Source organism: Eschrichtius robustus, chromosome X (assembly GCF_028021215.1).
Source record: "Eschrichtius robustus isolate mEscRob2 chromosome X, mEscRob2.pri, whole genome shotgun sequence".
NCBI lineage: Eukaryota > Metazoa > Chordata > Mammalia > Artiodactyla > Eschrichtiidae > Eschrichtius > Eschrichtius robustus.
The window spans coordinates 82605356-82676186 of NC_090845.1; the positions used below are offsets into that span (position 1 = coordinate 82605356).

Sequence of the window (70831 nt, forward strand, 5' to 3'; positions counted from 1 at the left end):
CGGGCTCGGGGCCTGGGTCGGGTCCCCACGGGACTGCGGGGCCGGCCGGGCCGACGCCGGCCCGCTCCCCGCCCTCTGGGCCGAAACCCGTTCCCCACACCCACACAGACGCCTCATCGGGGGAGCTCATGTCGCGACCCTGGCGGCGCCGGAACCGGGGCGACGGTCGATGGCCCGAGTCGCGGTCGCGGTCGCGGTCACCGCGGGTGAGGCGGGCGGCGCTCAGAGGGCAGCGGCAGCCCCCTCACGCGCCGCACGAGCTCGCCTCAGACGAGACGACGCGCGGCTTCCAGCGCGCCTCCCACACCCGCGCCGCGGCCTCCTCATTGGTCCGGGCCCCGCCAACCAGCGGGCGCCTTGTTCGCCTGCCGCCTCGAGGCCTAACCAATGGGGTCGAGGGCCTCTGGTTTGCCCCCAAGCCTGTGGGCGGTCCGGGCAGTGGGCTGGCGAAGGGGATGGTGGGAGTGCCTCCCTCTGTCAAGCCTCTCGGCCCGCCTCCTCCTGTCCCGCCTCCCCTTTCCAGTTAGAGTCACAGCTCCGAGCCTCCGTCTCCCATCTACACAGGGGGTCGGGGAGTGAGGGCGCTGGGCTCCACGGGTGGTGAGGATGAAACGTCAAGATGGAGGCGCTGGACGCCTAGCACGCGCCGAAAGCATTTGCCAGCCTCCCTTCCACCGCAAGCCTTACGACCCAACAGGAGAATGGGCACAGGAGTCCCGCAGTCAGTGATCAGGGGTCGGCCAGAGAGCAAAGGGATCGTATTTTCGTTCTGTAAGGTCTCTGTCTCAACTGCTCCATCAAATGTGGCTCAGCAAACGTTACTGGCAGGCGGGTTTGGCGGACAGACGACTGGGGTTGGCCTCGCTCCCTCAGCCCTTCCCCCGCTCTGCGGCAAATTCAAAGAAGAGGAAATCGCAGTGGCCAGTTACACCCCAAGAGATGCTCCCCACCGCTGATCCTGGAGATGTGAGCTAAAACCACGAATCGGGTTTCACACACTAGGTTGACAACCTTCAAAGAGCTTAACCATTCCGAGGGTGGGAGAGGTTAGGAGCAAACCCCTGTGGCGGTGGTGCAAGAGATCCATTTGGGAGGTAATCTGGCAGAACCCATTGAAAGCAACTTAGTGCCAGCACGGACTCTGTGCCTGGCACTCTTCTAAGCGCTGGGCATAAATAGTAATGCATCCGCGTGACACGCCTAGAACTATAGCACCAACTATTACTGGCCTCTTACCGGTGAGGAAACAGGCACTGAGAGGTTCAGCCACTGGCCCAAGGTCATTCGGCTCGTGGGGATCAGCGGGCAGGATTGAAACCAATCAATCTGACTCCAGAGTCCTTGCTTTGAGCCCAAGATCTTAAAACTGGAAGGAAAAATAAAAGCTATTTCCTCTATGTTCCAGCAAGTCCGCTGCCTGGTACTTCTTCCGGAGACACGCTGGTACCTGTAGTGTGCAAGAACACAGGCACAAGGGTGTTGGTGATGGGAAAAACTGGGAACACTCCAAATTCCCATCAGTAAGGAAATGGATGAATGCAACGTGGCTTAGCATCCAGTAGCATAAAGCGTGGCAGTCCAAAGGAATGCATCAGGCCATTCTCACAGCTTTCGAAAGCATCCGCCTGACTTCAAACTGTAAGTTGCAGAACGATGGCTTTGGATTCACATTTGTAAATTAAAGCACTTGCGTGCGTGGGCACACACACACACACCAGTCAACCCTATGTAATATATGAGAATTCATTCAAGTATATGTACAAGTATGTTTTAAAGTTTTGAAGGACGCACAACCAAGGCCTACCAGTTGTGATGGCGGTGGGTGTGGATAGCCAGGTGTCTCTCAATTTTTCTTGGAACTGTCAGTTCTCAGCTTCCCTGAGCTGAGCAGTACTGATGTCTGGGGAGTGGTCCCTCTCTTGGTTTCTATATGGCCCATGGATGTTAGAATTTCCCTTGTCTGCCACCCAACTCCTACTCTGACACCCCTCCATTCCTCCCATACCTTCCTTCTGCTCTTTCCCTTTCATTCTCCTCTGCCTTCAGTCACCTCTCTCTCCTGCATCCTGCTCTGGCTGACCTCCTGGAGAGTCCTGGGATGTCTGAACCCCTCTTGTCTGTGGAACTCAAAGGCCCAGTTTTCTGGGTCTGCACCTGAGAAGCTGGCCATGCTGGAGAAGTTACAGAGCAGGGGAGATTGGGTGCACTGTAAATCTGCAATCCTCCTCCTCGAGCCTGCCCCCGATGGTGCCTGCCTGTTTGTGGATACCGCCCTCTTCCACTTCTCCCGGTGACTTTTTAAGTCATGGTGTGCTATTTCAAATATGTTAAAATGAATAAGGAAGGATATAGCAAAATCCCCTGCATCCACCAGCATCCTATGAAACATTACCAGTGGATCCAGTGGAAGCCTCCGTCTTCCCTCTCACCATTTCCACTCCCTTCCTCCCTCCCCCATAGAGAGACTCCCAGAACTTCTTCTCACCTTCTCCACTCTCTTCGTCCCTGTGGCTCTCCTACCTGCTCTTCCCCTGCATCCCATACGTCTCCAATGATGTCACTAATCTCTGCTCTACCCCCCTACACTCACCAGGATCCAATACTGGTTTTGACTTACTCTCTTGGCCTGGGGTGGGAGCCAGTGTCAGAGGTTCCTCTTGGCCTTCCCAAGGTGATAGCTCTTACTCCACAGACCAATGACCCAACGTGCAGGTCATTGCTCCAACTGCCAAGTGTATCACTTAGAATTATCAGCTTGGGGACTGGAGAAATGACCCCTATGTTGGTCCAGGGACCCAGTCAGCTCACCGTGAACTGATATCTATCCCCAACTCCTTTTACTGCCAGAACCTCATAAGCCCCACTCTAACAGGGCCCCATCATGACACTTTGGGCTTCCGGGATCAATGTCAGCTCAGAACCTGTGGCCAGTAGTCCTAGACATGTCTGTGTCCAGCGCCAGTGTGCAGTCACCCAAGCATCTAAGAAAACTGCTATAAACATTTGCATACAGATTTTTTGCGAATGTAAGTTTTCATTTCTCTTGGGTAAATATCTAGGAGTTAACTTGCTGGATTGAATCGTTAGTGTATTTTTAACTGTTTCCAGAGCGTCTGTACCATTTTTTGCATTCTCACCAACAATGCAGGGGAGTTCTAGCTGTTCCTCAGTCTCTCTAGCACTTGGTATTGTCTGTATTTTGTTTTTATTTCAGCCATGCTTATAGCTATGTTGTGGTATTTCATTGTGGCTTTAGTTATTTCCCTAATGACTAATGAGGTCAAACATCTTCTCAATAGCTTACTGGCCATCCAGTAAGCACAACGTCAGTTCGATTTCTTTTTTGCTCATTATTTATTGGGTTGTTTGATTTCTTATTACTGAATATCGAATGTTCTTTATCTCTTTCGGATACAAGTTCTTTACCATGCGTGCTTTGCAAATATTGTTTCCCAGTCTGTGGCTTATGCTTTCAAAAACAAAGAAACAGACAACACAATTTAAAAATGGGCAAAGGAATTGATTAGATATTTCTCCAAAGAAGACACATAAATGGCCTACAGGTATATGAAAAATGCTCAACATCACTAGTCATCAGAGAAATGCAATTCAAAACCACAATGAGTTATCACCTCAAAACTGTTAAGATGGCCAGTATTAAAAAAAAAAAAACAAAAAACAAAAACTTAAAATAGCAAGTGTTGGCAAGGAAGTGAAGAAAATGAATCCCTTGTGCATTGCTGGGGGGAGTGTAAAATGGTGCACCCACCATGGAAAACAGTATGGAAGTTCCTAAAAAAATAAAAATAGAACTCCCATATGATCCAGCATTCCCACTTCCGTATATTTACATTTACATTACAAACTAATTGAAATCAGGGTCTTGCATAGATTATTGCACTCCCATGTTCATTGCACCATTATTCACAATAGCCAAGAGATGAAAACAACCTAAATATCTATCAACAGGTGAATGGATAAAAGGTAGTATATATAATGTATACATATAACAGAATATTATTCAGCCTTTAAAAAGAAGGAAATCTTGCTATATGCTGTAGTATGGATGAACTTTGAGGATATTATACTAAGTGAAGTAAGCCACTCACAAAGGACAAATACTGCATGTTTCCACTTATATGCGGTATCTAAAGTAGTCAAACTCTTAGAAGCAGGAAGTAGAATCCTGGTTGCCCAGGGCTTGGGGGAGGGGGAAATGGGGAGTTGTTGTTCAATGAGTATAGATTTGCAGTCATGCAAGATGAAGAATTCTGGAGATCTGATTACTACAATGTTCATATAGTTGACAACATTGTACACTAAAAAATTTGTTGATAAGGTCGGTTTCATATTATGTGTTTTTGCAATAAAAATAAATTAAAAAACAAAATGCCTTATTCAGTGGCTTTTCATATATTCCCAGTTGTGCATCTATCACAATCAATTTTAGGATATTTTTGTTAGCCCAAGAAGATGCCCTGTATCCCTTAGCCATCACCCCCTACCCCCCAACCCACCCCAGCCCTATAGGCAAGTAATAAACTACTTTCTGTCTCTATGATTTGCCTAGTTAGGAAATTTTGTATAAATGGAATCACGCAATATATAGTACGTTTTGTCTGGCTTCTTTCACTTAGTATAATGTTTTTGAGGTTCGCTCATGTTGTAGCATGTATCAGTACTTCAGTTATTTTTATTGCCAAATAATATTCCATGGTATGGCTATACCACATTTTATTTATACATTCTTCAGTTTATGTTTATGGGCATTTGGGTTATGTTTAGTTTGGGAATATTATGGATAATATTCCCAAACTAAATGCTGTTACGAATATTCATATACATCTTGAGTTCATGAGTTTTTTTGTGAACATATGTTTTCAGTTCTCTTAGGTAGATCCCTAGGAATGGACATTCTGGATCATATGGTAACTCTATGTTTAACTTTTTAAGAAAATACCAGAATATTTTCCAAAGAGATTCAACTATTTTACATTATCACCAGAAGTGTATGAGGATTCAAATTTCTCCAAATCCAAATATTTGTTATTATCTGTATTTTGGATTATAGCCATCCTATTGTTTTTGCAACATGGTATCTCATTATGGTTTTGATTTATATTTCCCTACTGACCAGTGGTTCTGAACATCCTTTCATATGCTTATTAACCACTTCTGTACCTTCTTTGGTGAAATGTCTATACAAATCTTTTACCCAATTTTTTAATGGGGTCATTTTCTTATTTATTTATTATTCTTATTCTTTATTCTGGATACAAGTTCTTTGTTAGATCTGTGACTTTCAAATATTTTCTCCCAGTCTGTACCTTGTCTTTTCATTTTCTGAATAGTGCCTTCTGAAGCATAAATGTTTTAAATTTTGATGAAGTCCAATTTATCAAGTTTTTCTTTTATGGATCATGCTTTTGGTGTTATATCTAAGAAATCATTGCCTAACTCATGTTTACAAAGATTTTTCTCCTAGGGTTTCTTTTAACAGATTTATAGTTGTAGGTTTTACTTTTAAGTCTCTGATCCGTTTTGCATTAAGTTTTGTGTGTGCTGTGAAGTAAGGTTCTAAGTTCGTATTTTTGCATGATATCCAGTTGTACCAGCACCACGTGTTGAAAAGACTATCCTTTCCCCATTGAATTGAAAATCATTGACCATAAATATAAGGAGAGTTCGTTATTTCTGAACTCTCAATTCTGTTCCATTGATCTATCTCTATGCCAGTACTACACTAACTTGATTATCTGTATTTTTATAGGAAGTAGTTTACTATTATAGTAAACTATTACTATAATACTACTAATACTATAGTAGTATAGTATACTATAGTAGTATTATAGTAATAGTTTATAGTTTTGAAATCAGAAAGTGGACGTCTTCCAGGTTTGTTCTTTTTCAAAGTAGTTTTGGATATTCTGTTTTGTTTTGTTTTGTTTTGTTTTTCATTTCCATATGAATTTTTGGATCAGCCTGTGAATTTTTACAAAGAAAGCCTGCTGAAATTTCGATAGAGATTGAATTGAACCTATATATCAATTTGGGGAGAATTACCATATAAATAGTGAGTCTTACAACCATGAACATGCAATGCCTTTCCATTTATTTAGATCATCTTGAATTTCTCTCAACAAACATCAATTTGTGTTTCTCAGTGCATAAGTATTACATTTGGTTTGTTAAATATATGCCTAAGCATTTTATTCTTTTTGATGCTATTGTAACTAGAATTAAGTGTTCCTTAATTTCATTTTTGGATTATTTGCTACATGTATATAGCAATAAAATTTGTTTTATGTATTAATCTTGTATTCTGTGATCTGTTGAACTTCCTTATTAGTTCTACCATTAGAACCATTCTTGTGGATTCCTTAGGATTTTCTGCATATGAAATCATGTCATCTGAGAATAAAAAAATTTCCTTTTTTATTTCCTATCTGGATGACTTTTAGGTCTTCTTCTTCCCTGTTTGAACTGGCTCAAACTTCCAGTGCAATAATGAATAAAAGTAGTGAGCATGTCTTTGTTGCTGACTTTAGGGGAAAAGTATGCAGTCTTTCACTACTAAATATGATGTTAGCTGTAGGTTTTTCATAGATATTCTTTATCATGCTGAAGAAATTTCTTTCTATTCCTAGTTTTTTATTGTTTTTATCATGAAAGGTGGTCGAATTTTGTCACATGCTGTTTCTGTGTCAGTTAATATGATAATGTTTCAGTGCTTTCTTCTTTTAAAATAGTGTATTACATAAACTGATTTTTAGATGTTAAACCAACCTTGTATTTCTAGAATAAATCCCACTTGGTTATGGTATATAATCCTTTTTATATGTTTCTGAATTCAGTTTGTTAATATTTTCTTGAGGGTTATTTCATCTATATTCATGAGAAAGATTGGTATGCAATTTTCTTTATTTTGGATGTCTTTGTGTGTTTTGGGCATCAGGGTAATTGTGCTGGTCTCAGCCAATCGATAGTGATACTGTCAGCTAGAAATACCTGGAGGCACTCACCTGGACTCCAAGGCGAGCCCCCACAGATATTTCCCCTTTCAGAACCAATGTTGTGGTTGAACTAGCCCTTGTGGTTCTTATTATAATTGCAAGATGCACCTCAGCAATAACCTTTAGGAAACTTTGAAAGGAGGAAGTTTATTACTCACAAGTCCTGGAGGGTACATGGCATGCCTTGGACCACACAGAAAGGTTGTGGGTGGAGAAAGAGAGCTGGGACCTGGGGTTATGTTTTTATCGGGGTCAAGAGTGAGGGGCCTAGGGTTTCTCAGATTCACTCTTTATTGATGAATTTAAAACAGAATGGGAATTAAAGTACAAGAAGGGAAAAACAGGCAGCCAAAGGGTCAGTTATCTAAGTCAATCAGAGATCTCTAAAACAAAGGAAACTTCAGGGGTGTGGTGGCCTGGCTCTTTACCTAGTCGTGTAGCTGGCAATTTGTTCTTTTTGATATAGCTGTCTTTGAAGTGGTGCCTCAGCAATCAGAAGCTTAATGTCAGGCACTTGCATTACAATTAAAAAAAAAAAAACTGTCAGAGGCTCACACTACAGTAATATTGGCCTACTAGAGCTATTTTGAAAGTGTTCATTCCTCTTCTGTTTTCTGGAAGAATTTCTGGAGTGTTGCTATTATTTCCATCTGAAATGTTTGATAGCATTCAGCAGTGATGCCATCTGGACAGGAGCATCATTGTGGGAAGATTTTTAATTATTAATTTAATTGACTGTCTATTATTGAGTCTGTTTTGAAGTTTGTGTCTCTCTACAAATTTTTTCATTGCATATATGTGTCTAATTTGTTGGTATAAATTTTTTCATACTATTTTCTTATAATTTTTAAAATTCAATAGGCTCAATGGTGATGTCTCCTTTTTCAGTCCTGATTTTAGTGATTCCTTAGGAATCTCTTTTTTTTTTCTTGGTCAGTCTGCCTAAGGTTTGTGATGTGTTATCTTTTGGTTTCATTGTGTTGTCCAAAAAAATTAATCAATAGTCAATCTAAGAAAAATGGACATTTTTCTTTGAGCCAACCTGAGGACTATAACATAGGAGACAATCTTCAGAAAACTCTGAGGACTGTTCCACCCATTGGAGGTAAAACCGTTATATAAGTTTTTGAGACAAAGTAGCATATTAATAGTTTACATAGTCCAACAAGGCGAGTAGTGGGTATTAATGACCCATTACAGGATTGAGAAAGGAAAGTTACTCTTAAGGAGTTACCTTGCTGGTTCCAGGAGGAAATTTCTTTTCTTCCTTTCTTTCTTTTTTTTTTTTTTTTTCTTTTTTTTTTTTGGCGTGTGGGCATTCCTGTATCTTTTAAGGGGATCTAGTTAATGTATAATGTGATGCACAAATCACACTAAAGGGGAGGGGGTAGTGGCTCAAATGGGCAGAGAGAATTTTATGTTTAAAATTTTTCTTGTCCTGCCTGAAAATAATTTTATTTCATTAATTCCACTTTTGATCATTAATCTTTCAATAGAAAGCATTAGGTGATCAAGTATTTGGTCCCTAAATGTTAGGGTTGTTCTTTACCTGCCTTGGGTCCATCATGTCCCTCGATGCTGGGTCCTAATAGCCCGGTTCTTTCTTTCCTTTTAGGGGGTGGTACTAGTAAGATGTCTGGCAAGGAATAAGGGTCAATTCCAAGTTGTCCAATAGGACTTGCACCAATTTTACCTTGCATGTGCATTGTGCATGTCCATTATTTTATAGAGAACTATAGATGTGATCAATAGTTCCCAGTTGTTTAGATATCATTATCTTAGTAGGAGCAGGTGATACACAGTGCAAAAAACAAGAAACTAAAACTTTATAAGTTACACAAACTGTAATCAAAGTTGGCAATAGGAGGAACAATATCATTAGTAAAGATTTAAGCCAATATCCTCTTGAACCAAACCATTTTCCTAGCATTTCCCTTAAACTGGGAAGAGGATCATTCAGAGTGGAAATCTGATTTTTCAGACGCACCATAAGGGGGGGTTGCATTACAAGACTCATCAGGTATAAAAACACAACATTCACTATGTATTATAGCGTAAGCTCCCCCTTGAGAGGTGTTAGAATATTGAGGGCCATGCAATTCTGTAGGACTGCTTTTCTCATCATGGAAATTTCTGAACTGAGCAAACACATGGCTTGGTTACTATCATTTAAGGATTGCTGGGTGAATTTTGTTAAAGCCTCTATATGAGTAATGATATCTTCTATTCCAAGTGAAGGAATAAATATTGCAGCCAAATAATCATACCATTGGAAAACCGATTGAACCCAACATGCCAACATGGAAAGCAGAATGACAGCAGCTGTTTTCAAGGCTACCTGTAGGTGACATTGAGCCTAAAGGAAACCAATTGTACACCATCCTAACCAATCTGGGGAGATCCAAGGCCATAAATTTGTTCCATAAACCTATTGGGTCCTGTTAGGAGCTATCCCACCATTTTAACATCTAGTGAAAACCGTCTTTCAGACCTTGAAACATACACCCAAAGGTTATCAAACATTAGATAGGATTAATTTGGGATTTAAAAACATTGACTAATGTGGATCCGATGCCATCGTTCTGCAACTTGCAGCTTGAAGTCAGGCGGATGCTTTCGAAAGCTGTGAGAATGGCCTGATGCATTCCTTTGGACTGCCACGCTTTATGCTACTGGATGCTAAGCCACGTTGCATTCATCCATTTCCTTACTGATGGGAATTTGGAGTGTTCCCAGTTTTTCCCATCACCAACACCCTTGTGCCTGTGTTCTTGCACACTACAGGTACCAGCGTGTCTCCGGAAGAAGTACCAGGCAGCGGACTTGCCGGAACGTAGAGGAAATAGCTTTTATTTTTCCTTCCAGTTTTAAGATCTTGGGCTCAAAGCAAGGACTCTGGAGTCCCAGAGCAGGGATTAGGATTTGGACATCTTTGGGCATGATTACTCTGCCCACCACACCCAGCTCCCTCTCCAGAGCTCACCTACACCTACCTTCTTTGTTTGTATCAGTTCCCCCCAAGAGTCAGAGAGAGCAGTTGGCCTGTGGTTGGGCTGGTGCTGGTGCGGAGCGGGTGGGGTGGGGAGGGGGCATCTTCCCAGTAATTGGGCAGGGAGCAGAAGCAGGCAGGATGGGGTCTAGGGCTCTCCAGGCCAGCCGCCACTGTCTCCCAGGCTGGAGAAGGGGCTTGAGGGGAAAGGCAAATGGGGTGAACTGAATGAGGGTGGGGTTCTGACCTCCTCCTACACACGGGGGCCAGATGTATGACCTGCCACTATTTCCCTCTGGAACTGGAGAGCTCAGGGCCAAGCCACAGCCTGTGATATACATGTTCCCAGCAACATTTTTCTGTGGTAGTTGGTCAGAACACGGAACAGAGAGATTGTGTGCTCAGTGGAGGGAAGGGAGGCAGGGAAAATGCATCACCAAGGGTTGAGGTCACGCCCTCCCATGTCACCTCCCTTTCAACAAGCTTCTCTATTTCCTCACACTGGTGACCACAGCCCCGAGACCCCCTCTGCCGACAGGCGGTGCTGGTGCTGGTGCTGGACTTCTCCCCGGGCACAAGTTGCCTGCACGTCTCGGTGAGCAGAAACCTCAGCTGGAAGGTCTCTGCCAAACTTAGTTACGCAGACAGCAGCGAGATGTGCTACACCGCCAAGCAATAACCAGTGGATCAGGCTCAGGGTCAAAGCTGTAAACTAAGCAGTCAAGCCCACCTTCTCCAGGGAGGGGTTTGAGTGGAAGGATTAAGTCCCACGAACGTTCTTTTCTGACCCTGAGGTCTGTGACTGTCCCATCCCACATGTGGTCTGTCCACCTGAGCTCATGCCATGAACTCTGGAAGCGAGTCAGGGTGAGAATATGGGGGAAGGGTGGACCCAAGTGCTCCCCATTGTCCAGGTGCAGTCACTCCTTACTTCCCATCCTCACTGCGCCCATCCTGCCCCCGTCCCAGGTAGCTCATGTTGGGTGGTCTCATATATGGGTCCCCTGATTCTAAGATGAGCTACTCTGAGGAGCCACCCTTCCCAATCTCATTCCATCCACACCCACAGTAGTTGTCAGACATCATAGGATCACAGAGTAGGATCGAGAGCCTCCTCCAGCGAATCCAACATTTTGAGCATCCCGACACCCTGTCGTGGGGTTTGGTGACTTCTGCATCATCCCCCTCCTATGTTTTGGGAATTTAACAACAACCCTTGAACAAAACAGATCCGACCCTTGCTTTTGCTCATTCAATGCCTTACAGAACCTGGACCAGCCTCTACTCCCTTTACGCCCTGAATCACACCTTTCTCCCTCAAGGGGGATTGTCCCTGATTACTTTTATTCACACACAGGGACACACAGTCACCAACCTGGAATGTCCTATCTACCATCATACCCCCTTTTGTGTAGTAAAACACCGGTCTTTCGGGAAGGGTGTCAGGCAGAACCACCCTCGCCTCACTCAAACACAAATCTGTCCCTCTGAGTCTCAGGCTGGTACAGCCCTGGGTCCCGGCTGAGGGAAGGAAGTGCTCCCCAACCTCCAGTGAGGGGGAAATCGAACATGGAGTTCAGACTCAATCTCGTGTGTCCTAAAGAGGCAGTCTGGGAGATTGAGCTGGGACACGGAAATATCATTTCCAGGAAAATCTGTGTCATGGGGCGGGTGGAAGAGTATTTGACGGGGACCATGCAAGAACACAGACCTACTAACCACACTTGCCATAGAACCTGACGGGCCAATTTCCACTCAAGGGTATAGAGACGACCAGGCTGGAGGAGGGTGGTCAGCTGGCTAGGGCAGGGAGGATGTGAAAGCTTCCAGATTGGAGCTCTGGAAGGGGGTCATGAGTTCCTGCTGATGGGGAGGGGGAATGGCAGAGATGAATGGGAACCGCCAGACCCCAAAGGAGGGGGGGGGGGTTTGGAGAGAACTAGAAGAGGGCCTTCGGGGGAAAGGGAGGACGTGCCAATGTGGCCTGGCAGAGCACACACAGGACCCAGACCTGGGACACTCCGCTGGCTTGACTGCAGGGATGGTAGCAGAGGCTGGCCCAGAGTCCCCACCACAGGATGCCAGAGATACTGTTCTGGAAAAGGCTCTGACGTGGAGCAGCGCCCCGCCCCGGCCCCCTACCCCTACCCCTACCCCTCCAGAGAGAAGGCAGAACACAGAACACAGAATATGAGAGGTACTTTAATTGGAAACTGCTGTGAAACTGGGGCGGGGCGGGGGCAAAACAAGGGGGAGAGGAAGCCCTAGCTGAGGCAGAACAGGAGGGAACGAGCTTGGCCACAGCTCCCGGGCCCCAAAGGTACCAGCTGCTCCTCTTGCAGGAAGACGCTGGGCTCAACCTGTGAAACAGCGGAGTCAGGGAAGAGCCTCAAGCCAGGGCCAGCCCCCAGCCCTGCTCAACAGCCAGGACTGTGGGAAGGGGTACGGTGTGTGTAACACTCACTTCAAAGGGTCTGGAACTTGTCAGCCAGGTACTGCATGGCGGCTGCAACAGGGACAGGCATTAGCAGGCGCTCCAGACAGAGGGATATAGAAGCCCGTCCCCCTATCCCCGTGAGGAACCGCCTAGCCCTGCAACCTGAAACCCCCTCCAGACCCGATGCAAAGAGCTCTGGGCCTGATCACTCCCCACCACCCAAATTGAATGTGGAACCGGTTCCTAAAGGGAAACAAAATGTGCCAGCAGCTCTCATGCTGTGGGCCGTGCCACAACCAGTCAGAACTCGTCACACAAACAAACAAACAAACAATCCAACAAGAACCTTAGAAGCCACACCAAGCAGCAGTTCAAGGAAAAAATCAACGAGGCATCTCTAAAAGTCCTATCAGAAGGAGATTCCCTAGGACTGGTCTGGTTGGCAAAGTGTGCATGCAGTCCAGACAGTACTTTGCTACTTGTACACACGCCCAGCTGTACATGCACAGCCGGCTCCAGGGCCAGGCCTGCTAGGTTCTCCTCCCCACAGGGATGTTGGTCCCTGCGAGGCCGACTGCACCTGCAGCCCACCCCCACCCCAGGTGCCCACCTGGGTTCCGCACTAAGACACCGCTCTCTGTCCCTGGTTCCTCATACCAAGTTGCTCCTTAAGGTCGTCTATTTCTCTCTGTAGCACGAGACACTAGGCCAGCAGACACAGGAGGAAGAGAAATGATCAGTATACTCTGGCCTCCTCTCTCCTCCACCTTCTCCTCTCTCCAGGGCCCTCCATCCCAAAGCCGGGTGGCTAGACTGGCAAGGGCTCCTCAGTGGAAAGGAGGTGGGCTCCCTCCGTGGGGTACGCGATGGGGGCCCCACACATGTCAGTTGAACTTGGACCCAGATCCCGCCCTCGAGTTTGGGCCTGCATTTCCAGGAGCCAGAGGAAGCATTACCCAAGGACAGCCCGGCGTTCCCAGTGGCTGCTGCTGCCTTTCCGGTCTTGGGGGATGGTCAAGTGGCTCCCGGTCACCTGAGAGGGAAAGGACACACAATCCAGCTTCCCAGGCTCCCAGTGAGGTGGAAAGGGCCAAGCGGGGTCTAACGTGAGGTGAGGCAGCACCACCCTCCGCTGGCAACAAGCCGCCCCTGCTCTGCCCAGCAGCCCGAACCTTCTCTCTGGGCCTGCCTCCCCTGTTCCCCGGGGGCAGCCATTTCGCCACCGCGGTCCCCAAAGACTGTGGCTCTGGATTCGACCCTCCCAGAGCTGCAGCCACAGCCAGCACGTGGGAGAGCAATGTGGGCGAACAGGACTTAACAGAAAAGGCTGTTCCCCTGCAAGTCTACACCTGGAGGAGCTGTTTGGGGCACTGCCACCGATCACCCCGGCCGCACAAACCCCACACAGAGGATGTGGCGGCTCAAGGCCAGCCCTGCCAGCACCCCGTCTCCTGTGGGAGAAGCTGCCTGGGAGCAAGGCTGTGCCCCCAGCAGAGACAGAGCCAGAGGTTTCTGTCCTCAACCCCTCTCCCCTCCCCTCATATCAAACCCACGACACTCACCTGAGGGGACAGGCCCCCTGGGCATGACTTCTCCTGGGTTCAGGGCCAAGGGCTCTGAGTTTCCTGGATCTTGGGGGCCTCTGGTGTTGAGGTCGCCACTGCTGGCTTTTCCACGATGCATGCGTGGAAAAGATGTGCCTGGCCTGTAACCTGGCAGCTGAAACAAGAATTTCTCACCGATTTGGACTAAGGATGTGTGTGTGTGTGTGTGTGTGTGTGTGTGTGTGTGTGTGTGTGTGTGTGTGTGTGTGTGTGTGTGTGTGTGTGTGTGTGTGTGTGTGTGTGTGTGTATGTGTGTGTGTCTGTGAGACAGAGAGAGAGAGAGAGAGAGTGAGTTGTGTGATTCGGGGCCGGGGTGAGGCAGGGAATTGGGAAGGGAATTGAAAGGCTGATCTCATTAGCACTTTCTCCCTCAGTCAGCCCCAGGCCAGCAGGCAGAGCTGATCTAGGGACAACAGTGGGGCACTGAGAAAGCCCAGGTCCCCTGCAAGGAAGGTCTGGGGAACAGCTAGGAAGTAGGATTCAGGAAGCTGGTGAGTCTAAATACTGAGGCTTTTCGGGGAAGCTTTTAAGGGATCCCCCGACCCAATTCAGCTACCAGCCCTCCCTTCCGTCCCAGCCCCAGTCTCGCAGAGGAGGCTGGAAACAGGCCAAGGGTGGAGAACCGGGCCCAGCACACCCGAAGTGCTACCTTAATGTTTGTCCCTAGTAAAAGGAGCCCGATCTGGCATCCTAATGACCCAGTGACCGAGGGGCACCCAATGACGACCCCTGAGGGATGGACAGAGGCAGCATGGGTGAAGACGTGTGTCCTGGGGGCGGTTGGAGCGGGGGTGGGGGAAGAGTGGGGAGAGAGGAGGAGCATGGCCTACTCACTTGGCCCTTTGCGGCTGGGTCTCTATTTGGGTCCTTATCTTCTCCCGCCACCGCCTCAGACTCCCTTGCCCGCCTGGCCACGGATTTCTTCCCAGCGCCGGTGTGCTTGGACTGTTCGGTTCCCAAAGGGACCAAGGTATACCTCTTGGATCTCCCAAGCAGCGGAATACCAGAGATTGGGGGCAAGGTGGCCGGTTCCAGGGCAGTTGCCGAGATTCGCTCTCCCCCGGAAGGGAAGGTTGTCCCCAGGGCAAGTTTGGAGGCTCCCCTGAGGGATTTCTTCTCCTGGGCCCCCTTCTTCCTAGGAGTGACCCGCGGCAGGCCACCTGCAGCAGCAGCAGCAGCAGCAGCAGCTCCCGGGTAGCTGGACCTGCTGCCCCCGTTCCCCCAGAGCACGCTCCGCATTTTCTTAGGGGAAGAGATGCCCTGCTCTCCCACGTCCTGCGTTTCCACAACCGAAGTGAGTCCTCGCGGAGCCGAGGACAGGGAAGAGCCTGGCACGTGAAGGAAATTCTCCCTGACTTGGAAATTCGAGTGTCTGGGAGTGTCCCCGGGATCCTCGGGTGTGCTGGGCTCGGCCTGGCCTCCTCCTCTGGGGTAAGTGCTCACCGTCATCAGCTGTGTCTCACTGAACTCATCTGAGGACTCGGGGTCGGACAGCAGCCAGGCCAGGCCTTCCTCGGGGAGCCGCTGGCGATCCGCAGCCACGTTCAACCTACGCTTAGGGCCTCTCTTAGGGTTCCCCCAGGCCCGGCCCGCTTCGGGCCCACCGAGGTGGAGAGGGCGGGCCGGAGCCGGCGGCGCTTCCCCACAGCTCTGGTCGGGCGCTCCTCGACCGCCGGGACCCGCCTCGAGGCCGGCCCACACGGCGGACACTTCGAAGGCGGCGCAGCTCTCCAGGGACGGGTGTCTGCGGACGCCCAGCACGTCCCACCCGGCCAGCTGCAGCAAGATGGCCGCCGCAGACTCCTCGTCCAGGTGCACGAGGTCCCTCGTGTCGTCAGCCGGGGAGCCAGGTCGGCCTTCGGGGCCGCACGGCACCGGCCCTCCCGCTTCCAGCATCTCCCGCTCCGACTGGAAGCCCTCGGGGTCCGGGAAGCCGCCCCCGCCCTCGCCGCTCCGCGGCTCCCCGGGCTCGGGGCCTGGGTCGGGTCCCCACGGGACTGCGGGGCCGGCCGGGCCGACGCCGGCCCGCTCCCCGCCCTCTGGGCCGAAACCCGTTCCCCACACCCACACAGACGCCTCATCGGGGGAGCTCATGTCGCGACCCTGGCGGCGCCGGAACCGGGGCGACGGTCGATGGCCCGAGTCGCGGTCGCGGTCGCGGTCACCGCGGGTGAGGCGGGCGGCGCTCAGAGGGCAGCGGCAGCCCCCTCACGCGCCGCACGAGCTCGCCTCAGACGAGACGACGCGCGGCTTCCAGCGCGCCTCCCACACCCGCGCCGCGGCCTCCTCATTGGTCCGGGCCCCGCCAACCAGCGGGCGCCTTGTTCGCCTGCCGCCTCGAGGCCTAACCAATGGGGTCGAGGGCCTCTGGTTTGCCCCCAAGCCTGTGGGCGGTCCGGGCAGTGGGCTGGCGAAGGGGATGGTGGGAGTGCCTCCCTCTGTCAAGCCTCTCGGCCCGCCTCCTCCTGTCCCGCCTCCCCTTTCCAGTTAGAGTCACAGCTCCGAGCCTCCGTCTCCCATCTACACAGGGGGTCGGGGAGTGAGGGCGCTGGGCTCCACGGGTGGTGAGGATGAAACGTCAAGATGGAGGCGCTGGACGCCTAGCACGCGCCGAAAGCATTTGCCAGCCTCCCTTCCACCGCAAGCCTTACGACCCAACAGGAGAATGGGCACAGGAGTCCCGCAGTCAGTGATCAGGGGTCGGCCAGAGAGCAAAGGGATCGTATTTTCGTTCTGTAAGGTCTCTGTCTCAACTGCTCCATCAAATGTGGCTCAGCAAACGTTACTGGCAGGCGGGTTTGGCGGACAGACGACTGGGGTTGGCCTCGCTCCCTCAGCCCTTCCCCCGCTCTGCGGCAAATTCAAAGAAGAGGAAATCGCAGTGGCCAGTTACACCCCAAGAGATGCTCCCCACCGCTGATCCTGGAGATGTGAGCTAAAACCACGAATCGGGTTTCACACACTAGGTTGACAACCTTCAAAGAGCTTAACCATTCCGAGGGTGGGAGAGGTTAGGAGCAAACCCCTGTGGCGGTGGTGCAAGAGATCCATTTGGGAGGTAATCTGGCAGAACCCATTGAAAGCAACTTAGTGCCAGCACGGACTCTGTGCCTGGCACTCTTCTAAGCGCTGGGCATAAATAGTAATGCATCCGCGTGACACGCCTAGAACTATAGCACCAACTATTACTGGCCTCTTACCGGTGAGGAAACAGGCACTGAGAGGTTCAGCCACTGGCCCAAGGTCATTCGGCTCGTGGGGATCAGCGGGCAGGATTGAAACCAATCAATCTGACTCCAGAGTCCTTGCTTTGAGCCCAAGATCTTAAAACTGGAAGGAAAAATAAAAGCTATTTCCTCTATGTTCCAGCAAGTCCGCTGCCTGGTACTTCTTCCGGAGACACGCTGGTACCTGTAGTGTGCAAGAACACAGGCACAAGGGTGTTGGTGATGGGAAAAACTGGGAACACTCCAAATTCCCATCAGTAAGGAAATGGATGAATGCAACGTGGCTTAGCATCCAGTAGCATAAAGCGTGGCAGTCCAAAGGAATGCATCAGGCCATTCTCACAGCTTTCGAAAGCATCCGCCTGACTTCAAACTGTAAGTTGCAGAACGATGGCTTTGGATTCACATTTGTAAATTAAAGCACTTGCGTGCGTGGGCACACACACACACACCAGTCAACCCTATGTAATATATGAGAATTCATTCAAGTATATGTACAAGTATGTTTTAAAGTTTTGAAGGACGCACAACCAAGGCCTACCAGTTGTGATGGCGGTGGGTGTGGATAGCCAGGTGTCTCTCAATTTTTCTTGGAACTGTCAGTTCTCAGCTTCCCTGAGCTGAGCAGTACTGATGTCTGGGGAGTGGTCCCTCTCTTGGTTTCTATATGGCCCATGGATGTTAGAATTTCCCTTGTCTGCCACCCAACTCCTACTCTGACACCCCTCCATTCCTCCCATACCTTCCTTCTGCTCTTTCCCTTTCATTCTCCTCTGCCTTCAGTCACCTCTCTCTCCTGCATCCTGCTCTGGCTGACCTCCTGGAGAGTCCTGGGATGTCTGAACCCCTCTTGTCTGTGGAACTCAAAGGCCCAGTTTTCTGGGTCTGCACCTGAGAAGCTGGCCATGCTGGAGAAGTTACAGAGCAGGGGAGATTGGGTGCACTGTAAATCTGCAATCCTCCTCCTCGAGCCTGCCCCCGATGGTGCCTGCCTGTTTGTGGATACCGCCCTCTTCCACTTCTCCCGGTGACTTTTTAAGTCATGGTGTGCTATTTCAAATATGTTAAAATGAATAAGGAAGGATATAGCAAAATCCCCTGCATCCACCAGCATCCTATGAAACATTACCAGTGGATCCAGTGGAAGCCTCCGTCTTCCCTCTCACCATTTCCACTCCCTTCCTCCCTCCCCCATAGAGAGACTCCCAGAACTTCTTCTCACCTTCTCCACTCTCTTCGTCCCTGTGGCTCTCCTACCTGCTCTTCCCCTGCATCCCATACGTCTCCAATGATGTCACTAATCTCTGCTCTACCCCCCTACACTCACCAGGATCCAATACTGGTTTTGACTTACTCTCTTGGCCTGGGGTGGGAGCCAGTGTCAGAGGTTCCTCTTGGCCTTCCCAAGGTGATAGCTCTTACTCCACAGACCAATGACCCAATGTGCAGGTCATTGCTCCAACTGCCAAGTGTATCACTTAGAATTATCAGCTTGGGGACTGGAGAAATGACCCCTATGTTGGTCCAGGGACCCAGTCAGCTCACCGTGAACTGATATCTATCCCCAACTCCTTTTACTGCCAGAACCTCATAAGCCCCACTCTAACAGGGCCCCATCATGACACTTTGGGCTTCCGGGATCAATGTCAGCTCAGAACCTGTGGCCAGTAGTCCTAGACATGTCTGTGTCCAGCGCCAGTGTGCAGTCACCCAAGCATCTAAGAAAACTGCTATAAACATTTGCATACAGATTTTTTGCGAATGTAAGTTTTCATTTCTCTTGGGTAAATATCTAGGAGTTAACTTGCTGGATTGAATCGTTAGTGTATTTTTAACTGTTTCCAGAGCGTCTGTACCATTTTTTGCATTCTCACCAACAATGCAGGGGAGTTCTAGCTGTTCCTCAGTCTCTCTAGCACTTGGTATTGTCTGTATTTTGTTTTTATTTCAGCCATGCTTATAGCTATGTTGTGGTATTTCATTGTGGCTTTAGTTATTTCCCTAATGACTAATGAGGTCAAACATCTTCTCAATAGCTTACTGGCCATCCAGTAAGCACAACGTCAGTTCGATTTCTTTTTTGCTCATTATTTATTGGGTTGTTTGATTTCTTATTACTGAATATCGAATGTTCTTTATCTCTTTCGGATACAAGTTCTTTACCATGCGTGCTTTGCAAATATTGTTTCCCAGTCTGTGGCTTATGCTTTCAAAAACAAAGAAACAGACAACACAATTTAAAAATGGGCAAAGGAATTGATTAGATATTTCTCCAAAGAAGACACATAAATGGCCTACAGGTATATGAAAAATGCTCAACATCACTAGTCATCAGAGAAATGCAATTCAAAACCACAATGAGTTATCACCTCAAAACTGTTAAGATGGCCAGTATTAAAAAAAAAAAACAAAAAACAAAAACTTAAAATAGCAAGTGTTGGCAAGGAAGTGAAGAAAATGAATCCCTTGTGCATTGCTGGGGGGAGTGTAAAATGGTGCACCCACCATGGAAAACAGTATGGAAGTTCCTAAAAAAATAAAAATAGAACTCCCATATGATCCAGCATTCCCACTTCCGTATATTTACATTTACATTACAAACTAATTGAAATCAGGGTCTTGCATAGATTATTGCACTCCCATGTTCATTGCACCATTATTCACAATAGCCAAGAGATGAAAACAACCTAAATATCTATCAACAGGTGAATGGATAAAAGGTAGTATATATAATGTATACATATAACAGAATATTATTCAGCCTTTAAAAAGAAGGAAATCTTGCTATATGCTGTAGTATGGATGAACTTTGAGGATATTATACTAAGTGAAGTAAGCCACTCACAAAGGACAAATACTGCATGTTTCCACTTATATGCGGTATCTAAAGTAGTCAAACTCTTAGAAGCAGGAAGTAGAATCCTGGTTGCCCAGGGCTTGGGGGAGGGGGAAATGGGGAGTTGTTGTTCAATGAGTATAGATTTGCAGTCATGCAAGATGAAGAATTCTGGAGATCTGATTACTACAATGTTCATATAGTTGACAACATTGTACACTAAAAAATTTGTTGATAAGGTCGGTTTCATATTATGTGTTTTTGCAATAAAAATAAATTAAAAAACAAAATGCCTTATTCAGTGGCTTTTCATATATTCCCAGTTGTGCATCTATCACAATCAATTTTAGGATATTTTTGTTAGCCCAAGAAGATGCCCTGTATCCCTTAGCCATCACCCCCTACCCCCCAACCCACCCCAGCCCTATAGGCAAGTAATAAACTACTTTCTGTCTCTATGATTTGCCTAGTTAGGAAATTTTGTATAAATGGAATCACGCAATATATAGTACGTTTTGTCTGGCTTCTTTCACTTAGTATAATGTTTTTGAGGTTCGCTCATGTTGTAGCATGTATCAGTACTTCAGTTATTTTTATTGCCAAATAATATTCCATGGTATGGCTATACCACATTTTATTTATACATTCTTCAGTTTATGTTTATGGGCATTTGGGTTATGTTTAGTTTGGGAATATTATGGATAATATTCCCAAACTAAATGCTGTTACGAATATTCATATACATCTTGAGTTCATGAGTTTTTTTGTGAACATATGTTTTCAGTTCTCTTAGGTAGATCCCTAGGAATGGACATTCTGGATCATATGGTAACTCTATGTTTAACTTTTTAAGAAAATACCAGAATATTTTCCAAAGAGATTCAACTATTTTACATTATCACCAGAAGTGTATGAGGATTCAAATTTCTCCAAATCCAAATATTTGTTATTATCTGTATTTTGGATTATAGCCATCCTATTGTTTTTGCAACATGGTATCTCATTATGGTTTTGATTTATATTTCCCTACTGACCAGTGGTTCTGAACATCCTTTCATATGCTTATTAACCACTTCTGTACCTTCTTTGGTGAAATGTCTATACAAATCTTTTACCCAATTTTTTAATGGGGTCATTTTCTTATTTATTTATTATTCTTATTCTTTATTCTGGATACAAGTTCTTTGTTAGATCTGTGACTTTCAAATATTTTCTCCCAGTCTGTACCTTGTCTTTTCATTTTCTGAATAGTGCCTTCTGAAGCATAAATGTTTTAAATTTTGATGAAGTCCAATTTATCAAGTTTTTCTTTTATGGATCATGCTTTTGGTGTTATATCTAAGAAATCATTGCCTAACTCATGTTTACAAAGATTTTTCTCCTAGGGTTTCTTTTAACAGATTTATAGTTGTAGGTTTTACTTTTAAGTCTCTGATCCGTTTTGCATTAAGTTTTGTGTGTGCTGTGAAGTAAGGTTCTAAGTTCGTATTTTTGCATGATATCCAGTTGTACCAGCACCACGTGTTGAAAAGACTATCCTTTCCCCATTGAATTGAAAATCATTGACCATAAATATAAGGAGAGTTCGTTATTTCTGAACTCTCAATTCTGTTCCATTGATCTATCTCTATGCCAGTACTACACTAACTTGATTATCTGTATTTTTATAGGAAGTAGTTTACTATTATAGTAAACTATTACTATAATACTACTAATACTATAGTAGTATAGTATACTATAGTAGTATTATAGTAATAGTTTATAGTTTTGAAATCAGAAAGTGGACGTCTTCCAGGTTTGTTCTTTTTCAAAGTAGTTTTGGATATTCTGTTTTGTTTTGTTTTGTTTTGTTTTTCATTTCCATATGAATTTTTGGATCAGCCTGTGAATTTTTACAAAGAAAGCCTGCTGAAATTTCGATAGAGATTGAATTGAACCTATATATCAATTTGGGGAGAATTACCATATAAATAGTGAGTCTTACAACCATGAACATGCAATGCCTTTCCATTTATTTAGATCATCTTGAATTTCTCTCAACAAACATCAATTTGTGTTTCTCAGTGCATAAGTATTACATTTGGTTTGTTAAATATATGCCTAAGCATTTTATTCTTTTTGATGCTATTGTAACTAGAATTAAGTGTTCCTTAATTTCATTTTTGGATTATTTGCTACATGTATATAGCAATAAAATTTGTTTTATGTATTAATCTTGTATTCTGTGATCTGTTGAACTTCCTTATTAGTTCTACCATTAGAACCATTCTTGTGGATTCCTTAGGATTTTCTGCATATGAAATCATGTCATCTGAGAATAAAAAAATTTCCTTTTTTATTTCCTATCTGGATGACTTTTAGGTCTTCTTCTTCCCTGTTTGAACTGGCTCAAACTTCCAGTGCAATAATGAATAAAAGTAGTGAGCATGTCTTTGTTGCTGACTTTAGGGGAAAAGTATGCAGTCTTTCACTACTAAATATGATGTTAGCTGTAGGTTTTTCATAGATATTCTTTATCATGCTGAAGAAATTTCTTTCTATTCCTAGTTTTTTATTGTTTTTATCATGAAAGGTGGTCGAATTTTGTCACATGCTGTTTCTGTGTCAGTTAATATGATAATGTTTCAGTGCTTTCTTCTTTTAAAATAGTGTATTACATAAACTGATTTTTAGATGTTAAACCAACCTTGTATTTCTAGAATAAATCCCACTTGGTTATGGTATATAATCCTTTTTATATGTTTCTGAATTCAGTTTGTTAATATTTTCTTGAGGGTTATTTCATCTATATTCATGAGAAAGATTGGTATGCAATTTTCTTTATTTTGGATGTCTTTGTGTGTTTTGGGCATCAGGGTAATTGTGCTGGTCTCAGCCAATCGATAGTGATACTGTCAGCTAGAAATACCTGGAGGCACTCACCTGGACTCCAAGGCGAGCCCCCACAGATATTTCCCCTTTCAGAACCAATGTTGTGGTTGAACTAGCCCTTGTGGTTCTTATTATAATTGCAAGATGCACCTCAGCAATAACCTTTAGGAAACTTTGAAAGGAGGAAGTTTATTACTCACAAGTCCTGGAGGGTACATGGCATGCCTTGGACCACACAGAAAGGTTGTGGGTGGAGAAAGAGAGCTGGGACCTGGGGTTATGTTTTTATCGGGGTCAAGAGTGAGGGGCCTAGGGTTTCTCAGATTCACTCTTTATTGATGAATTTAAAACAGAATGGGAATTAAAGTACAAGAAGGGAAAAACAGGCAGCCAAAGGGTCAGTTATCTAAGTCAATCAGAGATCTCTAAAACAAAGGAAACTTCAGGGGTGTGGTGGCCTGGCTCTTTACCTAGTCGTGTAGCTGGCAATTTGTTCTTTTTGATATAGCTGTCTTTGAAGTGGTGCCTCAGCAATCAGAAGCTTAATGTCAGGCACTTGCATTACAATTAAAAAAAAAAAAACTGTCAGAGGCTCACACTACAGTAATATTGGCCTACTAGAGCTATTTTGAAAGTGTTCATTCCTCTTCTGTTTTCTGGAAGAATTTCTGGAGTGTTGCTATTATTTCCATCTGAAATGTTTGATAGCATTCAGCAGTGATGCCATCTGGACAGGAGCATCATTGTGGGAAGATTTTTAATTATTAATTTAATTGACTGTCTATTATTGAGTCTGTTTTGAAGTTTGTGTCTCTCTACAAATTTTTTCATTGCATATATGTGTCTAATTTGTTGGTATAAATTTTTTCATACTATTTTCTTATAATTTTTAAAATTCAATAGGCTCAATGGTGATGTCTCCTTTTTCAGTCCTGATTTTAGTGATTCCTTAGGAATCTCTTTTTTTTTTCTTGGTCAGTCTGCCTAAGGTTTGTGATGTGTTATCTTTTGGTTTCATTGTGTTGTCCAAAAAAATTAATCAATAGTCAATCTAAGAAAAATGGACATTTTTCTTTGAGCCAACCTGAGGACTATAACATAGGAGACAATCTTCAGAAAACTCTGAGGACTGTTCCACCCATTGGAGGTAAAACCGTTATATAAGTTTTTGAGACAAAGTAGCATATTAATAGTTTACATAGTCCAACAAGGCGAGTAGTGGGTATTAATGACCCATTACAGGATTGAGAAAGGAAAGTTACTCTTAAGGAGTTACCTTGCTGGTTCCAGGAGGAAATTTCTTTTCTTCCTTTCTTTCTTTTTTTTTTTTTTTTTCTTTTTTTTTTTGGCGTGTGGGCATTCCTGTATCTTTTAAGGGGATCTAGTTAATGTATAATGTGATGCACAAATCACACTAAAGGGGAGGGGGTAGTGGCTCAAATGGGCAGAGAGAATTTTATGTTTAAAATTTTTCTTGTCCTGCCTGAAAATAATTTTATTTCATTAATTCCACTTTTGATCATTAATCTTTCAATAGAAAGCATTAGGTGATCAAGTATTTGGTCCCTAAATGTTAGGGTTGTTCTTTACCTGCCTTGGGTCCATCATGTCCCTCGATGCTGGGTCCTAATAGCCCGGTTCTTTCTTTCCTTTTAGGGGGTGGTACTAGTAAGATGTCTGGCAAGGAATAAGGGTCAATTCCAAGTTGTCCAATAGGACTTGCACCAATTTTACCTTGCATGTGCATTGTGCATGTCCATTATTTTATAGAGAACTATAGATGTGATCAATAGTTCCCAGTTGTTTAGATATCATTATCTTAGTAGGAGCAGGTGATACACAGTGCAAAAAACAAGAAACTAAAACTTTATAAGTTACACAAACTGTAATCAAAGTTGGCAATAGGAGGAACAATATCATTAGTAAAGATTTAAGCCAATATCCTCTTGAACCAAACCATTTTCCTAGCATTTCCCTTAAACTGGGAAGAGGATCATTCAGAGTGGAAATCTGATTTTTCAGACGCACCATAAGGGGGGGTTGCATTACAAGACTCATCAGGTATAAAAACACAACATTCACTATGTATTATAGCGTAAGCTCCCCCTTGAGAGGTGTTAGAATATTGAGGGCCATGCAATTCTGTAGGACTGCTTTTCTCATCATGGAAATTTCTGAACTGAGCAAACACATGGCTTGGTTACTATCATTTAAGGATTGCTGGGTGAATTTTGTTAAAGCCTCTATATGAGTAATGATATCTTCTATTCCAAGTGAAGGAATAAATATTGCAGCCAAATAATCATACCATTGGAAAACCGATTGAACCCAACATGCCAACATGGAAAGCAGAATGACAGCAGCTGTTTTCAAGGCTACCTGTAGGTGACATTGAGCCTAAAGGAAACCAATTGTACACCATCCTAACCAATCTGGGGAGATCCAAGGCCATAAATTTGTTCCATAAACCTATTGGGTCCTGTTAGGAGCTATCCCACCATTTTAACATCTAGTGAAAACCGTCTTTCAGACCTTGAAACATACACCCAAAGGTTATCAAACATTAGATAGGATTAATTTGGGATTTAAAAACATTGACTAATGTGGATCCGATGCCATCGTTCTGCAACTTGCAGCTTGAAGTCAGGCGGATGCTTTCGAAAGCTGTGAGAATGGCCTGATGCATTCCTTTGGACTGCCACGCTTTATGCTACTGGATGCTAAGCCACGTTGCATTCATCCATTTCCTTACTGATGGGAATTTGGAGTGTTCCCAGTTTTTCCCATCACCAACACCCTTGTGCCTGTGTTCTTGCACACTACAGGTACCAGCGTGTCTCCGGAAGAAGTACCAGGCAGCGGACTTGCTGGAACGTAGAGGAAATAGCTTTTATTTTTCCTTCCAGTTTTAAGATCTTGGGCTCAAAGCAAGGACTCTGGAGTCAGATTGATTGGTTTCAATCCTGCCCGCTGATCCCCACGAGCCGAATGACCTTGGGCCAGTGGCTGAACCTCTCAGTGCCTGTTTCCTCACCGGTAAGAGGCCAGTAATAGTTGGTGCTATAGTTCTAGGCGTGTCACGCGGATGCATTACTATTTATGCCCAGCGCTTAGAAGAGTGCCAGGCACAGAGTCCGTGCTGGCACTAAGTTGCTTTCAATGGGTTCTGCCAGATTACCTCCCAAATGGATCTCTTGCACCACCGCCACAGGGGTTTGCTCCTAACCTCTCCCACCCTCGGAATGGTTAAGCTCTTTGAAGGTTGTCAACCTAGTGTGTGAAACCCGATTCGTGGTTTTAGCTCACATCTCCAGGATCAGCGGTGGGGAGCATCTCTTGGGGTGTAACTGGCCACTGCGATTTCCTCTTCTTTGAATTTGCCGCAGAGCGGGGGAAGGGCTGAGGGAGCGAGGCCAACCCCAGTCGTCTGTCCGCCAAACCCGCCTGCCAGTAACGTTTGCTGAGCCACATTTGATGGAGCAGTTGAGACAGAGACCTTACAGAACGAAAATACGATCCCTTTGCTCTCTGGCCGACCCCTGATCACTGACTGCGGGACTCCTGTGCCCATTCTCCTGTTGGGTCGTAAGGCTTGCGGTGGAAGGGAGGCTGGCAAATGCTTTCGGCGCGTGCTAGGCGTCCAGCGCCTCCATCTTGACGTTTCATCCTCACCACCCGTGGAGCCCAGCGCCCTCACTCCCCGACCCCCTGTGTAGATGGGAGACGGAGGCTCGGAGCTGTGACTCTAACTGGAAAGGGGAGGCGGGACAGGAGGAGGCGGGCCGAGAGGCTTGACAGAGGGAGGCACTCCCACCATCCCCTTCGCCAGCCCACTGCCCGGACCGCCCACAGGCTTGGGGGCAAACCAGAGGCCCTCGACCCCATTGGTTAGGCCTCGAGGCGGCAGGCGAACAAGGCGCCCGCTGGTTGGCGGGGCCCGGACCAATGAGGAGGCCGCGGCGCGGGTGTGGGAGGCGCGCTGGAAGCCGCGCGTCGTCTCGTCTGAGGCGAGCTCGTGCGGCGCGTGAGGGGGCTGCCGCTGCCCTCTGAGCGCCGCCCGCCTCACCCGCGGTGACCGCGACCGCGACCGCGACTCGGGCCATCGACCGTCGCCCCGGTTCCGGCGCCGCCAGGGTCGCGACATGAGCTCCCCCGATGAGGCGTCTGTGTGGGTGTGGGGAACGGGTTTCGGCCCAGAGGGCGGGGAGCGGGCCGGCGTCGGCCCGGCCGGCCCCGCAGTCCCGTGGGGACCCGACCCAGGCCCCGAGCCCGGGGAGCCGCGGAGCGGCGAGGGCGGGGGCGGCTTCCCGGACCCCGAGGGCTTCCAGTCGGAGCGGGAGATGCTGGAAGCGGGAGGGCCGGTGCCGTGCGGCCCCGAAGGCCGACCTGGCTCCCCGGCTGACGACACGAGGGACCTCGTGCACCTGGACGAGGAGTCTGCGGCGGCCATCTTGCTGCAGCTGGCCGGGTGGGACGTGCTGGGCGTCCGCAGACACCCGTCCCTGGAGAGCTGCGCCGCCTTCGAAGTGTCCGCCGTGTGGGCCGGCCTCGAGGCGGGTCCCGGCGGTCGAGGAGCGCCCGACCAGAGCTGTGGGGAAGCGCCGCCGGCTCCGGCCCGCCCTCTCCACCTCGGTGGGCCCGAAGCGGGCCGGGCCTGGGGGAACCCTAAGAGAGGCCCTAAGCGTAGGTTGAACGTGGCTGCGGATCGCCAGCGGCTCCCCGAGGAAGGCCTGGCCTGGCTGCTGTCCGACCCCGAGTCCTCAGATGAGTTCAGTGAGACACAGCTGATGACGGTGAGCACTTACCCCAGAGGAGGAGGCCAGGCCGAGCCCAGCACACCCGAGGATCCCGGGGACACTCCCAGACACTCGAATTTCCAAGTCAGGGAGAATTTCCTTCACGTGCCAGGCTCTTCCCTGTCCTCGGCTCCGCGAGGACTCACTTCGGTTGTGGAAACGCAGGACGTGGGAGAGCAGGGCATCTCTTCCCCTAAGAAAATGCGGAGCGTGCTCTGGGGGAACGGGGGCAGCAGGTCCAGCTACCCGGGAGCTGCTGCTGCTGCTGCTGCTGCTGCAGGTGGCCTGCCGCGGGTCACTCCTAGGAAGAAGGGGGCCCAGGAGAAGAAATCCCTCAGGGGAGCCTCCAAACTTGCCCTGGGGACAACCTTCCCTTCCGGGGGAGAGCGAATCTCGGCAACTGCCCTGGAACCGGCCACCTTGCCCCCAATCTCTGGTATTCCGCTGCTTGGGAGATCCAAGAGGTATACCTTGGTCCCTTTGGGAACCGAACAGTCCAAGCACACCGGCGCTGGGAAGAAATCCGTGGCCAGGCGGGCAAGGGAGTCTGAGGCGGTGGCGGGAGAAGATAAGGACCCAAATAGAGACCCAGCCGCAAAGGGCCAAGTGAGTAGGCCATGCTCCTCCTCTCTCCCCACTCTTCCCCCACCCCCGCTCCAACCGCCCCCAGGACACACGTCTTCACCCATGCTGCCTCTGTCCATCCCTCAGGGGTCGTCATTGGGTGCCCCTCGGTCACTGGGTCATTAGGATGCCAGATCGGGCTCCTTTTACTAGGGACAAACATTAAGGTAGCACTTCGGGTGTGCTGGGCCCGGTTCTCCACCCTTGGCCTGTTTCCAGCCTCCTCTGCGAGACTGGGGCTGGGACGGAAGGGAGGGCTGGTAGCTGAATTGGGTCGGGGGATCCCTTAAAAGCTTCCCCGAAAAGCCTCAGTATTTAGACTCACCAGCTTCCTGAATCCTACTTCCTAGCTGTTCCCCAGACCTTCCTTGCAGGGGACCTGGGCTTTCTCAGTGCCCCACTGTTGTCCCTAGATCAGCTCTGCCTGCTGGCCTGGGGCTGACTGAGGGAGAAAGTGCTAATGAGATCAGCCTTTCAATTCCCTTCCCAATTCCCTGCCTCACCCCGGCCCCGAATCACACAACTCACTCTCTCTCTCTCTCTCTCTCTCTCTCTCTCTCTCTCTCTCTCTCTCTCTCTCTCTCTGTCGCACAGACACACACACATACACACACACACACACACACACACACACACACACACACACACAGACACACACACAGACACACATCCTTAGTCCAAATCGGTGAGAAATTCTTGTTTCAGCTGCCAGGTTACAGGCCAGGCACATCTTTTCCACGCATGCATCGTGGAAAAGCCAGCAGTGGCGACCTCAACACCAGAGGCCCCCAAGATCCAGGAAACTCAGAGCCCTTGGCCCTGAACCCAGGAGAAGTCATGCCCAGGGGGCCTGTCCCCTCAGGTGAGTGTCGTGGGTTTGATATGAGGGGAGGGGAGAGGGGTTGAGGACAGAAACCTCTGGCTCTGTCTCTGCTGGGGGCACAGCCTTGCTCCCAGGCAGCTTCTCCCACAGGAGACGGGGTGCTGGCAGGGCTGGCCTTGAGCCGCCACATCCTCTGTGTGGGGTTTGTGCGGCCGGGGTGATCGGTGGCAGTGCCCCAAACAGCTCCTCCAGGTGTAGACTTGCAGGGGAACAGCCTTTTCTGTTAAGTCCTGTTCGCCCACATTGCTCTCCCACGTGCTGGCTGTGGCTGCAGCTCTGGGAGGGTCGAATCCAGAGCCACAGTCTTTGGGGACCGCGGTGGCGAAATGGCTGCCCCCGGGGAACAGGGGAGGCAGGCCCAGAGAGAAGGTTCGGGCTGCTGGGCAGAGCAGGGGCGGCTTGTTGCCAGCGGAGGGTGGTGCTGCCTCACCTCACGTTAGACCCCGCTTGGCCCTTTCCACCTCACTGGGAGCCTGGGAAGCTGGATTGTGTGTCCTTTCCCTCTCAGGTGACCGGGAGCCACTTGACCATCCCCCAAGACCGGAAAGGCAGCAGCAGCCACTGGGAACGCCGGGCTGTCCTTGGGTAATGCTTCCTCTGGCTCCTGGAAATGCAGGCCCAAACTCGAGGGCGGGATCTGGGTCCAAGTTCAACTGACATGTGTGGGGCCCCCATCGCGTACCCCACGGAGGGAGCCCACCTCCTTTCCACTGAGGAGCCCTTGCCAGTCTAGCCACCCGGCTTTGGGATGGAGGGCCCTGGAGAGAGGAGAAGGTGGAGGAGAGAGGAGGCCAGAGTATACTGATCATTTCTCTTCCTCCTGTGTCTGCTGGCCTAGTGTCTCGTGCTACAGAGAGAAATAGACGACCTTAAGGAGCAACTTGGTATGAGGAACCAGGGACAGAGAGCGGTGTCTTAGTGCGGAACCCAGGTGGGCACCTGGGGTGGGGGTGGGCTGCAGGTGCAGTCGGCCTCGCAGGGACCAACATCCCTGTGGGGAGGAGAACCTAGCAGGCCTGGCCCTGGAGCCGGCTGTGCATGTACAGCTGGGCGTGTGTACAAGTAGCAAAGTACTGTCTGGACTGCATGCACACTTTGCCAACCAGACCAGTCCTAGGGAATCTCCTTCTGATAGGACTTTTAGAGATGCCTCGTTGATTTTTTCCTTGAACTGCTGCTTGGTGTGGCTTCTAAGGTTCTTGTTGGATTGTTTGTTTGTTTGTTTGTGTGACGAGTTCTGACTGGTTGTGGCACGGCCCACAGCATGAGAGCTGCTGGCACATTTTGTTTCCCTTTAGGAACCGGTTCCACATTCAATTTGGGTGGTGGGGAGTGATCAGGCCCAGAGCTCTTTGCATCGGGTCTGGAGGGGGTTTCAGGTTGCAGGGCTAGGCGGTTCCTCACGGGGATAGGGGGACGGGCTTCTATATCCCTCTGTCTGGAGCGCCTGCTAATGCCTGTCCCTGTTGCAGCCGCCATGCAGTACCTGGCTGACAAGTTCCAGACCCTTTGAAGTGAGTGTTACACACACCGTACCCCTTCCCACAGTCCTGGCTGTTGAGCAGGGCTGGGGGCTGGCCCTGGCTTGAGGCTCTTCCCTGACTCCGCTGTTTCACAGGTTGAGCCCAGCGTCTTCCTGCAAGAGGAGCAGCTGGTACCTTTGGGGCCCGGGAGCTGTGGCCAAGCTCGTTCCCTCCTGTTCTGCCTCAGCTAGGGCTTCCTCTCCCCCTTGTTTTGCCCCCGCCCCGCCCCAGTTTCACAGCAGTTTCCAATTAAAGTACCTCTCATATTCTGTGTTCTGTGTTCTGCCTTCTCTCTGGAGGGGTAGGGGTAGGGGTAGGGGGCCGGGGCGGGGCGCTGCTCCACGTCAGAGCCTTTTCCAGAACAGTATCTCTGGCATCCTGTGGTGGGGACTCTGGGCCAGCCTCTGCTACCATCCCTGCAGTCAAGCCAGCGGAGTGTCCCAGGTCTGGGTCCTGTGTGTGCTCTGCCAGGCCACATTGGCACGTCCTCCCTTTCCCCCGAAGGCCCTCTTCTAGTTCTCTCCAAACCCCCCCCCCCTCCTTTGGGGTCTGGCGGTTCCCATTCATCTCTGCCATTCCCCCTCCCCATCAGCAGGAACTCATGACCCCCTTCCAGAGCTCCAATCTGGAAGCTTTCACATCCTCCCTGCCCTAGCCAGCTGACCACCCTCCTCCAGCCTGGTCGTCTCTATACCCTTGAGTGGAAATTGGCCCGTCAGGTTCTATGGCAAGTGTGGTTAGTAGGTCTGTGTTCTTGCATGGTCCCCGTCAAATACTCTTCCACCCGCCCCATGACACAGATTTTCCTGGAAATGATATTTCCGTGTCCCAGCTCAATCTCCCAGACTGCCTCTTTAGGACACACGAGATTGAGTCTGAACTCCATGTTCGATTTCCCCCTCACTGGAGGTTGGGGAGCACTTCCTTCCCTCAGCCGGGACCCAGGGCTGTACCAGCCTGAGACTCAGAGGGACAGATTTGTGTTTGAGTGAGGCGAGGGTGGTTCTGCCTGACACCCTTCCCGAAAGACCGGTGTTTTACTACACAAAAGGGGGTATGATGGTAGATAGGACATTCCAGGTTGGTGACTGTGTGTCCCTGTGTGTGAATAAAAGTAATCAGGGACAATCCCCCTTGAGGGAGAAAGGTGTGATTCAGGGCGTAAAGGGAGTAGAGGCTGGTCCAGGTTCTGTAAGGCATTGAATGAGCAAAAGCAAGGGTCGGATCTGTTTTGTTCAAGGGTTGTTGTTAAATTCCCAAAACATAGGAGGGGGATGATGCAGAAGTCACCAAACCCCACGACAGGGTGTCGGGATGCTCAAAATGTTGGATTCGCTGGAGGAGGCTCTCGATCCTACTCTGTGATCCTATGATGTCTGACAACTACTGTGGGTGTGGATGGAATGAGATTGGGAAGGGTGGCTCCTCAGAGTAGCTCATCTTAGAATCAGGGGACCCATATATGAGACCACCCAACATGAGCTACCTGGGACGGGGGCAGGATGGGCGCAGTGAGGATGGGAAGTAAGGAGTGACTGCACCTGGACAATGGGGAGCACTTGGGTCCACCCTTCCCCCATATTCTCACCCTGACTCGCTTCCAGAGTTCATGGCATGAGCTCAGGTGGACAGACCACATGTGGGATGGGACAGTCACAGACCTCAGGGTCAGAAAAGAACGTTCGTGGGACTTAATCCTTCCACTCAAACCCCTCCCTGGAGAAGGTGGGCTTGACTGCTTAGTTTACAGCTTTGACCCTGAGCCTGATCCACTGGTTATTGCTTGGCGGTGTAGCACATCTCGCTGCTGTCTGCGTAACTAAGTTTGGCAGAGACCTTCCAGCTGAGGTTTCTGCTCACCGAGACGTGCAGGCAACTTGTGCCCGGGGAGAAGTCCAGCACCAGCACCAGCACCGCCTGTCGGCAGAGGGGGTCTCGGGGCTGTGGTCACCAGTGTGAGGAAATAGAGAAGCTTGTTGAAAGGGAGGTGACATGGGAGGGCGTGACCTCAACCCTTGGTGATGCATTTTCCCTGCCTCCCTTCCCTCCACTGAGCACACAATCTCTCTGTTCCGTGTTCTGACCAACTACCACAGAAAAATGTTGCTGGGAACATGTATATCACAGGCTGTGGCTTGGCCCTGAGCTCTCCAGTTCCAGAGGGAAATAGTGGCAGGTCATACATCTGGCCCCCGTGTGTAGGAGGAGGTCAGAACCCCACCCTCATTCAGTTCACCCCATTTGCCTTTCCCCTCAAGCCCCTTCTCCAGCCTGGGAGACAGTGGCGGCTGGCCTGGAGAGCCCTAGACCCCATCCTGCCTGCTTCTGCTCCCTGCCCAATTACTGGGAAGATGCCCCCTCCCCACCCCACCCGCTCCGCACCAGCACCAGCCCAACCACAGGCCAACTGCTCTCTCTGACTCTTGGGGGGAACTGATACAAACAAAGAAGGTAGGTGTAGGTGAGCTCTGGAGAGGGAGCTGGGTGTGGTGGGCAGAGTAATCATGCCCAAAGATGTCCAAATCCTAATCCCTGCTCTGGGACTCCAGAGTCCTTGCTTTGAGCCCAAGATCTTAAAACTGGAAGGAAAAATAAAAGCTATTTCCTCTACGTTCCGGCAAGTCCGCTGCCTGGTACTTCTTCCGGAGACACGCTGGTACCTGTAGTGTGCAAGAACACAGGCACAAGGGTGTTGGTGATGGGAAAAACTGGGAACACTCCAAATTCCCATCAGTAAGGAAATGGATGAATGCAACGTGGCTTAGCATCCAGTAGCATAAAGCGTGGCAGTCCAAAGGAATGCATCAGGCCATTCTCACAGCTTTCGAAAGCATCCGCCTGACTTCAAGCTGCAAGTTGCAGAACGATGGCATCGGATCCACATTAGTCAATGTTTTTAAATCCCAAATTAATCCTATCTAATGTTTGATAACCTTTGGGTGTATGTTTCAAGGTCTGAAAGACGGTTTTCACTAGATGTTAAAATGGTGGGATAGCTCCTAACAGGACCCAATAGGTTTATGGAACAAATTTATGGCCTTGGATCTCCCCAGATTGGTTAGGATGGTGTACAATTGGTTTCCTTTAGGCTCAATGTCACCTACAGGTAGCCTTGAAAACAGCTGCTGTCATTCTGCTTTCCATGTTGGCATGTTGGGTTCAATCGGTTTTCCAATGGTATGATTATTTGGCTGCAATATTTATTCCTTCACTTGGAATAGAAGATATCATTACTCATATAGAGGCTTTAACAAAATTCACCCAGCAATCCTTAAATGATAGTAACCAAGCCATGTGTTTGCTCAGTTCAGAAATTTCCATGATGAGAAAAGCAGTCCTACAGAATTGCATGGCCCTCAATATTCTAACACCTCTCAAGGGGGAGCTTACGCTATAATACATAGTGAATGTTGTGTTTTTATACCTGATGAGTCTTGTAATGCAACCCCCCCTTATGGTGCGTCTGAAAAATCAGATTTCCACTCTGAATGATCCTCTTCCCAGTTTAAGGGAAATGCTAGGAAAATGGTTTGGTTCAAGAGGATATTGGCTTAAATCTTTACTAATGATATTGTTCCTCCTATTGCCAACTTTGATTACAGTTTGTGTAACTTATAAAGTTTTAGTTTCTTGTTTTTTGCACTGTGTATCACCTGCTCCTACTAAGATAATGATATCTAAACAACTGGGAACTATTGATCACATCTATAGTTCTCTATAAAATAATGGACATGCACAATGCACATGCAAGGTAAAATTGGTGCAAGTCCTATTGGACAACTTGGAATTGACCGTTATTCCTTGCCAGACATCTTACTAGTACCACCCCCTAAAAGGAAAGAAAGAACCGGGCTATTAGGACCCAGCATCGAGGGACATGATGGACCCAAGGCAGGTAAAGAACAACCCTAACATTTAGGGACCAAATACTTGATCACCTAATGCTTTCTATTGAAAGATTAATGATCAAAAGTGGAATTAATGAAATAAAATTATTTTCAGGCAGGACAAGAAAAATTTTAAACATAAAATTCTCTCTGCCCATTTGAGCCACTACCCCCTCCCCTTTAGTGTGATTTGTGCATCACATTATACATTAACTAGATCCCCTTAAAAGATACAGGAATGCCCACACGCCAAAAAAAAAAAGAAAAAAAAAAAAAAAAAGAAAGAAAGGAAGAAAAGAAATTTCCTCCTGGAACCAGCAAGGCAACTCCTTAAGAGTAACTTTCCTTTCTCAATCCTGTAATGGGTCATTAATACCCACTACTCGCCTTGTTGGACTATGTAAACTATTAATATGCTACTTTGTCTCAAAAACTTATATAACGGTTTTACCTCCAATGGGTGGAACAGTCCTCAGAGTTTTCTGAAGATTGTCTCCTATGTTATAGTCCTCAGGTTGGCTCAAAGAAAAATGTCCATTTTTCTTAGATTGACTATTGATTAATTTTTTTGGACAACACAATGAAACCAAAAGATAACACATCACAAACCTTAGGCAGACTGACCAAGAAAAAAAAAAGAGATTCCTAAGGAATCACTAAAATCAGGACTGAAAAAGGAGACATCACCATTGAGCCTATTGAATTTTAAAAATTATAAGAAAATAGTATGAAAAAATTTATACCAACAAATTAGACACATATATGCAATGAAAAAATTTGTAGAGAGACACAAACTTCAAAACAGACTCAATAATAGACAGTCAATTAAATTAATAATTAAAAATCTTCCCACAATGATGCTCCTGTCCAGATGGCATCACTGCTGAATGCTATCAAACATTTCAGATGGAAATAATAGCAACACTCCAGAAATTCTTCCAGAAAACAGAAGAGGAATGAACACTTTCAAAATAGCTCTAGTAGGCCAATATTACTGTAGTGTGAGCCTCTGACAGTTTTTTTTTTTTTTAATTGTAATGCAAGTGCCTGACATTAAGCTTCTGATTGCTGAGGCACCACTTCAAAGACAGCTATATCAAAAAGAACAAATTGCCAGCTACACGACTAGGTAAAGAGCCAGGCCACCACACCCCTGAAGTTTCCTTTGTTTTAGAGATCTCTGATTGACTTAGATAACTGACCCTTTGGCTGCCTGTTTTTCCCTTCTTGTACTTTAATTCCCATTCTGTTTTAAATTCATCAATAAAGAGTGAATCTGAGAAACCCTAGGCCCCTCACTCTTGACCCCGATAAAAACATAACCCCAGGTCCCAGCTCTCTTTCTCCACCCACAACCTTTCTGTGTGGTCCAAGGCATGCCATGTACCCTCCAGGACTTGTGAGTAATAAACTTCCTCCTTTCAAAGTTTCCTAAAGGTTATTGCTGAGGTGCATCTTGCAATTATAATAAGAACCACAAGGGCTAGTTCAACCACAACATTGGTTCTGAAAGGGGAAATATCTGTGGGGGCTCGCCTTGGAGTCCAGGTGAGTGCCTCCAGGTATTTCTAGCTGACAGTATCACTATCGATTGGCTGAGACCAGCACAATTACCCTGATGCCCAAAACACACAAAGACATCCAAAATAAAGAAAATTGCATACCAATCTTTCTCATGAATATAGATGAAATAACCCTCAAGAAAATATTAACAAACTGAATTCAGAAACATATAAAAAGGATTATATACCATAACCAAGTGGGATTTATTCTAGAAATACAAGGTTGGTTTAACATCTAAAAATCAGTTTATGTAATACACTATTTTAAAAGAAGAAAGCACTGAAACATTATCATATTAACTGACACAGAAACAGCATGTGACAAAATTCGACCACCTTTCATGATAAAAACAATAAAAAACTAGGAATAGAAAGAAATTTCTTCAGCATGATAAAGAATATCTATGAAAAACCTACAGCTAACATCATATTTAGTAGTGAAAGACTGCATACTTTTCCCCTAAAGTCAGCAACAAAGACATGCTCACTACTTTTATTCATTATTGCACTGGAAGTTTGAGCCAGTTCAAACAGGGAAGAAGAAGACCTAAAAGTCATCCAGATAGGAAATAAAAAAGGAAATTTTTTTATTCTCAGATGACATGATTTCATATGCAGAAAATCCTAAGGAATCCACAAGAATGGTTCTAATGGTAGAACTAATAAGGAAGTTCAACAGATCACAGAATACAAGATTAATACATAAAACAAATTTTATTGCTATATACATGTAGCAAATAATCCAAAAATGAAATTAAGGAACACTTAATTCTAGTTACAATAGCATCAAAAAGAATAAAATGCTTAGGCATATATTTAACAAACCAAATGTAATACTTATGCACTGAGAAACACAAATTGATGTTTGTTGAGAGAAATTCAAGATGATCTAAATAAATGGAAAGGCATTGCATGTTCATGGTTGTAAGACTCACTATTTATATGGTAATTCTCCCCAAATTGATATATAGGTTCAATTCAATCTCTATCGAAATTTCAGCAGGCTTTCTTTGTAAAAATTCACAGGCTGATCCAAAAATTCATATGGAAATGAAAAACAAAACAAAACAAAACAAAACAGAATATCCAAAACTACTTTGAAAAAGAACAAACCTGGAAGACGTCCACTTTCTGATTTCAAAACTATAAACTATTACTATAATACTACTATAGTATACTATACTACTATAGTATTAGTAGTATTATAGTAATAGTTTACTATAATAGTAAACTACTTCCTATAAAAATACAGATAATCAAGTTAGTGTAGTACTGGCATAGAGATAGATCAATGGAACAGAATTGAGAGTTCAGAAATAACGAACTCTCCTTATATTTATGGTCAATGATTTTCAATTCAATGGGGAAAGGATAGTCTTTTCAACACGTGGTGCTGGTACAACTGGATATCATGCAAAAATACGAACTTAGAACCTTACTTCACAGCACACACAAAACTTAATGCAAAACGGATCAGAGACTTAAAAGTAAAACCTACAACTATAAATCTGTTAAAAGAAACCCTAGGAGAAAAATCTTTGTAAACATGAGTTAGGCAATGATTTCTTAGATATAACACCAAAAGCATGATCCATAAAAGAAAAACTTGATAAATTGGACTTCATCAAAATTTAAAACATTTATGCTTCAGAAGGCACTATTCAGAAAATGAAAAGACAAGGTACAGACTGGGAGAAAATATTTGAAAGTCACAGATCTAACAAAGAACTTGTATCCAGAATAAAGAATAAGAATAATAAATAAATAAGAAAATGACCCCATTAAAAAATTGGGTAAAAGATTTGTATAGACATTTCACCAAAGAAGGTACAGAAGTGGTTAATAAGCATATGAAAGGATGTTCAGAACCACTGGTCAGTAGGGAAATATAAATCAAAACCATAATGAGATACCATGTTGCAAAAACAATAGGATGGCTATAATCCAAAATACAGATAATAACAAATATTTGGATTTGGAGAAATTTGAATCCTCATACACTTCTGGTGATAATGTAAAATAGTTGAATCTCTTTGGAAAATATTCTGGTATTTTCTTAAAAAGTTAAACATAGAGTTACCATATGATCCAGAATGTCCATTCCTAGGGATCTACCTAAGAGAACTGAAAACATATGTTCACAAAAAAACTCATGAACTCAAGATGTATATGAATATTCGTAACAGCATTTAGTTTGGGAATATTATCCATAATATTCCCAAACTAAACATAACCCAAATGCCCATAAACATAAACTGAAGAATGTATAAATAAAATGTGGTATAGCCATACCATGGAATATTATTTGGCAATAAAAATAACTGAAGTACTGATACATGCTACAACATGAGCGAACCTCAAAAACATTATACTAAGTGAAAGAAGCCAGACAAAACGTACTATATATTGCGTGATTCCATTTATACAAAATTTCCTAACTAGGCAAATCATAGAGACAGAAAGTAGTTTATTACTTGCCTATAGGGCTGGGGTGGGTTGGGGGGTAGGGGGTGATGGCTAAGGGATACAGGGCATCTTCTTGGGCTAACAAAAATATCCTAAAATTGATTGTGATAGATGCACAACTGGGAATATATGAAAAGCCACTGAATAAGGCATTTTGTTTTTTAATTTATTTTTATTGCAAAAACACATAATATGAAACCGACCTTATCAACAAATTTTTTAGTGTACAATGTTGTCAACTATATGAACATTGTAGTAATCAGATCTCCAGAATTCTTCATCTTGCATGACTGCAAATCTATACTCATTGAACAACAACTCCCCATTTCCCCCTCCCCCAAGCCCTGGGCAACCAGGATTCTACTTCCTGCTTCTAAGAGTTTGACTACTTTAGATACCGCATATAAGTGGAAACATGCAGTATTTGTCCTTTGTGAGTGGCTTACTTCACTTAGTATAATATCCTCAAAGTTCATCCATACTACAGCATATAGCAAGATTTCCTTCTTTTTAAAGGCTGAATAATATTCTGTTATATGTATACATTATATATACTACCTTTTATCCATTCACCTGTTGATAGATATTTAGGTTGTTTTCATCTCTTGGCTATTGTGAATAATGGTGCAATGAACATGGGAGTGCAATAATCTATGCAAGACCCTGATTTCAATTAGTTTGTAATGTAAATGTAAATATACGGAAGTGGGAATGCTGGATCATATGGGAGTTCTATTTTTATTTTTTTAGGAACTTCCATACTGTTTTCCATGGTGGGTGCACCATTTTACACTCCCCCCAGCAATGCACAAGGGATTCATTTTCTTCACTTCCTTGCCAACACTTGCTATTTTAAGTTTTTGTTTTTTGTTTTTTTTTTTTTAATACTGGCCATCTTAACAGTTTTGAGGTGATAACTCATTGTGGTTTTGAATTGCATTTCTCTGATGACTAGTGATGTTGAGCATTTTTCATATACCTGTAGGCCATTTATGTGTCTTCTTTGGAGAAATATCTAATCAATTCCTTTGCCCATTTTTAAATTGTGTTGTCTGTTTCTTTGTTTTTGAAAGCATAAGCCACAGACTGGGAAACAATATTTGCAAAGCACGCATGGTAAAGAACTTGTATCCGAAAGAGATAAAGAACATTCGATATTCAGTAATAAGAAATCAAACAACCCAATAAATAATGAGCAAAAAAGAAATCGAACTGACGTTGTGCTTACTGGATGGCCAGTAAGCTATTGAGAAGATGTTTGACCTCATTAGTCATTAGGGAAATAACTAAAGCCACAATGAAATACCACAACATAGCTATAAGCATGGCTGAAATAAAAACAAAATACAGACAATACCAAGTGCTAGAGAGACTGAGGAACAGCTAGAACTCCCCTGCATTGTTGGTGAGAATGCAAAAAATGGTACAGACGCTCTGGAAACAGTTAAAAATACACTAACGATTCAATCCAGCAAGTTAACTCCTAGATATTTACCCAAGAGAAATGAAAACTTACATTCGCAAAAAATCTGTATGCAAATGTTTATAGCAGTTTTCTTAGATGCTTGGGTGACTGCACACTGGCGCTGGACACAGACATGTCTAGGACTACTGGCCACAGGTTCTGAGCTGACATTGATCCCGGAAGCCCAAAGTGTCATGATGGGGCCCTGTTAGAGTGGGGCTTATGAGGTTCTGGCAGTAAAAGGAGTTGGGGATAGATATCAGTTCACGGTGAGCTGACTGGGTCCCTGGACCAACATAGGGGTCATTTCTCCAGTCCCCAAGCTGATAATTCTAAGTGATACACTTGGCAGTTGGAGCAATGACCTGCACATTGGGTCATTGGTCTGTGGAGTAAGAGCTATCACCTTGGGAAGGCCAAGAGGAACCTCTGACACTGGCTCCCACCCCAGGCCAAGAGAGTAAGTCAAAACCAGTATTGGATCCTGGTGAGTGTAGGGGGGTAGAGCAGAGATTAGTGACATCATTGGAGACGTATGGGATGCAGGGGAAGAGCAGGTAGGAGAGCCACAGGGACGAAGAGAGTGGAGAAGGTGAGAAGAAGTTCTGGGAGTCTCTCTATGGGGGAGGGAGGAAGGGAGTGGAAATGGTGAGAGGGAAGACGGAGGCTTCCACTGGATCCACTGGTAATGTTTCATAGGATGCTGGTGGATGCAGGGGATTTTGCTATATCCTTCCTTATTCATTTTAACATATTTGAAATAGCACACCATGACTTAAAAAGTCACCGGGAGAAGTGGAAGAGGGCGGTATCCACAAACAGGCAGGCACCATCGGGGGCAGGCTCGAGGAGGAGGATTGCAGATTTACAGTGCACCCAATCTCCCCTGCTCTGTAACTTCTCCAGCATGGCCAGCTTCTCAGGTGCAGACCCAGAAAACTGGGCCTTTGAGTTCCACAGACAAGAGGGGTTCAGACATCCCAGGACTCTCCAGGAGGTCAGCCAGAGCAGGATGCAGGAGAGAGAGGTGACTGAAGGCAGAGGAGAATGAAAGGGAAAGAGCAGAAGGAAGGTATGGGAGGAATGGAGGGGTGTCAGAGTAGGAGTTGGGTGGCAGACAAGGGAAATTCTAACATCCATGGGCCATATAGAAACCAAGAGAGGGACCACTCCCCAGACATCAGTACTGCTCAGCTCAGGGAAGCTGAGAACTGACAGTTCCAAGAAAAATTGAGAGACACCTGGCTATCCACACCCACCGCCATCACAACTGGTAGGCCTTGGTTGTGCGTCCTTCAAAACTTTAAAACATACTTGTACATATACTTGAATGAATTCTCATATATTACATAGGGTTGACTGGTGTGTGTGTGTGTGCCCACGCACGCAAGTGCTTTAATTTACAAATGTGAATCCAAAGCCATCGTTCTGCAACTTACAGTTTGAAGTCAGGCGGATGCTTTCGAAAGCTGTGAGAATGGCCTGATGCATTCCTTTGGACTGCCACGCTTTATGCTACTGGATGCTAAGCCACGTTGCATTCATCCATTTCCTTACTGATGGGAATTTGGAGTGTTCCCAGTTTTTCCCATCACCAACACCCTTGTGCCTGTGTTCTTGCACACTACAGGTACCAGCGTGTCTCCGGAAGAAGTACCAGGCAGCGGACTTGCTGGAACATAGAGGAAATAGCTTTTATTTTTCCTTCCAGTTTTAAGATCTTGGGCTCAAAGCAAGGACTCTGGAGTCAGATTGATTGGTTTCAATCCTGCCCGCTGATCCCCACGAGCCGAATGACCTTGGGCCAGTGGCTGAACCTCTCAGTGCCTGTTTCCTCACCGGTAAGAGGCCAGTAATAGTTGGTGCTATAGTTCTAGGCGTGTCACGCGGATGCATTACTATTTATGCCCAGCGCTTAGAAGAGTGCCAGGCACAGAGTCCGTGCTGGCACTAAGTTGCTTTCAATGGGTTCTGCCAGATTACCTCCCAAATGGATCTCTTGCACCACCGCCACAGGGGTTTGCTCCTAACCTCTCCCACCCTCGGAATGGTTAAGCTCTTTGAAGGTTGTCAACCTAGTGTGTGAAACCCGATTCGTGGTTTTAGCTCACATCTCCAGGATCAGCGGTGGGGAGCATCTCTTGGGGTGTAACTGGCCACTGCGATTTCCTCTTCTTTGAATTTGCCGCAGAGCGGGGGAAGGGCTGAGGGAGCGAGGCCAACCCCAGTCGTCTGTCCGCCAAACCCGCCTGCCAGTAACGTTTGCTGAGCCACATTTGATGGAGCAGTTGAGACAGAGACCTTACAGAACGAAAATACGATCCCTTTGCTCTCTGGCCGACCCCTGATCACTGACTGCGGGACTCCTGTGCCCATTCTCCTGTTGGGTCGTAAGGCTTGCGGTGGAAGGGAGGCTGGCAAATGCTTTCGGCGCATGCTAGGCGTCCAGCGCCTCCATCTTGACGTTTCATCCTCACCACCCGTGGAGCCCAGCGCCCTCACTCCCCGACCCCCTGTGTAGATGGGAGACGGAGGCTCGGAGCTGTGACTCTAACTGGAAAGGGGAGGCGGGACAGGAGGAGGCGGGCCGAGAGGCTTGACAGAGGGAGGCACTCCCACCATCCCCTTCGCCAGCCCACTGCCCGGACCGCCCACAGGCTTGGGGGCAAACCAGAGGCCCTCGACCCCATTGGTTAGGCCTCGAGGCGGCAGGCGAACAAGGCGCCCGCTGGTTGGCGGGGCCCGGACCAATGAGGAGGCCGCGGCGCGGGTGTGGGAGGCGCGCTGGAAGCCGCGCGTCGTCTCGTCTGAGGCGAGCTCGTGCGGCGCGTGAGGGGGCTGCCGCTGCCCTCTGAGCGCCGCCCGCCTCACCCGCGGTGACCGCGACCGCGACCGCGACTCGGGCCATCGACCGTCGCCCCGGTTCCGGCGCCGCCAGGGTCGCGACATGAGCTCCCCCGATGAGGCGTCTGTGTGGGTGTGGGGAACGGGTTTCGGCCCAGAGGGCGGGGAGCGGGCCGGCGTCGGCCCGGCCGGCCCCGCAGTCCCGTGGGGACCCGACCCAGGCCCCGAGCCCGGGGAGCCGCGGAGCGGCGAGGGCGGGGGCGGCTTCCCGGACCCCGAGGGCTTCCAGTCGGAGCGGGAGATGCTGGAAGCGGGAGGGCCGGTGCCGTGCGGCCCCGAAGGCCGACCTGGCTCCCCGGCTGACGACACGAGGGACCTCGTGCACCTGGACGAGGAGTCTGCGGCGGCCATCTTGCTGCAGCTGGCCGGGTGGGACGTGCTGGGCGTCCGCAGACACCCGTCCCTGGAGAGCTGCGCCGCCTTCGAAGTGTCCGCCGTGTGGGCCGGCCTCGAGGCGGGTCCCGGCGGTCGAGGAGCGCCCGACCAGAGCTGTGGGGAAGCGCCGCCGGCTCCGGCCCGCCCTCTCCACCTCGGTGGGCCCGAAGCGGGCCGGGCCTGGGGGAACCCTAAGAGAGGCCCTAAGCGTAGGTTGAACGTGGCTGCGGATCGCCAGCGGCTCCCCGAGGAAGGCCTGGCCTGGCTGCTGTCCGACCCCGAGTCCTCAGATGAGTTCAGTGAGACACAGCTGATGACGGTGAGCACTTACCCCAGAGGAGGAGGCCAGGCCGAGCCCAGCACACCCGAGGATCCCGGGGACACTCCCAGACACTCGAATTTCCAAGTCAGGGAGAATTTCCTTCACGTGCCAGGCTCTTCCCTGTCCTCGGCTCCGCGAGGACTCACTTCGGTTGTGGAAACGCAGGACGTGGGAGAGCAGGGCATCTCTTCCCCTAAGAAAATGCGGAGCGTGCTCTGGGGGAACGGGGGCAGCAGGTCCAGCTACCCGGGAGCTGCTGCTGCTGCTGCTGCTGCTGCAGGTGGCCTGCCGCGGGTCACTCCTAGGAAGAAGGGGGCCCAGGAGAAGAAATCCCTCAGGGGAGCCTCCAAACTTGCCCTGGGGACAACCTTCCCTTCCGGGGGAGAGCGAATCTCGGCAACTGCCCTGGAACCGGCCACCTTGCCCCCAATCTCTGGTATTCCGCTGCTTGGGAGAGCCAAGAGGTATACCTTGGTCCCTTTGGGAACCGAACAGTCCAAGCACACCGGCGCTGGGAAGAAATCCGTGGCCAGGCGGGCAAGGGAGTCTGAGGCGGTGGCGGGAGAAGATAAGGACCCAAATAGAGACCCAGCCGCAAAGGGCCAAGTGAGTAGGCCATGCTCCTCCTCTCTCCCCACTCTTCCCCCACCCCCGCTCCAACCGCCCCCAGGACACACGTCTTCACCCATGCTGCCTCTGTCCATCCCTCAGGGGTCGTCATTGGGTGCCCCTCGGTCACTGGGTCATTAGGATGCCAGATCGGGCTCCTTTTACTAGGGACAAACATTAAGGTAGCACTTCGGGTGTGCTGGGCCCGGTTCTCCACCCTTGGCCTGTTTCCAGCCTCCTCTGCGAGACTGGGGCTGGGACGGAAGGGAGGGCTGGTAGCTGAATTGGGTCGGGGGATCCCTTAAAAGCTTCCCCGGAAAGCCTCAGTATTTAGACTCACCAGCTTCCTGAATCCTACTTCCTAGCTGTTCCCCAGACCTTCCTTGCAGGGGACCTGGGCTTTCTCAGTGCCCCACTGTTGTCCCTAGATCAGCTCTGCCTGCTGGCCTGGGGCTGACTGAGGGAGAAAGTGCTAATGAGATCAGCCTTTCAATTCCCTTCCCAATTCCCTGCCTCACCCTGGCCCCGAATCACACAACTCACTCTCTCTCTCTCTCTCTCTCTCTCTCTCTCTCTCTCTCTCTCTCTCTCTCTCTCTCTCTGTCTCACAGACACACACACATACACACACACACACACACACACACACACACACATATACACATACACACAGACACACATCCTTAGTCCAAATCGGTGAGAAATTCTTGTTTCAGCTGCCAGGTTACAGGCCAGGCACATCTTTTCCACGCATGCATCGTGGAAAAGCCAGCAGTGGCGACCTCAACACCAGAGGCCCCCAAGATCCAGGAAACTCAGAGCCCTTGGCCCTGAACCCAGGAGAAGTCATGCCCAGGGGGCCTGTCCCCTCAGGTGAGTGTCGTGGGTTTGATATGAGGGGAGGGGAGAGGGGTTGAGGACAGAAACCTCTGGCTCTGTCTCTGCTGGGGGCACAGCCTTGCTCCCAGGCAGCTTCTCCCACAGGAGACGGGGTGCTGGCAGGGCTGGCCTTGAGCCGCCACATCCTCTGTGTGGGGTTTGTGCGGCCGGGGTGATCGGTGGCAGTGCCCCAAACAGCTCCTCCAGGTGTAGACTTGCAGGGGAACAGCCTTTTCTGTTAAGTCCTGTTCGCCCACATTGCTCTCCCACGTGCTGGCTGTGGCTGCAGCTCTGGGAGGGTCGAATCCAGAGCCACAGTCTTTGGGGACCGCGGTGGCGAAATGGCTGCCCCCGGGGAACAGGGGAGGCAGGCCCAGAGAGAAGGTTCGGGCTGCTGGGCAGAGCAGGGGCGGCTTGTTGCCAGCGGAGGGTGGTGCTGCCTCACCTCACGTTAGACCCCGCTTGGCCCTTTCCACCTCACTGGGAGCCTGGGAAGCTGGATTGTGTGTCCTTTCCCTCTCAGGTGACCGGGAGCCACTTGACCATCCCCCAAGACCGGAAAGGCAGCAGCAGCCACTGGGAACGCCGGGCTGTCCTTGGGTAATGCTTCCTCTGGCTCCTGGAAATGCAGGCCCAAACTCGAGGGCGGGATCTGGGTCCAAGTTCAACTGACATGTGTGGGGCCCCCATCGCGTACCCCACGGAGGGAGCCCACCTCCTTTCCACTGAGGAGCCCTTGCCAGTCTAGCCACCCGGCTTTGGGATGGAGGGCCCTGGAGAGAGGAGAAGGTGGAGGAGAGAGGAGGCCAGAGTATACTGATCATTTCTCTTCCTCCTGTGTCTGCTGGCCTAGTGTCTCGTGCTACAGAGAGAAATAGACGACCTTAAGGAGCAACTTGGTATGAGGAACCAGGGACAGAGAGCGGTGTCTTAGTGCGGAACCCAGGTGGGCACCTGGGGTGGGGGTGGGCTGCAGGTGCAGTCGGCCTCGCAGGGACCAACATCCCTGTGGGGAGGAGAACCTAGCAGGCCTGGCCCTGGAGCCGGCTGTGCATGTACAGCTGGGCGTGTGTACAAGTAGCAAAGTACTGTCTGGACTGCATGCACACTTTGCCAACCAGACCAGTCCTAGGGAATCTCCTTCTGATAGGACTTTTAGAGATGCCTCGTTGATTTTTTCCTTGAACTGCTGCTTGGTGTGGCTTCTAAGGTTCTTGTTGGATTGTTTGTTTGTTTGTTTGTGTGACGAGTTCTGACTGGTTGTGGCACGGCCCACAGCATGAGAGCTGCTGGCACATTTTGTTTCCCTTTAGGAACCGGTTCCACATTCAATTTGGGTGGTGGGGAGTGATCAGGCCCAGAGCTCTTTGCATCGGGTCTGGAGGGGGTTTCAGGTTGCAGGGCTAGGCGGTTCCTCACGGGGATAGGGGGACGGGCTTCTATATCCCTCTGTCTGGAGCGCCTGCTAATGCCTGTCCCTGTTGCAGCCGCCATGCAGTACCTGGCTGACAAGTTCCAGACCCTTTGAAGTGAGTGTTACACACACCGTACCCCTTCCCACAGTCCTGGCTGTTGAGCAGGGCTGGGGGCTGGCCCTGGCTTGAGGCTCTTCCCTGACTCCGCTGTTTCACAGGTTGAGCCCAGCGTCTTCCTGCAAGAGGAGCAGCTGGTACCTTTGGGGCCCGGGAGCTGTGGCCAAGCTCGTTCCCTCCTGTTCTGCCTCAGCTAGGGCTTCCTCTCCCCCTTGTTTTGCCCCCGCCCCGCCCCAGTTTCACAGCAGTTTCCAATTAAAGTACCTCTCATATTCTGTGTTCTGTGTTCTGCCTTCTCTCTGGAGGGGTAGGGGTAGGGGTAGGGGGCCGGGGCGGGGCGCTGCTCCACGTCAGAGCCTTTTCCAGAACAGTATCTCTGGCATCCTGTGGTGGGGACTCTGGGCCAGCCTCTGCTACCATCCCTGCAGTCAAGCCAGCGGAGTGTCCCAGGTCTGGGTCCTGTGTGTGCTCTGCCAGGCCACATTGGCACGTCCTCCCTTTCCCCCGAAGGCCCTCTTCTAGTTCTCTCCAAACGCCCCCCCCCCTCCTTTGGGGTCTGGCGGTTCCCATTCATCTCTGCCATTCCCCCTCCCCATCAGCAGGAACTCATGACCCCCTTCCAGAGCTCCAATCTGGAAGCTTTCACATCCTCCCTGCCCTAGCCAGCTGACCACCCTCCTCCAGCCTGGTCGTCTCTATACCCTTGAGTGGAAATTGGCCCGTCAGGTTCTATGGCAAGTGTGGTTAGTAGGTCTGTGTTCTTGCATGGTCCCCGTCAAATACTCTTCCACCCGCCCCATGACACAGATTTTCCTGGAAATGATATTTCCGTGTCCCAGCTCAATCTCCCAGACTGCCTCTTTAGGACACACGAGATTGAGTCTGAACTCCATGTTCGATTTCCCCCTCACTGGAGGTTGGGGAGCACTTCCTTCCCTCAGCCGGGACCCAGGGCTGTACCAGCCTGAGACTCAGAGGGACAGATTTGTGTTTGAGTGAGGCGAGGGTGGTTCTGCCTGACACCCTTCCCGAAAGACCGGTGTTTTACTACACAAAAGGGGGTATGATGGTAGATAGGACATTCCAGGTTGGTGACTGTGTGTCCCTGTGTGTGAATAAAAGTAATCAGGGACAATCTCCCTTGAGGGAGAAAGGTGTGATTCAGGGCGTAAAGGGAGTAGAGGCTGGTCCAGGTTCTGTAAGGCATTGAATGAGCAAAAGCAAGGGTCGGATCTGTTTTGTTCAAGGGTTGTTGTTAAATTCCCAAAACATAGGAGGGGGATGATGCAGAAGTCACCAAACCCCACGACAGGGTGTCGGGATGCTCAAAATGTTGGATTCGCTGGAGGAGGCTCTCGATCCTACTCTGTGATCCTATGATGTCTGACAACTACTGTGGGTGTGGATGGAATGAGATTGGGAAGGGTGGCTCCTCAGAGTAGCTCATCTTAGAATCAGGGGACCCATATATGAGACCACCCAACATGAGCTACCTGGGACGGGGGCAGGATGGGCGCAGTGAGGATGGGAAGTAAGGAGTGACTGCACCTGGACAATGGGGAGCACTTGGGTCCACCCTTCCCCCATATTCTCACCCTGACTCGCTTCCAGAGTTCATGGCATGAGCTCAGGTGGACAGACCACATGTGGGATGGGACAGTCACAGACCTCAGGGTCAGAAAAGAACGTTCGTGGGACTTAATCCTTCCACTCAAACCCCTCCCTGGAGAAGGTGGGCTTGACTGCTTAGTTTACAGCTTTGACCCTGAGCCTGATCCACTGGTTATTGCTTGGCGGTGTAGCACATCTCGCTGCTGTCTGCGTAACTAAGTTTGGCAGAGACCTTCCAGCTGAGGTTTCTGCTCACCGAGACGTGCAGGCAACTTGTGCCCGGGGAGAAGTCCAGCACCAGCACCAGCACCGCCTGTCGGCAGAGGGGGTCTCGGGGCTGTGGTCACCAGTGTGAGGAAATAGAGAAGCTTGTTGAAAGGGAGGTGACATGGGAGGGCGTGACCTCAACCCTTGGTGATGCATTTTCCCTGCCTCCCTTCCCTCCACTGAGCACACAATCTCTCTGTTCCGTGTTCTGACCAACTACCACAGAAAAATGTTGCTGGGAACATGTATATCACAGGCTGTGGCTTGGCCCTGAGCTCTCCAGTTCCAGAGGGAAATAGTGGCAGGTCATACATCTGGCCCCCGTGTGTAGGAGGAGGTCAGAACCCCACCCTCATTCAGTTCACCCCATTTGCCTTTCCCCTCAAGCCCCTTCTCCAGCCTGGGAGACAGTGGCGGCTGGCCTGGAGAGCCCTAGACCCCATCCTGCCTGCTTCTGCTCCCTGCCCAATTACTGGGAAGATGCCCCCTCCCCACCCCACCCGCTCCGCACCAGCACCAGCCCAACCACAGGCCAACTGCTCTCTCTGACTCTTGGGGGGAACTGATACAAACAAAGAAGGTAGGTGTAGGTGAGCTCTGGAGAGGGAGCTGGGTGTGGTGGGCAGAGTCATCATGCCCAAAGATGTCCTAATCCTAATCCCTGCTCTTGGCTTATATGTTACCTTGCATGGCAACAGGGGGTTAAGCTTGCAGATGCAATAAAGGCTGCTACTCAGCTGAATTAAGGTGGGGAGACTCTCACCTGCATTGGCCGGGTCCAGCCAGGCACATTGGGGCTGCCTGGGTTGCCATGTGGGCTGTTCCTACATGATTCCAGCGTGCAGCATTCAAATGACTGCAGTGTGCTTGGTGCCCCCTGTGCTTGTGCAGTGTTGAAGTCCTGGTAATACCACTCAGACACAGGTGGAGGCCAGGCCGGTAGTTTTGGATCCTACTCTGTCCAAGCCTCCTCTCTTGTCCTTTTGATGCACCCGCTGGCCTGACTTTTACAGTAATCATTCACTTTCTCTTAAAGGTTTTACAATTGCTATTTAATAAAATAACCCTTCCAAAGATATAAAAGACAAATTACATTGAATTAAATATAAATCAAACACACCACACATATGTACATTGTAGAGACCATAAGCCCTTAATTAGACAAATAATTATTAACTGATCACTCCATGTAACTATACTCAGTTGATGGAGAGGTACATTGCCCATCCAGAAGTCCCCTATGTGTCCCTTTCTGTGAAGGAATCCAAATGGATAAGTCTACATACTGCCTGATTCCATTTATTTCACATTCTTGAGAAGGCCAAACTATAAGGATAGAAAACAGATCGGTGGTTGCCTGGGTCTGGGGGTTGAGATAAGGCGTTAAACTACCAAAGAGCATGAAGCAATTTTGGGGCTGATGAAAATGCTTTTTGTTTTGATTGTGGTGGTGGTTCTGTAACAGAATGTGTTTATAGAGGCTCATAGACCTTGTATGTAACTTATATCTCAATAATCCCATATTATTAAAAAAAATATATAAAAAGTAGAATTCAACTGCAGGAATAAAAAACTGTAGAAAGAAACAAACAGATGGAGGCCAAGCAATATGTTACTAAACAACAAATGGATCACAGAGGAAAAGAGGAAAACAAAAAATACCTAGAGACAAATGAAAAGGAAGACACAACGATCCAAAACCTATGGGATGCAGCAAAAGCAGTTCTAAGAGGGAATTTTATAGCAATACAATCTTACCTCAGGAAACAGAAAAAATCTCAAAGAAACAACCTAAGGTTACCTAAAGCAACTAGAGAAAGAACAAAGAAAACCCGAAGTTAATAGAAGGAAAGAAATCATAAAGATCAGAGGAGAAATAAATAGAGATGAAGAAAGCAATAGAAAAGATCAATGAAACTAAAAGTTGGTTCTTTGTAAAGATAAAAAAAAATTGATAAACCTTTAGCCAGACTCATCAAGGAAAAAAGGGAGAGGACTCAATAAAATTAGAAATGAAAAAGGAGGCGTTACAACTGACACAACAGAAATACAAAGGATCATAAGAGACTACTACAAGCAACTATATGCCAATAAAATGGGCAACCTAGAAGAAATGGACAAATTATTAGAAAGCTACAACCTTCCAAGACTGAAACAGGAAGAAATACAAAATAGGAACAGACCAATCACAAGTACTGAAATTGAAACTGGAAAAACTTCCAGCATACAAAAGCCCAGGACCAGATAGCTGGCTTCATGGGCAAATTCTAGCAAACATTTAGAGAAGAGTCAACACCTATCCTTCTGAAACGATTCCAAAAAATTGCAGAGGGAGGAACACTCTCATACTCATTGTACGAGACCACCATATCACCCTGATACCAAAAGCAGACAAAGATACCACAAAAGAAAAAAGAAAAGAAAAGAACATTACAGGCCAATATCACTGATAACCATAGGCACAAAAATCCTCAACAAAATACTAGGAAACTGAATCCAACACTACATTAAAAGGATCATACACCATGATCAAGTGGGATTTATCCCAGGGATGCAAGAATTTTTCAATATACACAAATCAGTGTGATACACCACATTAACAAATGGAAGAATAAAAACCATATGATCATCTCAATAGATGCAGAAAAAGCTTTTGACAAAATTCAACACCCATTTATGATAAAAACTCTCCAGAAAGTGGGCATTGAGGGAACCTATCTCAACATAATAAAAGCCATGTATGACAAACCCACAGCTAACATCATACTCAATTGTGAAAAGCTGAAAGCATTTCTTTTAAGATCAGGAACAAGACAAGGATGTCCACTCCCACCACTTTTATTCAACATAGTTTTGGAAGTCCTAGCCACAGCAATCAGAGAAGAAAAAGAAATAAGAGGAATCCAAATTGGAAAAGAAGAAGTAAAACTGTCACTGTTTACAGATGACATAATACTACAGATAGAAAATCCTAAAGATGCTACCAGAAAACTACTACAGCTCATCAATGAATATGATAAAGTTACAGGATACAAAATTAATACACAGAAATCTCTTGCATTTCTATATGCTAACAATGAAAGATCAGAAAGAGAAATTAAACAAACAATCCCATTTACCATCACATCAAAAAGAATAAAATACCAAGGAATAAACCTACCTAAGGAGACAAAAGACCTGTACTCTGAAATCTATAGGACACTAATGAAAGAAATCGAAGGTGACACAAACAGATGGAAAGATATACCATGTTCTTGGATTGGAAGAATCAATATTGTCAAAATGACTATACTACCCAAGGCAATCTACTAATTCAGTGCAATCCCTATCAAACTACCAATGGTATTTTTCACAGAAGTAGAACAAAAAAAATTTTAACTTGTACGGAAACACAAAAGACCCAAATAGCCAAAGCTATCATGAGAAAGAACAACAGAGCTGGAGGAATCAGGCTCTCTGACTTCAGACTATTCTACAACACTACAATAATCAAAACAGTATGGTACTGGCACAGAAACAGAAATATAGATCAATGGAACAGGCTAGAAGGCCCAGAAATAAACCCATACACCTATGGTCAATTACTCTACAATAAAGAAGGCAAGAATATACAATGGAGAAAAGACAGCCTCTTCAATAAATGGTGCTGGGAAAACTGGACAGCTACATGTAAAAGAATGAAATTAGAACATTCTCTAACACCATACAAAAAAATAAACTCAAAATGGATTAAAGACCTAAATATAACACCAGATACTATAAAACTCTTAGAGGAGAACACAGGCAGAGCACTCTTTGACATAAAGCACAGCAATATGTTTTTGGATCCACCCCCTAGAGTAATGAAAATAAAAACAAGTATAAACAAATGGGACCTAATTAAACTTAAAAGCTTTTGCACAGCAAAGGAAACCATAAACAAAGGGAGTAAAACCCACAGAATGGGAGAAAATATTTGCAACGGAAGCAACCGACAAGGGATTAATCTCCAAAATATACAAACAGCTCATGCGGCTCATTATAAAAACAAAAAACCAAATGACCCATTCAAAAAGATGGACAGAAGATCTAAATAGAGATTTTTTCAAAGAAGACATACAGATGGCCAAAAAGCATCACTAATTATTAGAGAAATGCAAATCAAAACTACAATGAGGTATCACCTCATATCCATCAGAATGGCCATCATCAAAAAGTCTACAAACAATAAATGCTGGAGAAGGTGTGGAGAAAAGGGAACCATCCTACAGTGTTGGTGGGAATGTAAATTGGTACAACCACTGTGGAGAACAGTATGGAGTTTCCTTAAAAAACTAAAAATAGAACTACCATAGGATCCAGCAATCCCACTCCTGGGCATATATCCAGAGAAAACCATAATTCGAAAAGATACATGCACCCCAATGTTCACTGCAGCACTATTTACAATAGGCAAGACATGGTAGCTACCTAAATGTCCATTGACAGAGGAGTGGATAAAGAATATGTGGTACAGGACTTCCCTGGTGGCACAGTGGTAAAGAACCCGCCTGTCAATGCAGGGGACACGGGTTCAATCCCTGCTCCGGGAAGACCCTACATGCCATGGAGCAACTAAGCCCGTGCACCACAACTACTGAGCCTGCGCTCTAGAGCCCGCAGGCCACGACTACTTAAGCCCGTGCGCCCTAGAGCCTGTGCTCCACAAGAGAAGCCACCACAATGAGAAGAGAATGTTCTAATTCTCTTCTAGCGAATTAGAACATTCTCTAATATTCTAATTCTAATGTGTCGCACTGCAACAAAGAGTAGCCCCCGCTTGCCACAACTAGAAAAAGCCCATGTGCCACAACAAAGACCCAACGCAGCCAAAAAAAAAACATCATGTGGTACATGTATACAATGGAATATTACTCAAGCGTAAAAAAGAATGAAATAATGCCATTTGCAGCAACATGGATGGACCTAGAGATTATCATACTAAGTGAAGTAAGTCAGACAAAGAAAGACAAATAACATATGATATCACTTATATGTGGAACCTAAAAAATGATACAAATGAACTTATTTACAAAACAGAAGCAGACTCACAGACTTCAAAAACCTACTTATGATTACCAAATGGAAATGTTGTGGTGGGGGGAATAAATTAGTAGTTTGAGGTTAACAGATACACACTACTATATGTAAAATAGATACATATAGTAACAAGGACCTACTGTACAGCATAGGGAACTCTACTCAGTATTCTGTAATAACCTATATGGAAAAAGAATCTGAAAAAGAATGGATATATGTATATGTATAACTGAATCACTGTCCCATACACCTGAAACTAACACAACATTGTAAATTAACTATACTCCAATATAAAATAAAAATTAAAATACAAAATAATTTTTATATTTTAATTTTTTTAAACATCTTTATTGGAGTATAATTGCTTTACAATGGTGTGTTACTTTCTGCTTTAAAACAAAGTGAATCAGTTATACATATACATATGTCCCCATAGCTCTTCCCTCTTGCATCTCCCTCCCTCCCAACCTCCCTATCCCACCCCTCTAGATAGTCACAAAGCACCGAGCTGGGGCTTCCCTGGTGGCACAGTGGTTGAGAATCTGCTTGCCAATGCAGGGGACACGGGTTCGAGCCCTGGTATGGGAAGATCCCACATGCCACGGAGCAACTAGGCCCGTGCACCACAACTACTGAGCCTGCACTTCTGGAGCCTGTGCTCCACAACAAGAGAGGCCACAACAGTGAGAGGCCCGCGCACCGCGATGAAGAGTGGCCCCTGCTTGCCACAACTAGAGAAAGCCCTCAAACAGAAACGAAGACCCAACACAGCCAAAAATAAATAAATAAATAAATTTATAAAAAAAAAAAAACACCGAGCTGATCTCCCAGTGCTATGCGGCTCCTTCCTACTAGCTAACTATTTTACGTCTGCTACTGTATATATGTCCATGCCACTCTCTCACTTTGTCCCAGCTTACCCTTCTCCCTCCCCGTATCCTCAAGTCCATTCTCTAGTAGGACTGTGTCTCTATTCCCGTCTTGCCCCCAGGTTCTTCATGACCATTTGTTTTGTTTTGTTTTTTTTAGATTCCATATATATGTGTTAGCATACCGTATTCGTTTTTCTCTTTCTGATTTACTTCACTCTCTATGACAGACTCTAGGTCCATCCACCTCACTACAATTAACTCAATTTCGTTTCTTTTTATGGCTGAGTAATATTCCATTGTATATATGTGCCACATCTTCTTTATCCATTCATCTGTTGATGGACACTTAGGTTGCTTCCATGTCCAGACTACTGTAAATAGAGCTGCAATGAACATTGTGGTACATGACTCTTTTTGAATTATGGTTTCCTTAGGGTATATGCCCAGTAGTGGGATTGCTGGGTCATATGGTAGTTCTACTTTTAGTTTTTTAAGGAATCTCCCTACTGTTCTCCATAGTGGCTGTATCAGTTTACATTCCCATCAACAGTGCAGGAGGGTTCCCTTTTCTCCACAACGTCTCCAACATTTATTGTTTCTAGATTTTTTTTTTTAGCTTAATCTTTTTGTTTTGTTTTGTTTTGTTTTGTTTTGTTTTGTTTGTTTGTTTGTTTTATACTGCAGGTTCTTATTAGGCATCAATTTTATACACATCAGTGTATACATGTCAATCCCAATCGCCCAATTCAGCACCCCACCATCCCCACCCCACCGCAGTTTTCCCCCCTTGGTGTCCATATGTCCATTCTCTACATCTGTGTCTCAACTTCTGCCCTGCAAACCGGCTCATCTGTACCATTTTTCTAGGTTCCACATACATGCATTAATATACGATATTTGTTTTTCTCTTTCTGACTTACTTCACTCTGTATGACAGTCTCTAGATCCATCCACGTCTCAACAAATGACTCAATTTCGTTCCTTTTTATGGCTGAGTAATATTCCATTGTATATATGTACCACACTTCTTTATCCATTCGTCTGTTGATGGGCATTTAGGTTGCTTCCATGACCTGGCTATTGTAAATAGTGCTGCAATGAACATTCGGGTGCATGTGTCTTTTTGAATTACGGTTTTCTCTGGGTATATGCCCAGTAGTGGGATTGCTGGGTCATATGGTAATTCTATTTTTAGTTTTTTAAGGAACCTCCATATTGTTCTCCATAGTGGCTGTATCAATTTACATTCCCACCAACAGTGCAAGAGGGTTCCCTTTTCTCCACACCCTCTCCAGCATTTGTTGTTTGTAGATTTTCTGATGATGCCCATTCTAACAGGAGTGAGGTGATACCTCATTGTAGTTTTGATTTGCATTTCTCTAATAATTAGTGATGTTGAGCAGCTTTTCATGTGCTTCGTGGCCGTCTGTATGTCTTCTTTGGAGAAATGTCTATTTAGGTCTTCTGCCTATTTTTGGATTGGGTTGTTTGTTTCTTTAATATTGAGCTGAATGAGCTGTTTATATATTTTGGAGATTAATCCTTTGTCCGTTGATTCGTTTGCAAATATTTTCTCCCATTCTGAGGGTTGTCTTTTCGTCTTGTTTATGGTTTCCTTTGCTGTGCAAAAGCTTTGAAGTTTCATTAGGTCCCATTTGTTTATTTTTGGTTTTCTTTCCATTACTCTAGGAGGTGGATCAAAAAAGATCTTGCTGTGATTTATGTCAAAGAGTGTTCTTCCTATGTTTTCCTCTAAGAGTTTTATAGTGTCCAGTCTTATATTTAGGTCTCTAATCCATTTTGAGTTTTTTTTTGTGTATGGTGTTAGGGAGTATTCTAATTTCATTCTTTTACATGTAGCTGTCCAGTTTTCCCAGCACCACTTATTGAAGAGACTGTCTTTTCTCCATTGTATATCTTTGCCTCCTTTGTCATAGATTAGTTGACCATAGGTGCGTGGGTTTATCTCTGGGCTTTCTATCTTGTTCCATTGATCTATGTTTCTGTTTTTGTGCCAGTACCATATTGTCTTGATTACTGTAGCTTTGTAGTATAGTCTGAAGTCAGGGAGTCTGATTCCTCCAGCTCCATTTTTTTGCCTCTATTGTGTATGTGTGCCACATCTTCTTTATCCATTCATCTGTTGATGGACACTTAGGTTGCTTCTATGTCCTGGCTCTTGTGAATAGAGCTGCAATGAACATGTGGTATATGACTCTTTTTGAATTATGGTTTTCTCAGGGTATATGTCCAGTGGTGGGATTGCTGGGTCGTGTGGTAGTTCTATTTTTAGTTTTTTAAGGAACCTCCATACTGTTCTCCATAGTAGCTGTGTCAATTTACATTCCTACAAACTGTGCAAGAGGGTTCCCTTTTCTCCACACTGTCTCCAGCATTTATTGTTTCTAGATTTTTTGATGATGGACATTCTGACTGGTGTGAGATGATATCGCATTGTAGTTTTGATTTGCATTTCTCTAATGATTAATGATGTTGAGCATTCTTTCATGTGTCTGTTGGCAATCTTTATATCGTCTTTGGAAAAATGTCTATTTAGGTCTTCTGCCCATTTTTGGATTTGTTTGTTTGTTTTTTTGATATTGAGCTGCATGAGCTGCTTGTAAATTTTGGAGATTAATCCTTTGTCAGTTGCTTCATTTGCAAATATTTTCGCCCATTCTTGTCTTTTCGTCTTGTTTATGGTTTCCTTTGCTGTGCAAAAGCTTTTAAGTTTCATTAGGTCACATTTGTTTATTTTTCTTTTTATTCCTATTTGTTTATTTTTCTTTTTATTTCCATTTCTCTAGGAGGTGGGTCAAAAAAGATCTTGCTGTGATTTATGTCATAGAGTGTTCTACCTATGTTCTCCTCTAAGAGTTTGATAGTGTCTGGCCTTACATTTAGGTCTTTAATCCATTTTGAGTTTATTTTTGTGTACGGTGCTATGGAGTGTTCTAATTTCATTCTTTTACATGTAGCTGTCCAGATTTCCTAGCTCCAATTATTGAAGAGGCTGTCTTTTCTTCACTGTATATTCTTGCCTCCTTTATCAAAGATAAGGTGACCATATGTGCGTGGGTTTATCTCTGGGCATTCTATCCTGATCCATTGATCTATATTTCTCTTTCTGTGCCAGTACCTTACTGTCTTGATTACTGGAGCTTTGTAGTATAGTCTGAAGTCAGGGAGCCTGATTCCTCCAGCTCCGTTTTTCTTTCTCAAGATAGCTTTGGCTATTCGGGGTCTTTTGTGTTTCCATACAAATTGTGAAATTTTTTTTTCTAGTTCTCTGAAAAATGCCATTGGTAGTTTGATAGGAATTGCATTGAATCTGTAGATTGCTTTGTGTAGTATACTCATTTTCACAATGTTGATCCTTCCAGTCCAAGAACATGGTATATCTCTCGATCTATTTGTATCATCTTTAATTTCTTTCATCAGTGTCTTAGAGTTTTCTGCATACAGGTCTTTTGTCTCCTTAGGTAGGTTTATTCCTAGATATTTTATTCTTTTTGTTGCAATGGTAAATGGAAGTGTTTTCTTAATTTCACTTTCAGATTTTTCATCATTAGTATATAGGAATGCAAGGGATTTATGCGCATTAATTTTGTATCCTGCTACTTTACCAAATTTATTGATTAGCTGTAGAAGTTTTCTGGTAGCATCTTTAGGATTCTCTATGTATAGTATCACGTCATCTGCAAACAGTGACAGCTTTACTTCTTCTTTTCCGATTTGGATTCCTTTTATTTCTTTTACTTCTCTGATGGCTGTGGCTAAAACTTCCAAAACTATGTTGAATAATAATGGTGAGAGTGGGCAACCTTGTCTTGTTCCTGATCTTAGTGGAAATGGTTTCAGTTTTTCACCATTGAGGATTATGTTGACTGTGAGTTTGTCATATATGGCCTTTAATATGTTGAGGAAAGTTCCCTCTATGCCTACTTTCTGGAGGGTTTTAATCATAAATGGGTGTTGGATTTTGTCAAAAGCTTTCTCTGCATCTATTGAGATGATCATATGGTTTTTCTCCTTCAACTTGTTAATATGGTGTATCACATTGATTGATTTGCATATATTGAAGAATCCTTGCATTCCTGGGATAAACCCCATTTGATCATGGTGTATGATCCTTTTAATGTGCTGTTGGATTCTGTTTGCTAGTATTTTGTTGAGGATTTTTCCATCTATGTTCATCAGTGATATTGGCCTGTAGTTTTCTTTCTTTGTGACATCTTTGTCTGGCTTCGGTATCGGGGTGATAGTGGCCTCGTAGAATGAGTTTGGGAGTGTTCCTCCCTCTGCTATATTTGGGAAGAGTTTGAGAAGGATAGGTGTTAGCTCTTCTCTAATGTTTGATAGGATTTGCCTGTGAAGCCATCTGGTCCTGGGCTTTTGTTTGTTGGGAGATTTTAAATCACAGTTTCAATTTCAGTGCTTGTGATTGCTCTGTTCATATTTTCTATTTCTTTCTGGTTCAGTCTCAGAAGGTTGTGCATTTCTAAGAATTTGTCCATTTCTTCCAGGTTGTCCATTTTGTTGGCATAGTGTTGCTTGTAGTAATCTCTCATGATCCTTTGTATTTCTGCAGGGTCAGTTGTTACTTCTCCTTTTTCATTTCTAATTCTATTGATTTGAATCTTCTCCTTTTTTTCTTGATGAGTCTGGCTAATGGTTTATCAATTTTGTTTATCTTCTCAAAGAACCAGCTTTTAGTCTTATTGATCTTTGCTATCATTTCCTTCATTTCTTTTTCATTTATTTCTGATCTGATCTTTATGATTTCTTTCCTTCTGCTAGCTTTGGGGTTTTTTTGTTCTTCTTTCTCTAATGCTTTAGGTGTAAGCTTAGGTTGTTTACTTGAGATGTTTCTTGTTTCTTAAGGTAGGATTTTATTGCTATAAACTTCCCTCTTAGAACTGCTTTTGCTGCATCCCATAGGTTTTGGGTCGTCGTGTTTTCATTGTTGTTTGTTTCTAAGTATTTTTTGATTTCCTCTCTGATTTCTTCAGTGATCTCTTGGTTATTAAGTAGTGTATTGTTTAGCCTCCATGTGTTTGTATTTTTTACAGGTTTTTTCCTGTAATTGATATCTAGTCTCATAGCATTGTGGTTGGAAAAGATACTTGATACGATTTCAATTTTCTTAAATTAACCAAGGCTTGATTTGTGACCCAAGATATGATCTATCCTGGAGAATGTTCCATGAGGACTTGAGAAAAATGTGTATTCTGTTGTTTTGGGGTGGAATGTCCTATAAATAGCAATTAAGTCCATCTTATGTAATGTATCATTTAAAGCTTGTGTTTCCTTATTTATTTTCATTTTCGATGATCTGTCCATTAGTGAAAGTGAGGTGTTAAAGTCCCCTACTCTGATTCTGTTACTGTCGGTTTCCCCTTTCATGGCTGTTAGTATTTGCCTTATGTATTGAAGTGCTCCTATGTTGGGTGCATAAATATTTACAATTGTTATATCTTCTTCTTGGATTGATACCTTGATCATTATGTAGTGTCCTTCTTTGTCTCTTGTAATAGTGTTTGTTTTAAAGTCTATTTTGTCTGATATGAGAATTGCTACTGCAACTTTCTTTTGATTTCCATTTGCATGGAATATCTTTTTCCATCCCCTCACTTTCAGTCTGTATGTGTCTCTAGGTCTGAAATGGGTCTCTTGTAGACAGCACATATATGGGTCTTGTTTTTGGTTCCACTCAGCCAGTCTATGTCTTTTGGTTGGAGCATTTAATCCATTTATATTTAAGGTAATTATAGATATGTATGTTCCTATTCCCATTTTCTTAATTGTTTGGGTTTGTTGTTATAGGTCTTTTCCTTCTCTTGTGTTTCCTGCCTAGAAAAGTTCCTTTAGCATTTGTTGTAGAGCTCATTTGGTGGTGCTGAATTCTCTTAGCTTTGGTTTGTCTGTAAAGGTTTTAATTTCTCTGTCAAATCTGAATGAGATCCTTGCTGTGTAGAGCAATCTTGGTTGTAGGTTTTTCTCCTTCATCACTTTAAATATGTCCTGCCACTCCCTTCTGGCTTGCAGAGTTTCTGCTGAAAGGTCAGCTGTTAACCTTATGGGGATTCCCTTGTGCGTTATTTGTTGTTTTTCCCTTGCTGCTTTTAATATGTTTTCTTCATATTCAATTTTTGATAGTTTGATTAATATGTGTCTTGGCGTGTTTCTCCTTGGATTTATCCTGTATGGGACTCTCTGTGCTTCCTGGACTTGATTAACTATTTCCTTTCCCATATTAGGGAAGTTTTCAACTATAATCTCTTCAAATATTTTCTCAGTCCCTTTCTTTATCTCTTCTTCTTCTGGTACCCCTATAATTCGAATGTTGGTGCATTTAATATTGTCCCAGAGGTCTCTGAGACTGTCCTCAATTCTTTTCATTCTTCTCATTTTCTTTATTCTGCTCTGCAGTAGTTATTTCCACTATTTCATCTTCCAGGTCACTTTTCCGTTCTTCTGCCTCAGTTATTCTGCTATTGATCCCTTCTAGAGAATTTTTAATTTTATCTATTGTGTTCTTCATCACTGTTTCTTTGCTCTTTAGTTCTTCTAGGTCCTTGTGAAACGTTTCTTGTATTTTCTCCATTCTATTTCCAAGATTTTGGATCATTTTTACTATCATTATTCTGAATTCTTTTTCAGGTAGACTGCCTATTTCTTCTTCATTTGTTATGTGTGGTGGGTTTTTGCCTTGCTCCTTCATCTGTTGTGTGTTTCTCTGTCTTCTCATTTTGCTTAACTTACTGTGTTTGGGGTGTCCTTTTCGCAGGCTGCAGGTTCATATTTCTCGTTGTTTTTGGTGTCTGTCCCCAGTGGCTAAGGTTGGTTCAGTGGGTTGTGTAGGTTTCCTGGTAGAGGGGACTAGTGCTTGTGTTCTGATGGATGAGGCTGGATCTTGTGTTTCTGGTGGGCAGGTCCACATCTGGTGGTGTGTTTTGGGGTGTCTGTGGCCTTATTATGATTTTAGGCAGCCTCTCTGCTAATGGACGGGGCTGTGTTCCTGTCTTGCTAGTTGTTTGGCATAGGGTGTCCAGCACTGTAGCTTGCTGGTCGTTGAATGGAGCTGGGTCTTGGCATTGAGACTGAGATCTCTGGGAAATTTTCGCCATTTGATATTACGTGGAGCTGGGAGGTCTCTTGTGGACCAGTGTCCTGAACTTGACTCTCCCACCTCAGGGGCACAGCCCTGACGCCTGGCTGGAGCACCAAGAGCCTGTCATCCACACGGCTCAGAATAAAAGGGAGAAAAGAAAGAAAGAAAGAAAGAAAGAAAGAAAGAAAGAAAGAAAGAAAGAAAGAAAGAAAGAAAGAAGAAGATAAAATAAAATATAATAAAATAAAGTAGAATAAAATAAAGTTATTAAAATAAAAAATAATTATTAAAAAAAATGTTAAGCAATAAAAGAAGAAAGAAAGAAGAGAGCAACCAAACCAAAAAACAAATCCACCAATGATAACAAGTGCTAAAAACTATACTTAAAAAAAAAAAACAAACCCAGACAGGACCCTAGGACAAATGGTATAAGCAAAGCTATACATACAGCATCATACACAGAAGCATACACATGTGTACTCACAAAAAGAGAAAAAGGGCAAAATATATATATATCGTTGCTCCCAAAATCCACCTCCTCAATTTGGGATGATTCGTTGTCTATTCAGGCATTCCACAGATGCAGGGTACATCAAGTTGATTGTGGAGATTTAATCCGCTCCTCCTGAGGCTGCTGGGAGAGATTTCCCTTTTTCTTCCTTGTTCGCACAGCTCCTGGGGTTCAGCTTTGGATTTGGCCCCACCTCTGCATGTAGGTTGCCTGAGGACGTCTATTCTTCACTCAGATAGGGTGGGGTTAAAGGAGCAGCTGATTGGGGGACTCTGGCTCACTCAGGCCACGGGGAGGGAGGGGTGCAGAATGCAAGGCGAGCTTGCAGCGGCAGAGGCCAGTGTGACGTTGCACCAGCCTGAGGCATGCCGTGTGTTCTCCCAGGGAAGTTGTCCCAGGGTCACGGGACCCTGGCAGTTGTGGGCTGCACAGGCTCCTGGGAGGGGTGCTGTGGATTGTGACCTGTGCTTGCACACAGGCTTCTTGGTGGCTCCAGCAGCAGCCTTATCGTCTCATGCCCATCTCTCCACACTCATAGCCACAGCTCGCGTCCATCTCTGGAGCTCCTTTAAGCGGCGCTCTTAATCCCCTGTCCTCGCGCACCAGGAAACAAAGAGGCAAGAAAAAGTCTCTTGTCTCTTCGGCAGCTCCAGACCTTTTCCTGGGCTCCCTCCCAGCTAGCCGTGGTGCACTAGCCCCCTTCAGTCTGTGTTCACGCAGCCAACCCCAGTCCTCTCCCTGGGATCCGACTGAAGCCCAAGCCTCAGCTCCCAGCCCCGCCCGCCCTGGCGGGTGAGCAGACAAGCCTCTCAGGCTGGTGAGTTCCGGTTTGGCACCGCTCCTCTGTGTGGGTATCTCTCATCTTTGCCCTCTGCACCCCTGTGGCTGCGCTCTCCTCCGTGGCTCCGAAGCTTCCCCCCTCCGCCACCCGCAGTCTCCGCCCGCGAAGGGGCTTCCTAGTGTGTGGAAACCTTTCCTCCTTCACAGCTCCCTCCCACTGGTGCAGGTCTCGTCCCTATTCTTTTGTCTCTGTTTTTTCTTTTTTCTTTTGCCCTACCCAGGTACGTGGGGAGTTTCTTGCCTTTTGGGAGGTCAGAGGTCTTCTGCCAGCGTTCAGTAGGTGTTCTGTAGGAGCTGTTCTACATGTAGATGTATTTCTGATGTATTTGTGGGGAGGAAGGTGATCTCCATGTCTTACTCTTCCACCATCTTGAAGCTTCGCCCCAATAAATTTTTTTAGAAGTACATTATGAACAGATATTGACATTTAATATTTATTTTTTCTAAGCATGGTTTTCTCCCGTAATCTGATAACGTGGAATGTTATATTACCTTATTTTCTGAAATTAAATCAAGTTTGTATTCCTGGGATGAATCCAGTCATGGCATATTATGTATTTTCCTTTTTTATATCCTGTAGGATTCAGTTTGCTAATATTCTGTTTCTGATTCTTGCTTCTATGCCATGAGTGTGTGATTGACCCATGATTTTCCTTTCTCAAACTGTCCTTAACAGGATTTAATATCAATGCTATTCCATCCTCAGGAAATGAGTTGGGAAGTATCCCACCTTTTCTATTTTTTCTAAGATTTTGTGTCAAGTTGAAAATACTTATGCTTAGGATGTTTATCAGAATTCAGTGGGGAAGCCTGGAGGTTTTTTTGTGAAAGGTGTTTTGACTACTGGTATAATTTCTTTATGCTTACCTGGAACAATTCAGGTTGGCTATTCTTTCTTGAGTCAGTTTTGGCAAGTTATTTTTTTCTAAAAAGTGGTCACCTTTTCCTAAGTTTTCAAATTGATTGGAATAAAATGGCCCATAATATCCTCTTTTTCCCCCAAATTTTATTTTTGAAAATACCTCTCCTACAGATAGTAGTTGCAAGAAAGTTGCACAGACCACCCAAACATCCTTCACCTGGACTCACCCGTTACTAATATTTTGTTACATTTGTCATATTCTCTGTTTCTCTCTCTGTCTCTAACTGTTTTGTTGAATCATTGGAGTTACTTTAAGACATTGCAGTATATCTTCTCCAAATATTTCAGCATGTATCTCTTAAGAAAAAGATTAGTCTGCTACAAAATCTTAATGCAATTATCATACTCAGAAAATTTAACTTTGAGACAATACAATTACCTACTATATGATCCTCACTCAAACTGCCCAATTGTCCCAATATTGTTTTTGTACCTGATTTCTTAAATAAATCTTGTTTCCAAATAAAGTTCATGCAGTGCATTTGGTTGTCAAGTGTCTTTAGTGTCCTTTAGAGTATAACAATTTCCTAGACATTTTTTGGTCTTGCATGACATTGACATTTTTAAAGATCCAATCCAGGTGTTTTTCAGAAAGCTTCTCGAGTTGGGTTTGTCTGACTTCTGCTTCCTGATTCCATCAGGTTAAACATTTTGGCAGGAATATTACATAGGTGATGTCCTTCTCAGTGTGTGGCATCGGGATATTCTTTTTTTTCCAGTTTTATTCAGATATATTTGACATACAACACTGTATAAATTTAAGGTGTACAGCATAATGATCTGACTTACATACAATATGAAAGTATTATCACAATAAGTTTAGTGAACACCCATTGTCTTATACAGGTACAAAATTAAAGAAAAAGAAAAAATTGTTCTTATGATGAGAACTCTTAGGATTTATTCTCTTAACCAGTTTCATATATAACATATGGCAGTGTTAATTATATTTATCATGTTGTACATTACATCCATAGTACTTATTTATCTTATAACTGAAAGTTTGTCCCTTTTGCCCACCTTCATCCAATTCCCCTCCGCCACCCGTAGCCTTTGGGAAGCGCAAATCTGACCTGTTTTTCTCCGAGTTTGTATGTTTGTTTGTTTGTTTTTGAAGTATAGTTGACCTACAACACTATGTTAGTTCCTGTTACACGACACAGTGATTTAGTATTTCTATACATTTCAAAATGGTCAGCACGATAATTGTAGTTACAATATGTCACCATACAAAGATTGTACATAGCTATTGACTACATTCCCTACACTGTGCATATCTCTTTGTATCTATCTGATTATTTTAAGTTGCTGACCTCTTAAGTTCAAACGCATTTTAACGACCCCGCATTTTTACTCCCCTCCTCATGTTTACTGTTTTCGACATCATATTTTCCATCTTTTTGTTTGGTGTATTCCTTAACTACTTATTGCAGATATAGATGATTTTACTACTTTTGTCTTTTAACCTTCTGCTTTGTAAGTGATTGATGTACTACCTTTACTGTATATTTGCCTTTATCAGTGAGATTTTTCCTTTCATCATTTTCATGTTTCTAGTTGTGTCTTTTCTGTTTTGCTTAGAGAAGTCAGATTTGGTGGTAATGAACTCTTTTAGCTTTTTCTTGTCTGTAAAGCTTTTGATCTCTCCTTCAAATCTGAGGGAAAGCCTTGCCCGTAGAGTATTCTTGGATGCAGGTTTTCCCCTTTCACCACTTTTTTTTTTTTTTAAGATTTAATATTTTTAACTTTTGGCCGCATTGGGTCTTGTTGCTGTGCGTGGGCTTTCTCTAGTTGTGGCAAGTGGGGCTACTCTTCATTGCGGCACATGGGCTTCTCATTGTGGCGGCTTCTCTTGTTGCAGAGCAGGGGCTCTAGGGGCACGGGCTTCAGTAGTTGTGGCACACAGGTTCAGTAGTTGTGACACATGGGCTTAGTTGCTCCGCTGCATGTGGGACCTTCCCAGACCAGGGCTTGAACCCATGTCCCCTGCATTGGCAGGCAGATTCTTAACCACTGCACCACCAGGGAAGTCCATCCTTTCATCACTTTAAATGTATTGTGTCACTCCCTTCTGGCCTGCGGAGTTTCTGCTGAGAAGTCCCTTGTTTGTAACTTGTTGCTTTTCCCTTGCTGCTTTTAATACTCTCTCTTTTCTTTAATTTTTGCCATTTTATTTACTGTGTGTCTTGGTGTGGTCCTCTTTCTGTTTGGGACTCTCTGTGTTCCTGTACCTGGATGTCCATTTCCTTTCCCAGGTTAGGGGAGTGTTCAGCTATTATGTCTTCAAATATGTCTGCCCCTTTCTCTCTTTCTTCTCCTGCTGGGACCCCTAGAATCCCAATGTTTCTATGCTTGATGTTGTCCCAGAGGTCTCTTAAACTGTCCTCATTTCTTTTTATTCTTTTTTCTTTTTTCTGTTCAGCTTCAGTGATTTCCGCTACTGTCTTCCAGCTTGTTGATCCACTCCTCTGTATCATCCAACCTACCATTGAAGTATATTTTTCATTTCACTTATTGTACTCTTCATCTCTGTTTGGTTGTTCTTTATATGTTCTATGTTTCTCTTAAAAACTCCTAACTTCTCAATTTGTTCATCCAATCTTCTCCTGAGTTCTTTGATCATCTTTATGATCATTACCTTGAGTTCTCTATTGGGTAGATTGCCTATCTATCTCCTCTTCACTTAGTTCTTCTGGGGTTTTATCTTGTTCCTTCATTCGGAACATGTTCCTCTGTCACCTCATTCTGCATAATTTGCTTTTTTATTCCTATGTATTTGGTAGGTTGATTATGTTTCCCAACCTTGGAGAAGTGCCTTTTTTTGTAGGAGACATCCTATGCATCTCAGCAGCACACTACCCTCTGGTCACCAGAGCTATGTGCTTTAGGGGTGCCCCCTATGTGGGCCACATGGGTGCTTCTGTTGTGACAGGCTAACTGGTATAAGTGGTCTGGTAGTGGTGGCTGACCCCCAGTCTCACTGGTTGCTAGACCCTGCCTTGTGCAGAGGCTGCCATCCACTGGTGGGCAAGGTTGGGTCACATGGTGCCCTGAGGCTATTGCTGGCCCACTGGTGTGTGGAGCCATGTTCTGGAGTGGGTGAGTGCCAGGTCCGGGGTGTCTCAAAGCTGGTGTTTTCCTGCTGGTGAGTGGGGCTGGATCTTGGGGCAGCTGGCTGAGGCATCCAAGTTTCCTGGAGCTGGTCTGGGCCTGCTGGTGCACAAACCCTGGTCACAGGGTCTCTGACTGCAGTGCCCTGGTCGTCCCAGGGCTGAAACCAAGCAGGACCCTTTGGGGCTCCTGGGCATGGAAACTTTTCCATGTCTGCCGCTCCTTGTTTGTAGGGAACAGACTCCAGCCTCCATGACCTTCCCTGAGTCCCAAAGGACAGATTCAAACAGTTGCTAATCAGGGAAGGGAGGGGATGCAGAGACAAGGGGGGAGCAGCCAAGAGACAATAGTGCAGCCTTGGGGCAGGGTCCTGGTTCCCCCTCAAGAAATATACATAACAATATCTTTGAGTTCTTGTGCATGAACTAAGGCCCCCCACCCAGGTAGAGGATGGTAACTTCAGGCTGAGCACAGGATTCAGTGAACATTATTTATTGAATATTTATTAAGTGCTGGGCACTGTTTTAAATACTACATGAATTATCTCATTTAATAATGAATCCTTGGATGCAATTTTACTGAAGTTAAGAGTAAAACAAGAATTTCCACTATAACTTTGCCTACTTGAAATTGTAGTTCTGGTCCAAGTGAATCTAATAAGACTTTTTTTTTTAAGTAAAAATATTAGAAAGAGAAGCAATGTCATTATTCACATATGATATGATCATCTACTTAGAAAATTTAAGAAATTCACCTGAAAAACTATCCCACCTAATAAAATTTAGTAAGAGGATGCAAATTTAAGATCAACATGCAGAAATTAATATCATGTCTATACAGTGGCACTACTCAATTGAAAAACTGAATGGAAAATAAAAATCTATGCAAAATTGTGATGAAATCCATGAAACTACCTAAGAATAAACCTAAGAAGGCATGTACGTGACCTTTATGAAGACACTTCTTAAACTTTATCAAGAGCATAAAATACACCTAAAATGCAAAGGAAATAAAAAGAACCTATGCTATCAGATGGGAAAACTCAATGTGATAAACATGTCAACTTTCATGAAAATTAATCTATAAAAAGTATTTTAATAGGATTTAACAAACTTTTTCTAGAATAATTCATTTGAATTGAGAAGAGAATACACAAGAACAAATAATAAAATTGTTATAAAAAAAGAATAAAAAGAACTTGTCCTTACAGACAGCCAACAGGCACATGAAAAGATGCTCAACACTGCTAATTATAAAGAAATGCAAATCAAAACCACAATGAGGTATCACCTCATACTGGTCAGAATGGTCATCATAAAAACATGTACAAACAATAAATGCTGGAGAAGGTGTGGAGAAAAGGGAACCCTCCTACACTGTTGGTGGGAATGTCAATTGGTACAGCCACTATAGAGAACAGTATGGAGGTTCCTTAAAAAACTAAAAATAGAGCTACCGTAGGATCCAGCATTCCCAGTCCTGGGCTTATATCTGGAGAAAACTCTAATTCAAAATGATACACGCACCCCATGTTCATAGCAGCACTATTTACAATAGCCAAGACATGGAAGCAGCCTAAATGCCCATCGATGGATGAAAGGATGAAGCAGATGAGGTATATATATATACAATGGAGTATTACTCAGCCAGAAAAAAAGAATGAAATAATGCCATTTGCAGGAACATGGATGGATGTAGTGATTATCATATTAATTGAACTAAGTCCGACAAAGACAAATATCATATGATACCACTTATATGTGGAATCCAAAAAATGATATAAATGAACTTATTTACAAAACAGAAACAGACTCACAGACATAGAAAATAAACTTATGGTTACCAAAGGGGAAAGGGTGGGGGAGGGATAATTTGGGAGTCTGGGATTAACATATACACACTACTATATATAAAATAGGTAAACAGCAAGGACCTATTGTATAGCACAGGGAACTATATTCAATACCTTGTAATAACCTATAATGGAAAAGAATCTGTAAAAGAAAATATATATACACACACACACATAACTGAATTACTTTTCTGTATACCTGAAACTAACACAACTTTGTAAATCAACTATACTTCAATAAAAAAAAAAAAGTCAGTAGGTGAAGGAAGTTTATGTGCACATTTTATAATGGGCTATCAATAAATAGGTAACCTCTCAAAGATTTCAAAACATAACATAAGCTACCTATGTTATTAGAATAAAGGTTTACAGCAGCAGAAGAATTACAGTAGTGAAACAGAGAACAAATAAGAAAAAAGTTCATTAAAAACAGAAATCATAGCACAAGATAAGATAAAAAGACCACACATCTATAATATTTATATATATTAATAGAATAAACTCACCTATTAAAAGAACAAGATTCTTATAATCCGTAGACAAGAATACATGTAAAACAAAGTGACTCAGAATAGTTGGAAGTTAAGAATAGGCAAATACAGACAGACAAATCAACCAATTAAAAGTAGGGGCTGAACACTGAGAAAAACTTGAATTCCTGACAAGAATTATTACATGAGACAAAGAAGATGTATTAGTTTGCTAGGGCTGCCATAACAAAATACCATAGCCTGGGTGGCTTAAACAACAGAAAGTTATTTTCTCACAGTTCTGTAGGCTAGAAGTCCAAAATCAAGGTTTTGGCAGTTTTGCTTTCTTCTGAGGCATCTCTCCATTGCCCGCAGATGTCTGCCTTCTTGCTGCCTTCACATGGCCTTTTCTTCCTTTCTTTTCTTTTCTTTTTATTTTTTCAGATTGCTTCCTTCTTTATTTTTTTTTTAATTAAAAATTACTTTATTGTTGATAAATGCTCACCAACATCCGAGCCTTCAGTGAGTTGCCATCTTTTTGCAATAGTAACATCAAAGATCACTGGTCACCATAACAAATATCATCATAATGAAAAAGCTTGAAATATTGTGAGAATTACCAAAATGTGACACAGAGACCCTAAGTTAGCAAGCAAATGCTGTTGGAAAATGGTGCCAATAGACTTGCTTGATGCAGGGTTGTCACAAACATTCAATTTGTAAAAAATACAGTATCTGTGAAGCACCATAAAGCAAAGCACAATAAAACAAGGTGTGCCTGTAATTAAAGCCCTTATGTGTTTTTTTGGGTTTTGTGTCTTACACTTGTGTTCATATTTAAAACAAAATTCTTTCTCAATGTTTTTGTGAAACAGATCCCATTAGACCATCAAGTTGTTTTTTCCCTCTGAGAAGATCTCTTCACAACCATGGGCACCAAACAGCACTTCTTTTTAGTGAGTCTTAAAAATACATCATGAAAATTTTCAAACACATATTGTGAGTTGACCACTCTTGGCACACATGATGTCTCTCATTATCAGCATCAAAACATTATTGTCCTACACATGACTGGATGATTCCTCAACATTGATAAAACTCTGCCACGGAATATCATTGCCTAACTTTGTTGATCACTGAGCATGTTTGTTTTATTAATTATTACTTTACATTATCTCTACTGGGTTTTCTTCTCCCTGTAAACAGGCTTTAGTCTTCACTAGCTCTTTAAAAGTGCTATTATCAAGCCCACTTATAATGACTGCCCTTTGCCACATCTGGCCTTGTCTTTCTGCCATGCTTTCAATAGACTCTACTACAGTGAGCATGCATCACAATCGCCTGGAGGGCTTGTAGGAACACAGGCTATAGAATGCAACCCCCAGTTTCTGATTGGTAG

General features: G+C 45.4%; 4 protein-coding genes across 4 annotated transcripts in view; 2 read left to right on the forward strand and 2 right to left on the reverse strand.

Annotated features, from left to right (window-relative positions):
* Positions 1-130, reverse strand: part of LOC137756792 (uncharacterized protein CXorf49 homolog) — a 3659-nt gene extending 3529 nt beyond the window's left edge. The window contains exon 1 of the mRNA XM_068533320.1: positions 1-130. This exon is cut by the window's left edge and continues 1127 nt beyond it. Coding sequence (XP_068389421.1) covers positions 1-130 — 130 coding nt within the window.
* Positions 131-12467: 12337 nt separating this feature from the next.
* On the reverse strand, positions 12468-16137 carry LOC137756793 (uncharacterized protein CXorf49 homolog). Its single transcript, XM_068533321.1, has 5 exons — positions 14878-16137; positions 14002-14158; positions 13396-13472; positions 13097-13142; positions 12468-12508 (listed from the first exon to the last, which is right to left on the reverse strand). The coding sequence occupies exons 1-5, from the start codon at positions 16135-16137 to the stop codon at positions 12468-12470; spliced, it is 1581 nt and encodes a 526-aa protein (XP_068389422.1).
* Positions 16138-27119: 10982 nt separating this feature from the next.
* Positions 27120-30793, forward strand: LOC137756795 (uncharacterized protein CXorf49 homolog). Its single transcript, XM_068533324.1, has 5 exons — positions 27120-28379; positions 29103-29259; positions 29789-29865; positions 30119-30164; positions 30753-30793. Exons 1-5 carry the CDS (start codon positions 27120-27122, stop codon positions 30791-30793), a joined length of 1581 nt encoding a protein of 526 aa, XP_068389425.1.
* A 12337-nt stretch (positions 30794-43130) lies between these two features.
* Positions 43131-46800, forward strand: LOC137756843 (uncharacterized protein CXorf49 homolog). The gene is made up of 5 exons (XM_068533376.1): positions 43131-44390; positions 45110-45266; positions 45796-45872; positions 46126-46171; positions 46760-46800. The coding sequence occupies exons 1-5, from the start codon at positions 43131-43133 to the stop codon at positions 46798-46800; spliced, it is 1581 nt and encodes a 526-aa protein (XP_068389477.1).
* The last annotated feature ends 24031 nt before the right edge of the window (positions 46801-70831 follow it).

Excerpts from the sequence above, each read along its gene's own strand:
- LOC137756843 (XM_068533376.1), top strand. The coding sequence starts at position 43,131 with ATGAGCTCCCCCGATGAGGCGTCTGTGTGGGTGTGGGGAACGGGTTTC. Across the intron at positions 44,391-45,109 it reads ACCCAGCCGCAAAGGGCCAA|CTGCCAGGTTACAGGCCAGG; the intron begins GTGAGTAGGCCA and ends TTCTTGTTTCAG. Across the intron at positions 45,873-46,125 it reads GAACGCCGGGCTGTCCTTGG|TGTCTCGTGCTACAGAGAGA; the intron begins GTAATGCTTCCT and ends CTGCTGGCCTAG.
- LOC137756793 (XM_068533321.1), bottom strand. The coding sequence starts at position 16,137 with ATGAGCTCCCCCGATGAGGCGTCTGTGTGGGTGTGGGGAACGGGTTTC. Across the intron at positions 14,159-14,877 it reads ACCCAGCCGCAAAGGGCCAA|CTGCCAGGTTACAGGCCAGG; the intron begins GTGAGTAGGCCA and ends TTCTTGTTTCAG. Across the intron at positions 12,509-13,096 it reads CGACCTTAAGGAGCAACTTG|CCGCCATGCAGTACCTGGCT; the intron begins GTATGAGGAACC and ends TCCCTGTTGCAG.
- LOC137756795 (XM_068533324.1), top strand. The coding sequence starts at position 27,120 with ATGAGCTCCCCCGATGAGGCGTCTGTGTGGGTGTGGGGAACGGGTTTC. Across the intron at positions 29,260-29,788 it reads CAGGGGGCCTGTCCCCTCAG|GTGACCGGGAGCCACTTGAC; the intron begins GTGAGTGTCGTG and ends TTTCCCTCTCAG. Across the intron at positions 30,165-30,752 it reads CGACCTTAAGGAGCAACTTG|CCGCCATGCAGTACCTGGCT; the intron begins GTATGAGGAACC and ends TCCCTGTTGCAG.